Source organism: Papaver somniferum, chromosome 9 (assembly GCF_003573695.1).
Source record: "Papaver somniferum cultivar HN1 chromosome 9, ASM357369v1, whole genome shotgun sequence".
Classification (NCBI taxonomy): domain Eukaryota; kingdom Viridiplantae; phylum Streptophyta; class Magnoliopsida; order Ranunculales; family Papaveraceae; genus Papaver; species Papaver somniferum.
Window position 1 is genome coordinate 80,337,277 of NC_039366.1, and position 72,089 is coordinate 80,409,365.

The following is a 72,089-nucleotide window of genomic DNA, read 5'->3' on the forward strand; positions in this document are numbered from 1 at the left end:
AATGGAAGGTACAAGCTTTTCATCACTGCATGGTAAGGAAATAAAATATATATTATGAGTTTCCGGGCATCCTTGTAGTGGATTAAGATCACCAAGGGCTTCCTTGATTTCATTACCACACTCTACACCATTATCCATAGATGTAGTTAAAACGGTTTCCAAAGCATCACCACCATTCAATTCAAACACTTGTTGTGCCAAAGTATCCATAACATCAATGGAGAAACAAGAGTGGACATCGCTAGGATATCTCATCGTCTCGAAAATGTTGAAACGTATTGTTTCTCCATCAAACTCCATAGTTAACGTTCCCTTGTCCACATCAATAATGGTTTTCGCCGTTTTCATGAAGGGACGCCCAAGTAAAAATGGAAGAGACGAGTCCGGTGAACCTTCATTCATCTCTAACACACAAAAGTCAGCTGGAAATACAAGTTGATTAACCTGCACAAGAACATCCTTAACAATACCCATTGGGTAGACATTAGAGCGATCGGCTAATTGCAACACAATTCCAGCCTTATTAAGAGGACCTAACTCAAGTGAATTGTACATAGATGCAGGCATAACATTAACGGATGTACCTAAATCCAACATAGCTTTGTTAAATGTGGTGTTATCAATTGTGACTGGAATGTCAAAGCTACCGGGATCCTTACATTTCAGTGGGAGTTTGTGTTGTAAGATTGCCGAAGCATTCTCCCCCACACTTAGCACTTCATTACTTTTGAGCCTTTGCTTATTGGTACACAAGTCCTTCAACACTTTTGCATACTTGGGAACTTGCTTGATAACATCAATGAGTGGTATGTTCACATGGATCTTTTTAAGAACTTCTCAAATTTCCTTTTCTAGTTCCGCCTTCTTGGAGCTTGCAAATCTGCGAGGGAAAGGTAAAGGAGGAACATAAGTAGAAAACGGAGTTTCAGAGTTAGGAATAGGTACCTCAGAAGTTTGGGGAGAATCATCACTCTTCTCCTCCAAAACAGGTTCCTTTGGTGTTTCCACCTTGCCCGAATCAGTAACCTCGGGTTGCACAAGTTGTGTACCACTTCTCAACGTGATAGAATTGACACCCTCTTTTGGGTTAATAGGTTGAGAATGGAGTTTCCCACTATTTTGTGCCTTCAATTTGTTTATATCAACCGCCATGGAGCCAATTTGTGTCTGAAACTCCTTGATAGCACTCTTAGTTTCTTGCTGACTTTCTTTAAACATGTTAGAAATGCCTTGCATAAACGTTTGAAGCTTTGCATCGATATCGGAACCTTGATTTTGAGTTGCTTGTTGTGTTTGTGGTTGCTGAAATTGTTGTTGTTGCGGTTGGAATCCACTCGAACGGTTGAAAGTAGGTTGTTGGACCGCTCCTTGCTTGTTTGCATAGCTAAATTTGGGGTGATCTCTCCATCCCGGATTATAACTGTTGGAGTATGGATCATACCGTCTTTGTTGATTTAGAAAGACCGCACTAGCTTGCTCTAACTCTTCACCATATGAAGGTAAAATAACCGCAACCATCTTTTCCATCATTTGCTCCATATTATCCATCCTTTGATCACGATGTGATGATGAATCTGTAACTTCATGCACTCGCCTAACCATTGGTTCACCTCTTGTGTAGAATTGTTGCGAGTTTGCAGCCATGCTTTAAATCAACTCGGTAGCTGTTATAGTATTTCGATTGCGGTAAATAAGGATTCGTTGCTCGGACTTGAAAAGATTTATAAAACAAAAATATATACAAAATTTGTCACAGGATCAAGAGATACTAGGACTCAGGATTCCACCAATTCTTATACTCATGCGAATCAACTATTAATTCTAGATAATTATAGCTTATAATGATAACAAATATCGACTCTTTTCTTTGCGAAAAATAGATTTTGTAAAGTATTAGATGTAAATCATAAGCATGATGCATCAAGAGTTCCTAGACTAAGCATACATCATCAGATAAAATCACAAATAATCAATAAAAATCATAAATCAACTCATAATAGTGCAAATAGTCATAAAAGAATTAAATAGAATTACTCATGCATAAAGAATGGTTTCCTCCATCATCCCAGTAATGGGATTTAGATATTCATAATAATAATGTTCTAAAAATATATATTTGATGCTCAAAATATGATTAAAAAAGTCAAAAGTAATAAAACAATGATTCTAAGACTCACAGAAGGCGTCCAGAAAGAAACGATAGAACTAAACTGCTGTAAAATAACGATAGAATCTGAGCGTTGTAAACAACGACACTTCCTTTCCGCTGCTGGAACTGTTGAAGAACGACTGTCTTTAAGTGTCTGTTCTTCGTGTTCTTGAATCTTTTTAATGGCAGCAGCAGCAGCAGGTGAACATTGTTGTTGGTTCCATTTTCTCGCTCCTCCTAGATCTGGATCGACCCCAAACTCTTGACAAAACCTCTATGACTCCTAAAGATGCTTATTTATACGTAATAGCTCACCAAATCTTCACGGAATATTCTCTTTAATCTTCACTGCATGGTTTCGATATTATTCCCTCATAACTGCCGATCCCTTCAAATCTCTTCGTACGCGTCTAATTTTGTTACCAAAAGTTCCCAAGATATACTGGAATCAAATAACAGAAGATATCGTCCCTTAATCCTCAAATATTCTCCATAAATTCCTCCACAGCAGACTCGTGAAAACAGCTCTCCTGTTTGGACTTTGATCTTCTCTCCCGGTCATTCCAGCCCAACTTGATCGCAAAAATCACTTGCATTCGGCCTGTTTAGCCTTAACAGGCTTAGCCCAATAATTTCCAGCGATTGAATCTCGCTCAAAGCTGCCTAGAAATCAAATCAAAATCATGCAAACGTGCATGGAAAATTCCCTCCAAAATTTTATTTTGAACTCGTGAAGAAAAGGGGTGCCCCTAATAAATTTCTCTTGGGTGCCTTTTGTAATTTTTCTGGGACATTTTTCGCACTTTTTCGAGGTTCCTCCGGGGTATTTCTGGGGTACTTCCGGTGCACTTCCGGTACACCGTCAACGGAGCTCCAAACGCCGCATTTTTAACCAATTTCGCCGCAAAAGATTATTTTTCCAAAAACACCTATAAATAAATAAAACACCATAATAAGTACAAAAATGGGCACTAACAGTATATACAAATGAGATATATTAGACACATAAATGCGTCTATCAAATACCCCCAAACTTATTATTTGCTAGTCCCGAGCAAATCAAAACTACAAAATAAAATCCTAACTCACTTTCGCAGGCATCATCGATTGCATTTAGCATATGCAATAATCCTTTAAACCCCTAGGTGGCCCTAGTGGCCGAGTCATAGTCTCGGGAGGGCTTACCAGAGATATACCCACAAAATCATTACTCCAGAGCCTAACTATCTACGCAAAATCTTGGAAAGCACTAAAGAACCTCCTTGGTTGGCATACTTATTAATTACAGGAGGAAGTACCCTGATGCGAAATTCCAATTGTTGTACACGAGTTTACACTCAAGCATACTAAAATTCATATATAAGTGACAAAGCTCTACTCAGATAGTCGCACTATGGACATCAATATCCGGAGTCAAAACTAATCACATGGATAGATCAAGAAGATGGATATAGAAAAACATAGATGGTTTTGATGTTTACTAAATGATCAATGTTTCACATATCTGTCTGAAGGCCACTTCCAGAATGAACCTATTCTAATGGACTGAGATACCGGTCTGACTAATATCAACACAACTGGCATATACAAGGGAACCAATGGTCAATAACTTAAATCTAGATCAACAAACTGGCAAATACAAGGGAACCAGCAGTTGACTACACAGAACAATAACTATTTTTTTTTTAACTTAACGACATGAATAGATCTTTTTGATCCAAGCGCATGCTTCTTGTCAGCAGATTACACGATAGCTCCCACGGGTCCTGCATTCCACGCTTGCTTAGGCGACGGAAACAGGGAGAACACACACATATTGCTATCCAAGTGTTAATACTTATTCCGATTGGTCTAACTGGTCCGGTATCTTTTTTTTTTTTTAGTAAATCAATCACTCTAATTCACCCTAGCAGTGGTAATAACTTGAATCGTGTGCCCCACCTAATCACTTAGAGAAACATAGTTTAGAAATAAAAAATAAAATAAAAAAAAGAAATGAAAAGGACTCAACGAGATATGGTGCAACTATCATGTCATTTCTAACACCTGAGCTCTGTGCTTTTATGAATAGACTCTATAGATGTTTCCATCTAATCAGATTGGTTCCTCAACTCCTACATCCAAGATGCTTCCATCCACTTAGATTAGTTAGTGTCATCCTGAATACGCATAACTCTCTAGGCTCTGGAGCGTATTTATTTATTGCAACTAAAAGATTTTCCCATACCCCCAGACTTAAATCTAACATTGTCCTCAATGTTCTAAAGATGAAACTAAAAGCATGAACAAGGAGAAACTATTACCATTTGAAGCGAAAGAGTTAAGGATATTACCGTGTTGCATGAGCATGGGATACCTCCCAAGAAGTGCTAAGTTTAAAGTCTTCAGCCAGACTTAGGAAAGGATTAGTCAACTCGAACCATAAAGTAACAGTCGAAATAACTATGGGTATTCAAAACTAAATAGAGCTGACCAAAGGAAACTGCAATGAACCAAGAAAGTGAACAAGACTAGCATGCCCTTACTTAGTTTCCTGATTAAGAAATTTATATCTAATTGTGGTTCAGGTTCAGGTTCTATGAAAGGGTCTAAATAGAAAATTTTCATTGGCTGCGTTTCTTCATAGGTGGGATCCGAATCATTAGGTCCTAGAGTCTGGAAAAACTCAAATATGATCTTAGAAGCGCACAATAATAACCTAAATAACTGAGGATCCTCTAAGTCAATAAGATTTGACTTACATAATTGACCACAATGAGAGTAGTGGTCATTCTTAAGCAAATGTGTCGATTCTAATTTCCTAAAGCATTTAGGTTTAGTCTCACAACTTAATATTCGACACATTTGGAATACAAAAGTTCCCACAGTTGGAAGAAAACTATTTGGTGGGAAAACAAAGTCAATCTGGGGATCATATCCTGGGCAAACCACATCAACCAGAGGATGGGTTTCTAACGACTGAACTTCTTCCTGGACATCATTAGGTTCGGGAAAACAAGTATGAAGGTAATCTTGTAAAATTATCGAGGCAGAGATATCAAGTCCTAAGTGAAGGGACTTTCTGAGAGTCAAAGGTAAGGCACTAGGAAGGTGATAATCACCTCCAAACTTAGAGTTTTCAGTGTCTCTAGATAGACTAGTTACAATCTCCCTAATTTCTGGATCATTAGATTCTTGAAAATGGTCAATTGATTCTTCTAATTTATTATCAGGTAGTGCATCTTTACTCATATCTACGGGTATATCTTCTTCATCTAATACTATTGTTTCTAAGTCGCTAGACTGTAAAACAGCATTTTCGGAATAAACCCGTTCCTCTAAACCACTATCGGCTTCGTAATCAAAAGGAAAAACTACATCATATAAAACGGTGGTATCCCTAATCAAATCATCGTCCTTTTGAATAGGTGAATAATCATAAAAATTATTTGGATTTGAACTAGAAATAATATAACCATTATAAAGCTCAATTGGATTAATAGATTCCTGATCACTATGCCTACATATCTCAGATTCTTCATTACTACTATCCTCATCATCATAATAGTACAAAGATGATTGAACCTTATCTAAATAAGTAGTGTCTTTTATTCTAGCCTCGTCCTCTAAATTAGGCAAATATTCACTATTGATATCAAGGGTAGAATTAGAAACTCTATTTTGGAAATTTAGATTATTTCGAGCAGCATTAGCCAACTGTTCATTTTATGCCTCTAGACGTGCCTGAATTTCACTGAGCATAACACTTATACGTTTACCACTCTCGTTTATCATCTCAGAATATCGTGTACACTATTCTTTTGAACTATTCATTGCAACTAAACGTTTATACGTCCTTTCAATCCGTTGTTGGGTCTCTTCTAGAGATGAAACAGGTTCAGAAATATCATAATCAGGATTAGTTTCCAAAAACGAGTAACCAGTACTACAGTGTTCCTGATTTTCTTTCTCGTAAGACCAATTCGCGTGTGGATAATAATTGGGCTCACCATGGTATGAACCATAACCTTGAAAAGGTTGGCGTTCCCAACTACTATTCCCACCTTGGTCATAAAACTGATGATGTCCATATTCAAATTCAGGTCGATACTCATTGTATTGGCTTCTATCATACCAGTTCGACATTCTTAATTGCAAGGGAATTCTACACAATCACAAACAAGGCCGACTCGACTCCACCAAAACAAACCTAAAGATTTCTAGCAAACAAAAAGCATGATGGCTTCACTTAGATTGTTTCTAGACTTGCTTTTATCTCTCGAAGGGGAATTCGTTACAGTTTGAGCAAACCCCTCTGGAATCAATCCGAGATAATGTGAGGAAACTTGAGGCGAGGGAAGCTCAATGGAGCTTTGATACCCAAGGCCTCACCGTCATTACAAGGCGGTTCATTTCAACTCACAATAACCTTCTTGAACTTTGAGGTGTGCTTAAGAAAGTAACCAATATCCTTCGAATTTTTTTCCTAATAAGCGCGTTACCCTATCGGTCTCGTTCTAGTCAAGTTTTAAGCTTGGGTTCGCGTTAGGTTTCGTTTTCCTAAGGCGGGCAAGAAGGGAGAGGTGATGAAATCCGAACTCTTATCTTGTATTGGCCAGGCCTTTCCCTTTACTAGTAATTTAAAAACAATCCAAATTCGTCCTCAATCAATGAATCACCTTAAGGAATACAGTAACCCGCTTACAGGAGATTCACGAGTGTTTCGATGGACTTACCTCCCGTACCAGACGCGGGATGAACCGTTGAAGTCGACTCGGGCCACGACTCCTATGTCATGTACGAACCCGAGGGGCCGAGACGATATTGTAATCGTCGTCCTTCCCTGCACACAGTTTATATTTAAGGGTACCCTTCCGTAGGGTATAAAAAAATAATGTACCAAAATTTAAAGTCCAAAGTCCATAAAAAAAAAGTGCAAAAGAAAAATAAAGTCTAAAAAAAAATAAAAATACAAATATCTCTCTTTTTTTTATCAAAATAAAAAATAAAAAAATCTTCTTCTTTTGCCCCTTTCGCTTTGCCTTTTACTCCAGTCTTTAAGTATTCACCAAAAACTTTGGCAAAATTTTCTTTCGCTCCAACTTCCAAAATCTGAAAGAAAAAGACAAAAAACCCAGAAATGTAAAGAAGAACAAAAATAATTAAAAAAATAAAAATAAATCTATACACAAGTCCGCGTCGGCGGCGCCATTTTGTTATAGTATTTCGATTGCGGTAAATAAGGATTCGTTGCTCGGACTTGAAAAGATTTTTAAAACAAAAATATATACAAAATTTGTCACAGGATCAAGAGATACTAGGACTCAGGATTCCACCAATTCTTATACTCATGTGAATCAACTATTAATTCTAGACAATTATAGCTTATAATGATAACAAATATCGACTTTTTTCTTTGCGAAAAATAGATTTTGTAAAGTATTAGATGTAAATCATAAGCATGATGCATCAAGAGTTCCTAGACTAAGCATACGTCATCAGATAAAATCACAAATAATCAAGAAAAATCATAAATCAACTCATAATAGTGCAAATAGTCATAAAAGAATTAAATAGAATTACTCATGCATAAAGAATGATTTCCTCCATCATCCCAGTAATGGGATTTAGCTATTCATAATAATAATGTTCTTAAAATATATATACTTGATGCTCAAAATATGATTAAAAGAGTCAAAAGTTATAAAACAATGATTCTAAGACTCACAGAAGGCGTCCAGAAAGAAACAATAGAACTAAACTGCTGTAAAATAACGATAGAACCTGAGCGCTATAAACAACGACACTTCCTTTCCGCAGCTGGAACTGTTGAAGAACGACTGTCTTTAAGTGTCTGTTCTTCGTGTTCTTGAAGCTTTTTAATGGCAGCAGTAGCAGCAGGTGAACATTGCTGCTGGTTCCATTTTCTCGCTCCTCCTAGATCTGGATCGACCCCAAACTCTTGACAAAACCTCTATGACTCCTAAAGATGCTTATTTATACGTAATAGCTCACCAAATCTTCACGGAATATTCTCTTTAATCTTCACTGCATGGTTTCGATATTATTCCCTCATAACTGCTGATCCCTTCAAATCTCTTCGTACGCGTCTAATTTTGTTACCAAAAGTTCCCAAGATATACTGGAATCAAATAACAGAAGATATCTTCCCTTAATCCTCAAATATTCTCCATAAATTCCTCCACAGCAGACCCGTGAAAACAGCTCCTCTGTTTGGACTTTGATCTTCTCTCCCGGTCATTCCAGCCCAACTTGATCGCTAAAATCACTTGCATTCGGCCTGTTTAGCCTTAACAGGCTTAGACCAATAATTTCCAGCGATTGAATCTCGCTCAAATCTTCCCAGAAATCAAATCAAAATCATGCAGACGTGCATGGAAAATTCCCGCCAAGATTCTATTTTGAACTCATGAAGAAAAGGGGTGCCCCTAATCAATTTCTCTTGGGTGCCTTTTGTAATTTTTCTTGGACATTTTTTGCACTTTTTCGAGGTTCCTCCGGGGTATTTCTGGTGTACTTCCGGTGCACTTCCGGGGTACTTCCGGTACACCGTCAACGGAGCTCCAAACGCCGCATTTTTAACCAATTTCGCCGCAAAAGATTATTTTTCCAAAAACACCTATAAATAAATAAAACACCATAATAAGTACAAAAATGGACACTAACAGTATATACAAATGAGATATATTAGACACATAAATGCGTCTATCAGTAGCTTGGACCACCGTCTGGTTCACTACTGCTCCACCACCCGCTGCATCAAGAAGATATCTATCACTTGGTTGGAGACCTTCGTAGAAGTATTGTATTATCATCACGTCACTAAATTGGTGGTGTGGACAGCTTTCCACCAATCTCTTATACCGTTCCCAACATTCATACAATGACTCCCGTCCTTTTGTTGTATTCCACAAATCTCCTTACGAATTTGAGTAGCTTTGGATGCAGGAAAATATCTCTCTAGGAAAAGTTTCTTCAACCCGTTCCATGTAGTGACACTCCCGGACGGTAGATAATACAACCATTCCTTAGCATTGTCCGCCAAAGAGAATGGAAAAGCTTTCAACATTGCACCATCGGCATTAGTCTCCGGTGGTAGCATGGCCGTGATTATGGTATGGAAATCCATGAGATGCTTGTTTGGATCCTCATTCGCCATGCCATGAAACTTCGGTAACTCTATAATCAACCCCGGCTTGATCTCGAAGGTTGATTTTGTTTGGATACACCATTATTGTGCATCAAGCCTATGAGAAGCCAAGTCCTTGAGTGTACAATTTGCATCACCAATTTCTTCTTCTTCTTCTTCTTCTTCTTCAACTAGTGGTTCTTCTACGAATGGAACCTCTTGCTCTTCTTCTAGTTGTAACTCTTCTTCCACTTCTAACTCTTGTTCTTCCGTCGTGTCTTGACTTGGTTGGAGTATTGTGCCTCTTCGAGTAGCTATCCCGCACCTTGGATAGTTCAAATCTTTATAAGCCAGGGATTAGGTACCTGAAAACAATTCTCGCAAACAAATGAGAAACAAGACAAGAAAACAAAAAGCAAATATGAAAGCAGAAATGATGATAAGAAACTAAAAACTTAATAACAAGCCGTATGCCTCCCCGGCAGCGGCGCCAAAATTTGATAGCAGTCGTATGCGTCAAAAATAATTTCACTTTCTCACTCTACTAATATAAATGAAGTACGTGGTAAGAAAGAGTTCGTTCCCACAGAGAGTCTTTTGTTGTTATAAAATTCAGTTTCTTAGTAACCAAGGGGGGAGATTTTTGTTTTAGCAAAACAATAAAAATAATTGAAAGCAATAAAATATGAAAATAATCAATAAGAGGAAGATATTGGTCACGGGATAGTATCATTCACAAACATGTATTTTCACCAATGACTAGAATTGGTATTTTAATCTCTCATTTACTAAAAGTCCTAGGATACCTTGATCGCAAGAGTATCCCGTTTATTTCCCTATTTTATCACAAACAACATTAAAAGATGCTATTGTGAAATCTACCTAGAAAGCAACCTAAAGTGTAAAAGAACAATTAAGTTTAACTCTCTAAGAGCATTAAGTTCTATGAAATAAGACTAATCAATGCAAACAAACGTGTAAAAGCACTAATTCGTTTTAACAAAGGTTATGATTCATATGTGACTAGTAGGATATATCACTACAAGCACTACTCACATTTATGCTACTTGTAATCAGGAATTTTCACTTTTTAGTATAATAAAACCTAATCTAGCAATAGATATGAAGACCAATCTAATTGATTCCGGACTCAGTCAAACTAGCACTCAAATCATGCAACAATATTAACAATGAGTCATAAACAATAAAGTTGAGACAAAACTAATCCATTGATTTAAATATCATGCTTGAGAAATCAACTTTATCCCATAACCAATAATTGTATTTAGCTACTCATAACTTTTGAGTTCATCATAATCATAATCAAAAATGAATTGAAGAAGATGAAAAATAAACTAAAGCAAACCCTAATAGAATCGCCGCTCTCCCAAAGTTCCAAGTAGAAAATACGTGATATCCCCAAAGTTATAAAAACTTTCTCTTTTTGTAGCTTTTCTTCATTCCAAAACTAGGTTTTCAAATCCCAAAGTCCAATACAAAGATGTCCACCCGGTCCATATGTGAGAACACCCATGTAGAAAATATGTCCCAAAGGAGGTCGCCGGAAACTGGTAAGACGGCCGAGGAGCAGCCGGAAAACATCTCAGGTGACCGGCAAAGTCCACCCGGTCACCGGTCAACGAGTCAACTCGGTCGAGTCAACTGAGTCAAACCGAGTCAACCAGTCAAATTCACTGAATCAGAACGAGTCAGCGTCTTACTCAGCTGGAAGGGCTGAGTGGCCAAGGCCAAAGCCATTGCAATCTTGCACATGCCATAAATTGTGTTGCACAATGATTGTGCATCACAGCTCCTTGGCCAGCCATCTTGGCTGTGCATAATTTTGCATCCATCTTGGCTCTTCCATTCTCACCAGTTCAACATCAGCTGCTTCAATCATTATTGCAAGACCTAGGCATACATCTAATTTCAGTCACCACCAACTCCAGTTTTGAACAACATCAACTTCAACTCTTGCATTGCTAACTCAGTCTGTAATGCACATTCTTGTCTCAGTTCACAGCTTCATTTCAAACAAACTCCTTGAATCAGCATCATTCTACCAGAACTGCAGCTCAACACCTTAGACAGCTGCCACCATCTGCAAACTGCTCAACAAAAGCAATAGCAGCTACAACCTCAACCTGAAACACTTCACACACAACTTCAGTCCTTAACCAAGTGCAATACTGTCTTGTTCACCACCAACTCAGGCCAACCTCATAACTAGCTGCACATTCACCATAAGCTTCAATTGAATCAGTCATAAAACCATTAAAACCTGATTCATGAGCTCAACCCATGCATCTGCAATTCTTCGCTTCAACTGCTTAAGCCGCTTCTCTTCTCTATTAAGACAGGTACCAACAACAGCTAGCCCATGCTCACATTCCCTGTTCTAATAACACTGTAATTATCTAGTTTCCCACCAACAGTACTCGTAGAGCTTCTTTATCCCACAGAAGTTTTTAAACGAGCGGACGTAAGAGATTTCACCTAATTAGCATACTTTCTTCTCCGAATAGACGGCTCCACCAGAAACAACAAATAATGAAGTTTTCCTGGCTCTTAGGGTAGTTTGCTAGAAATGCAAACTTAGGTATTTATAGACCAAGGATTTTTGGACACCAAGGAATTTCCAAAACCAAAAGTATTCTCAAGATATGTAATGAATGGCAAAATACGGTTTTCATAATTCCAATAAATGCTTATCCAATAATTCTGAAATCTCTCAATAGAAAATCCCCAATTAGTAAATGCGCATTACTAATTTTTATTCTCCAGAGATATGCATTAATTACTGGTAATTAAAGCATATAAAACGAAAAATCTTAATTAAAAGTTTCTTAATTTATTTCGGCACAAGATCACCTTGAGTACTAAGGAATATCTTTGAACAATAAATGATAAAAGTTACTGTTCGTGTTCAAAGTATGTTGACACCTTTTCACTGCAAATCCTTGTTCATATTTACATTGATTTGCATTTTTGAAATCGGTTATACCACAATTCCAAACAAGTTTAGAATTAGTTCACTTGTTTTTCCAAGACTATTATGTGATTGATCAAATACCAAATCACATACACGGGTTCAATCGGTTATACCTAAATATGGAAATACTTGTGATCGGCCACACCAGTTACAAGGATCGTACTATCTACACATGGTATTACTTGTGATCGGTCACACTAGTTACCAGGACCGGTTACACCAGTTAATAAAAACCTGTCATACCAAATCATAAATCAGGCATTGTGATTAATTATACCAGATACTTAACATAAGTTAATATCCGTTTTACTATCTCACACATATTGGTCATTCAAATATTTGCAATGAATAGCCGGACCAATAAGCCTCATGATTTCCCTTTCGATTCACAAAACAAGTTCATGAATGTACTTCTTTTAAACCAATGTAAAACATTGTTTCCTTGGATGAACTCTTCACCATAACCCATTCACATAATCATAAAAATATATACAAGATTATGTCGATGTCATATCCACGAAGTTCAAAAGATAAGCGTTATACTTCATAGTCTAATTCCCTAATACCATGATCATAGTATTATGATCATGTCACATCACTAGAGTATTATACAATATGTACAGTATATACAACTTCGCAGTTATGTTTTCAATATAGCACTACTTGAAAGATATGTTAGGAATGAAACAGTTCAAGTCAATATTACTAATCTCAAGTGGAAGGATGATGTAGTCGTTGTAGTTCGCTACTTCTTCACATTCTTCCGGTCTTCGGAGTAATACTTGTATGTCTCAACATTCATAGACTTTCTAGTCTAACCTAAATGAAGTTGACTCTAGTATTTAATCAAGCGACTCTAGATGAGTTTTGGTACTAAAATATGACAACCAAACTTGACATACCAACGCTTGGTGAGTTCAACCGAGCTATGCTCTAACAATTTCTTTATTACTTTGGCGGTAGGAGGTTGCTTTATAATGTTGGGGATGGGTGGGTGGGGTGTTATGAAAAACATTTTTCGAATTCGAATTATTCAGTGCATGTGTATGGTTTTGCACTCATTGCTCATTAATTGTTAAAAGGAGTTGACATTGTATTACTGATAATAATGATGATAACATTGATAATGATAGAAAGAGTAAGAATTAGATAAAGAAGGATTTTTTTTTTTTTTTTAAAAAAGAAGAAGAAGAAGAGTAGGATCAAAGATAAGCAACTGGAACAACCACAAGAAGCTTTAGAAATGGAAATAACATGTGAAAACCTTGAAATTGAATTAATATGTGAGTCCGACGACACTGGTAATCCAAAAACTAGTGAACTTGTAATTCCAAGACTAGTTGATGATGATTTAGAAGAAATTTCAATCCAACAAGTACCTCAACGTGCCTATACAAGTAATATTCCGAGTTCTTCTCGAGCACTTCAGAACTATGGTAAAAGGGTCTCATGAATTTAATACTTCTCACAAGTTTTTATGTTTTTTCTTATAAGATTTCAATATTTTAGTTTTAGTTTTTTTTTTTTGAGTTGTTTGTTAGAGTAAAAATGGGAAATAGAAAGCAAGTAGACCATGAAATGGGATAGTAAGTGAGTCAGAAGACATTGATATTCCATAATTAGTTGATGATTAGCTGGAAGAAGGTATTCCATTCACAAAAGTTCCTCAATGAGCATCTGACTGTGTTACCCATGATGCCGAGAGTTCTTCTTTGGGATTCCGAAGCTTAAGGAAAAGGTCTAAATTATTAAAAGATCTTACAAAAAAAAAAGGAGTTCTATTAATCTAGGATGTTACTTGTTATCTCTTTTCATTATTTCATTTCAGTATTTTAAAATTATAATAAAATCGGCTAGGATGTAATCCTTAGAGTTGTTTTTTTACCTGTATTTGTTTAAATTTCCCTAAGTACGAGTAATATTGTAAGGAAATATCTGACTCATTAAATGAAAATCCTTACTCGTGCATTCACGTTCTTCTTATATTGGAATTTTATTTTTCTATAATTTAATTTATATTTTAAAATAATTACAAAAAACAAAATGGATTTAGAATGTTGGGATAAAAAATGTCTAATGAAATCTGATTAGATCCTTTTTCATGTTTTGGCGAACGTGAAATTAAACAAGGGTATATTAGCCATTTTGAAAATAAATGGTAAAGGCGTTGTGTTTTATTTCATAAAATACCTCAATTAATCTAGGCATACCCCAATTTGGCCGGGTTATATTTCTTGGTTTTAATCAGTCTCATTCTGTCTAGAATCACATACATATCGCCTATTTTGGAGATCTGTTCCTTAGGGAAACTCCTATGATATGGAGGTAAAATCATCCATAACTTAAGGAGTATCCACATATATGTGGACCCTCAGCAAAAAGTGGAGGTGAAACCTACTATGGATGAAAAATAAAGAAAAAGAATCCATCCGATCATGTGCTGGCCGAACTGAAAAAAATCAAAGTTAGCAACACTTATAAAAGTTGTTGAGTAAAATAAACCGTTACTATTTTTTGAGTGAAAGAAATAAACCGTTACCAGATTCTGCAACACTTATATTCGTCACTGATTTCCTTTTTTGTAAAGAATAAAAAACTCCATCCGGTCACTTATAAATGACCGGATGACAAAAAAGTAAAAATAAGTATATATATATATACATCCGGTCACTAAATGTCCGGATGGGGTATCCGGTCATCCTATGACCGGATGGACTCTCCACACCTAGCTCCCCAAATTTGAGGGGTCCCCTCTGGACTTCACAAACATATGGATGTTAAAATCATCCATAGTAGCACTTTTTGGTCCATAAAATGTGGATCATCACAAATATATGGATGATTTTTTGGCTCCATAAGAGCATCTCCAATAGAGGGCGAAAATTTTATTTTATTATGGCACATAGGATTTTAGACACATTTAAATTAAATTCATCTCCAACAATGAGTGATATAAAACATGAAGGGTGCCAAAATAAATACGAAAGTCTCAGAGAAAGGTTTATTTAAACCTTATGAATGACCTCCATGTCATATTTTTTAATACTCCCAGTTTTTTAATTATTACTTTCGGGAATGCTATACGGCCCCGTAACCACGCCCCACTCTGCGCCCAATCCTACGTGGTTAGGCTAACTGTAAATCCTAATAAGAGATACGTGCCATTTAATCACGAAATCACGTGATTTTTTTTTTTTTTTTTTTTTTTGCAGTCTTCGTTCTTTCCCTTTGGAGCTCATAATCATATTTATATCTTGCGTTTATCAAACAACATCATCAAAGTGGAGCTCATAATCATCAAATAGTAGGGCAAAGAACAAGAATCAGGGCATAGATCCGAAGGGTCTTATTTTGATTAGCAAAGTTTAATATCAATTTTCCGTCCTCGTTTTAGATCTTTCATCTCTTTATAAAAGGAGAAATGCAAAAGAACTTATCTTCGATAAAACTAATGAAGCTTGGATTCAAAAATTCAACATCCCAAGATTATCCCAACTGCAAGAAATTTCCAGTGCAGAATCATGGTGAAAGTTCAATTAAAATCATCGGTGTAATGTTTAGAAACCCATGAATTTCAATTGGTTTTCGTGTTTTACAATGGAATTTTTAAAAACCTACCAGGGGTTAGTCCACGAGTGAGTTGGAGGGAGTTTAATGTATTTTGAATTTTGGGGATTTTGAGGGAGTGTAAGAGAGTATAGGGAGTTTGAGAGAGTTTGGTGTGTTGAGTGTAGGGAGTTTGAGAGACTCTCCCAAAATCTCTACTTTTTTGAGAGATTTGGAGTGAGGTAAAAATACACTATAAACTCCCTAGAACTCCCCAGAACTCCAAAAAAAAACAAACTCCCTATCAATCTAATTTTTACCACTAACAGGGAGTTTAAGAGTTTCTTTCAAACTCCCCCACGACTAACGGGGTTTTTTAGGAAGTTTGGGAGACTCTTCTAAACTCTCCCACGACTAACGGGAATTTTGATAGACTCCCTCGAACTCCCTCACGACTAACAGGAAAAAACACAACTACACCCAACTCCCCCAACTCCCTCGAGGACTAACACCCTATACCTTTTATTTCATCTTTTCCAACAAATTTATATTTCGAATCTCTATTTAAATCCTAAAAATTTGTGAACATTAATTATTAATCCATTGTAGTTAACTCAAAAAACACAGACAAACAGATTCCAAAATCAAAATTGGGTTTTCTAAAATTAGTGAACAAAGTGTTACGGAGTCTTGAATTAATGATCTGTATTTAGGATTTTCATTCCTTCACCCTGTTCTTCTCTTTAAATTCAATTAGGATTGTAACAGAGATAGGATATTTCTTCAATGGGAGATATGAAGAAGGATCTGTTTCCACAGAGGAAAAGAGAGATGAGAAGTGTTAGTGGAGAAGTAAGAAAAAAGATACACGCAAGAGAGTGAAAAGTATAATCACGTGAATTTTGACGCGTCATCTAGCCACGTTGGAACGGGCGCAGAGTAGGGCGGGCGTCATCCATGACTTTTACATATTTTTTTCTAAACCAATAGAAAAAAAAAAGAATCTGCTTTATCATTATCCAAAAACAGATCCTAAAAACAGAAGGTTATTATTGGGGCGTCATATTCCATTAGAGAGGCGTCACTTAATAGGACAAAAACGGGTCACCCATAAGTAATATCAAAAACCCCTTATCTCAAATAATTTTGTAATAACTAAATAACCCTTATTTAGTTAATTTTAATTTAATTTAATTAGATAAAAATTAAATTAATGAATTTTGTTGTATACTTGGTGAATTCTGGGACAAAGTTTTTGTGGGAAGAAAAACTGGCCGTAAAATAAACTTCTACGATTGGAAATAATCCAAATCTAGACGTAAAATCACTTCTACGGTTGGAAATATTCCAAACCTGGACGTAAAATCACTTCTACGATTGGAAATAAAAGGAATCTGGACGTAAAATGAGCTTCTACGGTTGGAACTAATTCAAACCTGGGCAAATAAAATTCTACGGTTGGAATTAATCAAAACCTGGACGTAAAATCACTTCTACGGTTGGAAATAATCCAAACCTGGACGTAACATCACTTTTACGGTTGGAATTAAAAGATAACTGGACGTAGAATCGGATTCTACGGTTGGAATTAAAAGAAAGCTGGACGTAAAATTACATGCAAATAAAATTTTACGGTTACAATTAATCCAAACCTGGACGTAAAATCACTTCTAGTTAAAAAGTAATCTAGACATTTTGTATATGTGTTAGAATATCCCATAACCACTTTTTTGGACATTAAAAATCCAAGTGAAACCCCTCTATTGGAGTATAACGCCCCAATAATAGCCTTCTTTTTTTATGGCTAGCAGGTGGCATTTATCACAAGGGGGTTTGTTGGAAAACATCAGAAGATGTTCGGGACTTCTGTGAGGGAAGAAACCACAGCATCGTTGATAGTGAGCTAGCTGTTGTGACCATTAGTTAAACGCTCGTGTATAAACTTAAACTGAATCTGATGATGTACATCAACAAATCATTTCCGTGCAGTATATTCCTACTCCCCTTTCTGAGCTTCGTGATTCATTTGAATCATTTCTCTTCTGATAAGAAACAAAAATTAGCGGTGCGGTGACGCTCCGTTCCATTAATTAAAGAGTAGTAGTAGATTTTCATAACCAAAACAAACTTGTTTGGTGTGATTTGATTTTGAATCCAGACGATGGGATCGTTGAAAACTGATGAAGATGATTTAGTAATAAGTGGTAGTGTTGATGAGTCAAAACAGGAAGCGATTATTTATGTTAATGGTGTTCGTAGAATACTTCCCAATGGATTAGCTCACTTTACACTTCTTGAATATCTCAGAGGTACCTAACTGCCCACTTTGGAATTTTGCTTGATGATGTATTTTGTTGAGTTATGTCGGCTTATTAGATAAGTTATAGTACTGGGTCATTCTTGATTTGAGCTGAACAAAGTCAATTTCTTTGTTCTTAATTTTATAGTAGTGTGAGTGATGAGTGTTGTTTACTCTATCATGGCACCTTCTTTAATTGCTTGTCTGAACATATTGCGGGATAATCACAATGAACATTTGACCTAAGCCAAGAATGCATTCATGTTTGTTGAGGGTGGGTCCATCCAAGGTGCATCATTTATTAAATTGACATTGACTCATACTCAGGTGACCATAGGTCCCATGATTGGATAAGGACTTCAATCTTGAGTTGGTTGCTATTCGTATTGTTGATGAATTGGAATTGTTGAGTTAGCATGGTATTGTTTGAAACATAGTTGTAGATCATGCCATCATGGTACAGTTTCGTTATCAAGAAAGGCATGCTTAGTTTGCTTCTAAGTAAAAGGTGTTTGCCAAGTATTTGCTGACATATCTCTAACAACATAATCATCCTAAAGGCTAAAGCTTTCTCAATGAACTAATAATGGTAGAAGTATCATATTATATGTTGAGATGAATACGTCGGGATGCTGGGATAAATCCTATTTTACGGTTTTGCACCCTAATTTGAAACAAAGCTGTTTTCTGTATAAATGATCTGATGTCCTCGTATTAACGTGTCTGGGGCCAAGAACTGATATTTCTTTATTTGGACTCCAGATATAGGTCTGACAGGAACCAAGCTTGGCTGTGGTGAAGGTGGTTGTGGGGCTTGTACAGTGATGGTTTCTTATTTTGATCAATTATCAAATAAGACCATGTGAGTGAGATTGTTCTTTAATTTTATATACTGTGTGAGTGAACTTATATCGTAACAGCTTTCTATTACTCTCGTATCCTTCTGTAACTTGTCCCAATGCCCAACTAGGAATCATATTAAGTACAACTAATATGCACATACTTGCACATTCACAACATAAGTGTTACTTGCTGCTAAATTTACTGAAGCTACAACAATGGGCATCTTTACCATTCATTCATGGAAGGAACAGAGCTGCTAGCAATTTAGTAGAAATGAGAGAATCCCGACCAATCATATGATATTATCTAAGTGATGCTTGACACCTTTCCATTTCTTCGAAAATAAATTTCCGTATCCTAATCGCTCTCCTTATGCAAACTGCAGACACAGTGCAGTAAATGCATGCTTGACTCCTCTTTATTCTGTAGAAGGAATGCATGTCATTACTGTAGAGGGCATTGGGAACCGTCGACAAGGCTTGCACCCTGTCCAGGTTTAGTAATATTTTACATCACTGGTTGTAATTCTTATTTGATATAAAAGTTACAGCTGATGAATCATATTGAACACTGAACTGAACCGCAGGAGACAATGGCGCTCTCTCATGGATCACAATGTGGATTTTGTACTCTAGGTTTTATCATGTCCATGTATGCATTGTTGAGGTCGAATCGGGGATTTCCCAGTGAAGAGCAAATAGAGGAGAGCCTTGGTGGAAATTTATGTCGTTGCACAGGGTACAGGCCAATTATTGATGCATTTAGGGTTTTTGCTAAAACTGATAACGTCTTGTACATTGATAATGGAAAGCCTTGTTCTTCAGAAAGCTCTTCAGGGAGTGAATTTATTTGCCCCTCTACTGGGAAGCCATGTTCTTGTGGAACGAAGGTAATAAATGATGATAACTGTATGCCAGACTCTGAAAATTGTAACAGCATTTACAAGCCTGTTTCATACAATGAGATAGATGGTAGCTCGTACAGGGAGAAAGAACATATTTTCCCTCCGGAGCTTCTACTGAGGAAATTAAAGCCGTTGAGTTTGACTGGATTTGGTGGGATTAAGTGGTATCGCGCCCTCAGACTCCAACATGTGTTGGATTTGAAGTCAAAATATCCTGATGCAAAAAAAATTAATCGATTGATCAATCAATAAGCAGACCTCACTTAATTCTTACTCACTGAACTGTTTTTGGAGGTCTTTTTATCGGAGGAAACAGATCATCAAAATAAAAATAAAACTAGATGAAGATGATTAAAGGACAGAGATGTTTTTAGAATCAATCAACCCATGAGATGAATCGAAGAACTATTATGAAGGATTTTTTATTTTAGGAAAATGGAATTTAGTTGTGAAGAAGAAGAAGGATCAGAAAACAAGTGTATGGAAAATGGAATACCGAACCAAAATCCAAAGGTGTTAGATGATTGACATTTGGCGTAATAAAGAGAAACTGGAGAAAGGTTCGGGATTTGAATGCTTTGGAATCATGGATATTTTGTTGAGTGTTTTTCTGGATAAGGAAGGGGACGAGTGTGGGTCCTCGTGTGTGGAAAAATGACTTCTTTTTGTCCCTTTTTGTCCCTTTTTGTTCCTGATTTTTTGTCATCAGATATTCAAATCAAGTCACTCTAATGGAATGTGATCCCCGTATAGCCTTCTTTTTAAAAAAAAGTATTACATCACTGTCAATAATGGATTTATTCAAAGAACCGACCCTTTTACTAATAATAAACTGAATCTGATGTACATCAACAAATCATTTCCGTGCAGTATATTCCTACTCCCCCTTCTGAGCTTCTTGATTCATTTCTCTTCTGATAAGAAACAAAAATTAGCGGTGCGGTGACGCTCCGTTCCATTAAAGAGTAGTAGTAGATTTTCATAACCAAAACAAACTTGTTTGGTGTGATTTGATTTTGAATCCAGACGATGGGATCGTTGAAAACTGATGAAGATGATTTAGTAATAAGTGGTAGTGTTGATGAGTCAAAACAGGAAGCAATTATTTATGTTAATGGTGTTCGTAGAATACTTCCCAATGGATTAGCTCACTTTACACTTCTTGAATATCTCGGAGGTAACTAACTGCCCACTTTTGAAATTTTGCTTGATGATGTATTTTGTTGAGTTATGTCGGGCTAATTGGCCGACTGTTCTATGTGACGGCTATATGTAGTGTTTGTTCTATGTGATGGCTATATGTAGTGTTTGTCAGTCGCAACAAATGTACAAAAAAACTGAAATTGGTTTTTCTGAATCCAAAATTTCATAAAATTCAGACAAAAACTTCGATAACCAATCAAATTGATCACAAATTTCCTTGAAATGTTATCAAACAACCATATTATCAGTTCTAAGTAAATCAAATACTTCACTAAATCGATCAGAATCGATGAATTTCAGCATCAGTTCTTCAAAAATAAAAATAAAAATCAATTCTTAAAATTAAATTCATGGAATCAATAAAATATAAAATCAACTTCAGTTTAATGCAAAAACAACATAATGATCCCGTTTAAGTGATTGAACCTTTTAGTTGTTCGAGGTCAACAAATTTGACACTTTCAAAATCGAAATTTACTGAAAAAACAGAGAAAACAGAGTATTGGGTTATCTGTGTAGAAGACGACCCAAGTTCTAACCCCAGTTGTTTGCACACAACTCACTGAGCTGATCGTCCGACTCGGTGGCCAGATTCATATCCCCTTATTCATATCTACTGAAGCCACATGTATTGATTCACGGTGATTCCTCAATTGATCACTCCAGAATTTTTTTCTCAAATTCAAAACAAACCCACAAATTAATCTTCACCATGAAAGAAACCCAATTTCTCACTCGCTACTCATAAATTTCTCTCTTACAGACCATTAACATAGCAAAATATGATGAAGACACCCAATAAGTAGATTTCAAAACAACTCATCTGAACCCAGTTTATACTTAACAACACAAGCTCAACGGATTGATATTAACCACACTGTTAGAATTTGCTTATCAAAATCACTTCTTTTTCTTATCATAACTTGCTTGGTTCAAATCCATTGTCAACATCACCATGAAAGGTACCGAACTCATTATAGGTTTATGCAATAACAATAAGAGAGTACCGAATTCATGATAGGTTTATGCAATAAGAAAACATTTACAAAGGTTCTGGTCTAGCAGAGAGTGGTTTTGGAAAGTTGAGCAGAGAAAGTTACAATGTGGATAAGATGCTTTGGGTTAGGTTTTGTAAGTCGAACGAGATTTTGTGCCCGTGCTACCCACCTCAAACACATCCACCACTGATGTGGCTTTGCCTCGCTCCATCACGATGCATTTTTAATTTGGTGTGGTTTGAGTTTGCCTCGACTTTCATCCCGATGCATTTTTTAATTGGTGTGGCTCTGCTTCACATTGTGGTCTCTTAAGATTTTTTATCAGGCTTTTACGTAGTTAAGTTATGCTCTCTTCTTATGATGCAAAGAATAATAAGCGCCCGACTACAATGCGGTCGCTTTTTTTTTCTAACACGTATACAAACTTAAATTCTGCCCCCTCCAAATCCTGTCAAAACATTCACTTTTTGAGAAAAAATAGGAAGTTAACTAAAAAAAGAAGTTAGTTAAATACTTTTGTAATAAAACTGTTTTTCACTTTATTTTTTACTTTATATACGTGTCAAAAAAGGAAAAGGGGCCACATACTTTGAGTATGCGGCCCGACCACATCATATCCGCACCGTATAATAAGCTTGGATTTTGATCGGAAAAAAGAATAAAATTCTAAATGTTAGTTAAAATGAAAGTCCACTTTGATGTTTTTTAAAGAATCTCAACACCAGCCGAGTACAAGACAGTATTCCATATCTACATGACTTGGTAACTTTGAAATTTATTTTATTCTTTTTCTCCTGTATATAAGATCTTTGTATACACATTCCTTGTAGAGGATAAAACAAAGGATGGAGGAAACAAATACTCCCCATACGTTATAAGTTTCTAACAAAAATCATATACTGTATCTGGTATCACTAATCTTTCTTATTACAGTGTTCGTAGAGTCAGTTTTGCAAATCGTTCCTCTATTTCTTGGCTTTCCATTAACATGTTTGTATCCATCTATTTCATCATCATCTAGCACATGATAAGTTTTTGTCGGGACTGCATTATTGAAATATGGATTCTCATCAGAATAGAAATCGAGCTTGAACCCCTTAGGCTCAAGGGGACCTTCATTACAACTCATTTTCTACATTTCAGAAAGGGATAATTAAACCAACAGTTCTGGCATTTCATTGAAACAACAAAATTAGTGGTTAATAATAGCCCGTACCTCCTTTGCTAGTACTTCATTTCTCTTCATAGAAATGAGCCAAACTTGAGAACACCCTTCTCCACTTCAAACATGCGCACACGTGAAGTTAACGTTAATTCAAGGACTGCTACGATTTTTTTTTTAACTCAAACAAAGATTTATCGAGTATTGTACCTTGTGCGTTTTTATATGCTTCTTTGTAAGCCTCGACTTGCTTTGTAACTCCATTCACAATATCAAACCTCTGCGATCAATTCGACGAACACCACTTTCAGAGTTCTTTAACAAATCGCGAAACTTAAAATACTATGCAGGCGGAGTCTAATAAGAATCTAACTGAGTGTTCTGCTTTAGAAGTGCATTCAGCTAAATTGTTGAAACAAATTTATTATATTTTCTGTGGCTTAGGTGCTCGTAGGTTTTGCTCTCTCTTTGAAAAACTTGGCTTTTAAATTATCATGTTCAGTCTACAATCAAGGAACCAAAATGTCAAAAACAAATTGTTGACAGAATTAAAGACTTGCACATACACAATTTATACACATAGTACTACAGAAGAGTATAAGAAAAGAACATAAAACAGCTTATTCCCCTGCAAAAGGGAGTTAGCAAGGGAAAAACTTAATCGGAGGATAAATATCAATCCAGCATGCATATTTTGAGTCGAAACTACTTTCAAATTACTGTCAGTTAACTAACCGAAGTCAATTAAATATCGCATGCTGCTTATTTGAAATTGTGAATAATGATGAGGCAACAATCCTAAAATTTGCCACAGACCTGAATCTCCCCCAAAATCTCGACACGCTTCCTAACATTTGGCTTATGCCTTTCAGGTGCTAAAAGTTCTCTCCGCCAAGTCTGACACTGCTTGTGCACACAAAATAAAACAATATCCTAACTAAAATTAACCAAAAATTTGAAGGGAAAAAAAAAAGAAAAAAAAAGTAGTGGCCACCCAGTACCTGGAGTTGTTTACCTTGTTATGCCCATACGAAAAATCACATCTGAACCCTCTACTAATTAGAGGAAATCTGGAAACCCTACCAATAATAATTGATTATTTGTTCAATTTGATTGCATGAAAATCATTCTAATCTCAGACTTGAAAATAGTGGTGGATATATGAGAATTGATTAACTAAGCAGGGAATATGTTACCTGCGAAATCAGGGAAGAACCATGGTTTGTTTAAGAAGAAAAACACAGCACCTGGTTTTGTTCGACTATGATTAACCTAAAATCTGCCGCGACCCCAAATTTCTATCTCAGATCGAACCCAGTAAAACCCAGGTCCAACAATAACTGCAGATTCTCGATTTCAGATTCATTGTTGTTAACTGCTATCTTCTTCACAACCGTTTTTCATTGAAGAAGAAAACAAAAACTGAGAAGCTGCAAAAATAAAACTACGCGAATAAGAATATGAAAATGTTATCTCAGGTAGGGTTAAATTTGGACGGAAGTATTGTCTACCTAACTGACTGACGTTAATAACGTCCAGTTAAGTATTTGGTGTAAATCAAGTGTAAGTAATTATTTAAGTGTAAATCCACGGATAAGTGTTGTACACCCACGTTTTTGTTGACGGTGTTACTAACAGGCAGTTAAATACAGGGTGTAAACAGAGTGTTATTCAAATTTTAATGCTCCGACCAATAGAATCCCGTCACTTGTCCTCTCCAGAATTGCTATAGTTGAAAGCTTTTATCTCATTTAATTTGAGAGGGGTGTTACACTCACCGTGCAGTGTGGAAGTTTATATTACTTAGTGTTTTAAAGGTAATCCTGTTAAAGGGGCGACATGATCCATTAGAGGGGCGTCAACCTAATAAGACAAAAAGGGTCATTACATGGTAATTCATGCCACCCCTTATCAAAAAAATATGGAAATGACCAATTAACCCTTATTATTAATAATCAAGATTAGTGATGATAATCAAGATTAGTGTTGATAATCAAGATTAATGTTGATAATTAATTTTCACTTATAATAACTATAAAATCAGATTTTTAGAGTTGAAAAAAAAAGTTGTGAGGAGAAGAAAAAAGACATTTTTGTGAAACCCTAGATTTTGATTCACTCAACCAAAATGAGTGATTCCAGTGACAAATTTGAGATGGGTGAATCTCTAAATTAGTTCCCATTAGCTTTTTGTCGCTCAAAATTATCTAAAGTACGTAAAAAAAATCGAAACTTTTAAAATTTCAGAAGAACTTACGGTTGGAATTTAGCTCGTTACCAACCGTAACTCTCAGTTACGGTTCCAAAAGTATCGAATACCAACCGTAACTGGTTCAATTTGGGGAAAACCCAACCGTAATACCAGTTACGGTTGGTAGAATGACAACATATAGCAACCGTAACAAATTATGGTTGGTAACTAATGAATCGAGATCAACCGTAATTAACCTACGGCTGGTAAGGTTATTTGAGTTACAAGTCGTAACTCAAATACGGTTGGTAACAGTGATGCAATTACAAACCGTACGCAAAAAGAAAATGAAACATTCAGGACAACTTACGGTTCGTAACTTAAGTAACGAGACCAACCGTAAGTAATTTACGGTTGGAAAAAAAATTCGTAACTGAATATTTTATCTCAAAATCAAGAACTTACGGTTGGTATTTGAGTTAAATGAACCGTAACATCAACCAAATCATAGTTACGGTTCCAATTGGAGTTATTACCAACCGTAACTCACATGCAACACAGAAATTTCAATTTCAATTTTGATCCAAAACCCTAATTTTTGATACAAAACTAACTTAAATCAAACACAATAAACAAAACCCTAACTGGGTCTTTTGGAAATATAGTTTTCAATCAACGTTTATCAATTTTTCAAATCGCTGATTAATCGAGGACGATGAAAATTTCAATTTTAATGGAGGAGGAGAAGAGAAGAGAAGATGAAAAAAATCAAAAAAACTGTTTTGATTTTTCTGATTCCATTAGGTTAAAAATAGGAGTAGGATAATCTGGTCAATTTACACCCTCTATAGGACATCCCCTAACTAATAAGAGGACATTGCTATCACCCTTGCCGCCACTCCAATGGAACATGCCATGCCGCCCCTTTAACAGGATTGTTTAAAGGAGGGGAGATTGTATTTTTTAAAAAAAATTTTTGGTAAACTTTGTATTGTAGTGTTACTCAAATGCCCTTTTGTTTTGCGGTTTTTAGGACACCTGTTGCATGCGTTTGGTGAAGACAGATGTCGGGAGAATAAATTTACTTGTGCTGTTGTTATTGGAGTTGTAGCAGGCTTACGTATAATTGCTTCTAAATTCTAATGTGACAAAATTGGGTTTAGCCATATTAGTAACAGAGATGATGAATGGTTGAACGATCGTACATATGCCTAGGTCCGTCATGATGTTGAACTGTCATGTATGTATGGTCTTTGGATAGGTCTATCTGACCCATGTTCGAAACGTTGCTTATTTTGAAGTTGGTTTGAAGTTATTCGATGAAATGCCTGACAAAACTGTTGGTTGTGTACAGTGCATTTCTTCGTCGGCCCCCCACCGCTGCGCGGTCATCTAGTTAGATAATTTATAGTACTGGGTCATTCTTGATTTGAGCTGAAAAAAAGTCAATTTCTTTGTTCTTAATTTTATAATAGTGTAAGTGACGAGTGTTGTTTACTTTATCATGGCATCTTCTTTTAATTGCTTGTCTGAACATATATTGTGGGATAATCACAATTAACATTTGACCTTAAGGCAAGAATACAATCATGCTTGTCGAGGGTCAACCCAAGGTACATCATTTGCTAAATTGAAATTTGACTCATACTCTGTGACTATAGGTATTGGATAAGGACTTCAATCTTAAGCTGGTTGCTACGTATTGTTGGTGAATTGTAATTGTTGAGTTAGCATGGTGAGAAACATAGTTGTAGATCATGGTACAGTTTCATTATGAAGAAAGGCATGCTTAGTTTGCTTCTAAGTAAAAGGTGTTTGCCAAGTATTTGCTGACATATCTCTAACAACATTATCATCCTAAAGGCTAGAACTTTCTCAATGAACCGTTAGTGTAATGGTAGAAGTATCATATTATATGTGAAGATGAATACACTGGATGCTGGGATAAATCCTATTTTACGGTTTCAAAATCTGAAACAAACCTGTTTTCTGTTTGCTGTATAAATGATTTGATGTCCTTGTATTAACATGTCTGGGGCCACAAACTGATACTTCTTTTTTCTGGACTCCAGATATAGGTCTGACAGGAACCAAGCTTGTCTGCGGAGAAGGTGGTTGTGGGGCTTGTACAGTGATGGTTTCTTATTTTGATCAATTATCAAAGAAGACTATGTGAGTGAGATTGTTCTTTATTTTCATATACGAGAGTGTCAACCATAAAAGAAGACTGTGCGAGTGAACTGATATCGTAACAGCTTTTTATTACCCTCGTTTCCTTCTGTAACTTATCCCCATGCCCAACAAGGAATCATATTAAGTACAACTAATATGCACATACTTGCACATTCACAATATAAGTGTTACTTGCTGCTAAATTTACCGAAGCTACAACAATGGGCTTCTTTACTATAAAATCATGGAAGGAACAGAGATGCTAGCAATTTAGTAGAAATGAGAGAATCCTGACCAATCATATGATATTATCAAAGTGATGCTTGACACCTTTCCATTTCATCGAAAATATATTTTCATATCCTAACTGCTCTCCTTATGCAAACTGCAGACACAGTGCGGTAAATGCATGCTTGACTCCTCTTTATTCTGTAGAAGGAATGCATGTCATTACTGTAGAGGGCATTGGGAACCGTCGACAAGGCTTGCACCCTATCCAGGTTTAATAATATTTTACATCACTGGTTGTAATTCTTATTGATATAAAAGTTAAAGCTGATGAATCATATTGAACACTGAACTGAACCGCAGGAGACAATGGCGCGCTCTCATGGATCACAATGTGGATTTTGTACTCCAGGTTTTATCATGTCCATGTATGCATTATTGAGGTCGAATCGAGGATGTCCTAGTGAAGAACAAATAGAGGAGAGCCTTGGTGGAAATTTATGTCGTTGCACAGGGTACAGGCCAATTATTGATGCATTTAGGGTTTTTGCTAAAACTGATAACGTCTTGTACATCGATAATGGAAAGCCTTGTTCTTCAGAAAGCCCTTCAGGGAGTGAATTTATATGCCCCTCTACTGGGAACATGTTCTTGTGGAACGAAGGTAATAAGTGATGATAACTGTACGCCAGACTCTGAAAATTGTAACAGCATTTATAAGCCTGTTTCATACAATGAGATAGATGGTAGCTCGTACAGGGAGAAAGAACATATTTTCCCTCCGGAGCTTCTACTGAGGAAATTAAAGCCGTTGAGTTTGACTGGATTTGGTGGGATTAAGTGGTATCGCGCCCTCAGACTCCAACATGTGTTGGATTTGAAGTCAAAATATCCTGATGCAAAGTTAGTAATTGGTAACACGGAAGTAGGAATTGAGATGAAGCTAAAGGGTCTCAAGTATCAGGCCTTAGTTTCTGTTGCTCATGTACCTGAGCTTAACAATTTAAATGTCAAGGATGACGGGTTGGAGATTGGTGCTGCTATAAGGTTAAGTGAACTCCACAAGTTTCTTAAAAAGGTGTCTGCAGAACGTGCTGCTCATGAAACTTCGGCTTCTAGAGCTTTTATTGAACAAATAAAATGGTTTGCTGGAAAACAAACTAGAAATGTTGCATCTGTTGGTGGAAATATCTGTACTGCTAGTCCAATATCAGATTTAAACCCACTATGGATGGCTGCTGGAGCAAGGTTTCAAGTGATTGACTGCAGCGGAAACATCAGAACAGTCAATGCAAAAGATTTCTTTTTAGGGTACCACAAAGTAGATCTCGCAAGCAATGAGATTTTACTCTCGATTTTTTTACCATGGACTAGGCAGTATGAGTATGTTAAAGAATTCAAGCAAGCTCATCGGAGGGAAGATGATATTGCCCTAGTAAATGCTGGAATGCGTGTTTTCCTCGAAAAGACTAGTGAAGGTAGTTGGGCAGTTGCCGATGCCTCCATTGTTTATGGTGGGGTGGCTCCTGTTTCTCTAAGTGCATCGAAAACTGAAATGCTACTTGCTGGAAAATTTTGGGGTCAGGGTCTTATCCAAGATGCTCTGAGAGAAGACATTGTGATTAAAGATGGTGCACCTGGTGGAATGGTGGAATTCCGGAGATTATTAACATTAAGTTTCTTTTTCAAGTTTTGCCTGTGGGTTTCACATCAAATGGAGGGGGAACAATCCTTCAAGGAAACTGTACCATTGTCCTATCTGTCGGCTGTACAGTCTTTCTCCAGGCCATTTCCTACAGCAAGTCAGAATTATGATATAACAAAACTAGGCACCGCTGTGGGTTTACCTGAGATTCATCTCTCATCAAGACTTCAGGTTTTTCTTGAGACCATGAACTCGTATAATTTTCAATTTGGCACGAAATCCATGCTGTATTTTTTAACAATTACATTTTCATCTGAAGTGTCATTCAGATTCTTACATTTACTATTTACAAGTGTCTGAACTCTGGAGTATGCATGTTTTTTTCTTTCAATTCGTTAATAATGCTGTGCAAACTTATGAATGGATCATTTGTGAGCATCAATTTTAGTTTTGTCAGCTGGATGACATAGCTAAAATAGAATGTCCCAGGATATAAATTATTTGTCAAAATAGAATGTCCAAGGATCGCGACCCAACGGTAAATGTTTAGGCAAGACGGCAAGTTTAAGTTTGGTCTTTGTGGTCCGTTTATTGTTGGCCTTAATACTTCATTGCCATTGTTGGCAGCAATGAAGTTTTTTATCAAGTTCCCAAGAGGTGTTTCAAGGTGTTAATTTGTTGAAGTACATAACTATTTTCAGGTAACTGGAGACGCTGAGTATGTGGACGACACAGCCACGCCTCCTGAATGTTTGCATGCTGCTTTAATCTTGAGTCGAAAGCCTCATGCTCGTATAGTCTCGATAGATGATTCAGAAGCCAAATCCTCTCCTGGGTTTGCAGGTTTATTTCTTGCTAAATATCTACCAGGAGATAATACAATCGGTCCAGTTGTTCATGATGAAGAACTCTTTGCTTCAGAGTTCGTTACTTGTGTCGGTCAGGTATGAAGCGTTTAATGTCTTGACACTTATGATTTTTACATTCTCTTCTAGTTCAAGTTTTTGCCTTCTGTACTTTACAATCTTCACTGCCTCTAACAGTCCTTTCTGTTTTGCTTTTATGCAGCTTATAGGGGTAGTTGTGGCTGATACGCATGACAATGCAAAATTAGCGGCACGGAAGGTCCATGTCGAGTATGAAGAGCTGCCTTCAGTTCTATCGATAAAGGATGCCCTAAAATCGAACAGTTATCATCCTAATACTGAAAGGTTCATGATAAAAGGGGATGTAGAGCTCTGTTTTAAATCAGGTGAATGTGACAAAATTATAGAAGGTGAGGTTCATATTGGAGGTCAAGAGCATTTCTATTTCGAGACGCAGGGCACTTTGGTATGGACATTGGATGGAGGCAATGAAGTCCATATGATATCATCTACTCAAGTAAGTTGTTTCATCAAAAGAAGTTCTAGTCAAGTAGGTCATATATCTTCGAGCTAGCCCATTTTTAGTTATTGTTTTTGTGTGATTTCAAGTTTCAGTTTTTCTTATACTTACAGTCCTTTGCAGGCCATTCAGAAACACCAGATTTATGTTTCTCATGTTCTTGGACTTCCAATGTCAAAAGTTGTCTGCAAGACCAAGCGAATCGGTGGAGGATTTGGTGGCAAGGAGACGAGGTCAGCCATCATTGCCGCTGCAGCTTCTGTACCGTCTTATCTTTTAAATCGACCAGTAAAACTTATATTAGACCGCGACGTAGACATGATGATAACTGGTCAACGTCATAGCTTCCTAGGGAAGTACAAGGTACTAATTTTGGGACTGAAGTGAAATGCTGTTTCTTAAGAAGTACTCTCCGGCATGATATAATATTCTTCCTACATTGACTTGTGAAGTATTATCTTTTAGTGCTCGTTTTACATTTCATAGTCTTTTACATCCTGTTAGCTTCACAATTACTATTTTCTTTTGAAGGTTGGATTCACAAATGAAGGACGGATGCTGGGGTTAGACCTTGAGATCTATAACAATGCTGGAAATTCACTCGATTTGTCACTGTCAATCCTAGAACGTGCCATGTTTCATTCAGATAACGTCTATGACATACCAAACATGAGAGTTAGAGGAAGAGTCTGCTATACAAATATGCCAAGTAACACAGCTTTCCGGGGATTTGGTGGACCACAGGGAATGCTTGTTGCGGAAAACTGGATTCAACGAGTTGCCATGGAACTCAAGAAAAGCCCTGAAGGGATTCGAGTTAAGTGTTCTCTAGTTGCACTGCTTTTAAGTTTGCAGGAAATCTGCATTTTGATAGATCATTGCTTATTTATGTTTACAAATCTAACTTATATAAAAATCAATTTATACTCAGGAAATTAATTTTCAGAAGGAAGGTTATGTTTTGCATTATGGTCAGGAACTTCAGAACTTTACAGTGCCCCGGATTTGGGATGAACTTAAATCATCGTTCGACTTCATAGAGGCTCGAAAGGAATCTGATCAATTTAACCTTCAAAATCGCTGGAAGAAGCGTGGAATTGCCATGATTCCCACAAAGTTCGGTATCTCTTTCACATTGAAGTTCATGAACCAGGTAAACTTTTTAATGAACCTTTACTTGTACCCGTTTCATTGAATCTCGATTTTGTGACTTATTTAGTCTTCATCTCTTAGTAGTAACTGGGGATCTCCACTTCAGCATTTTGAAATGGGGATCGATATTTCGTAGTCCTCAAACAGAGAAAAGAACATGCTCATGGTCTTTCTAATGAATACAGGCAGGTGCTCTTGTGCAAGTCTATACTGATGGGACCGTTTTAGTGACGCATGAATACAGGCAGGTGCTCTTCGTCTTTCCATCTTCCGCTCAATTCTATATTTATTTCAGAAACAAGCACTGACAAGGTAATTTTCACAACAAAGTAACTTGTATGACATCAATGTGAAAATTAGCATTTTCTGTTTTAATTTCCTTATGCTGTGATATTCCATCATTTTGTTAAGGTCCCAAATTCATCACCAACGGCAGCTTCTGCAAGTTCAGATATGTATGGGGCAGCAGTTTTGGATGCCTGTGAGCAAATAAAAGCTTGGATGGAGCCTATTGCCTCTAGAAATAAGCATAATTCCTTTGCTGAGGTAATCCTATCTTTACATCGTCTACGGGTATTTGTTTGTTTAAATTCTTACAACAACAATGTCATCTCTTGAGATATAAAAGAATAGCACACTTTTTTTTAAAGTTTTTTTGGTGAGATTGATCTATTAAAATGAAACACAAGCGTTAAATGATGTTACCAACACTGGGAAAATCCTGTCCGGACAAAAGACCCAAAAAAGTATGAAACTCGTACACATGTTCCAAGTACTTCCTCGAGTCCATTCCCATGTCCAAGAAACTCACTGGGGGAGATTCTAGTTTTTGTGCTATTGTGATTTCGTCTCTGTTACCATCCGTGAGGATGTATCCAAAATGTAATTAAATAAACCTGTTTTTGTTTGGAGTAGAATTCAGGATTTTGTCAGGCAATAGTTTTTTTTTTTTCTTTTTCTGGTATGATATCCTGTTTGTACTACTACTTTCCCTAAGTTACGCCTCAACCAACTTGGGAATCCAACTATGATCTTAGTTATTTCACTAACACGTTTGCTCCCTGGTTTTATATGAAAGCCAAACTTCTTGCATCGTCATTTATTGGACTTTGCATCTGACTGAAACCTGGCAGCATAGCGTTGATTTATGGAGTTCCATAAATACTATGTTTCTTGTTTATCGCAATTTGGTTCCTTCTCTCTTGGTTGATAAGAGATTGAAAGTTGATACACTGAGTTAATGTGCTGCATGGTTAATGTTTGTTTCATCTCTTATCAGTTGGCATTGGCGTGTTATTTCGAACGCATAGATCTTTCTGCTCATGGATTTTACAGAACACCTGATATCGGTTTTGATTGGAACACTGGTAAAGGAGCCCCTTATAGTTATTTCACTTATGGAGCTTCATTTGCCGAGGTTGAGATAGATACATTAACTGGAGATTTCCACACAAGGACGGCAGATATTATTATGGATCTTGGACATTCTATCAACCCTGCCATCGACATTGGACAGGTATATTGCTGATTATCAGTTTCAGTTTTCAACTCAAGCTCTCTGTTTACTTGTGTTAGCTCACTAGTGCAAGATCATTTCTTCTTCTTTTTCTTGGTGAGGGGGTCGAGTGAATTGGGTACTGGGTTGAATTTGGGGAAACTTGGGGATATGCCCCAAAATCGACTGCAACCTTGGGGATATTCCCCAAAATTCCATTTTTCGGGAATATGCCCCGACCGTCAACATTTCCATCCAAGGACGTTAGTTGGTCAATTTTGGCACAATGTGGAATTACACGTGCGAGATGAAAGACAGATGTACCCTTCACCACTTGTGAGAATCGCACGCTCACAATACAACCAGATCTCATCCGTTGCGACACGTCATATATCATCTGACGGCTGAGATTTCACACGTGTCCATTCCAATTACTATTTTACCCTTTCTTTTTATATAATTACATATATTTCACAAACAAACAAGCAGAAAGAAACAGATTCACAATTTTTTCCCCAAATAAGTATACACAGAATTCAATTTCTTTCCCAAATAAGCAAAAAAAAGAACAAAAATACCCTATGTACTGTTTAACAGTTCCTCATTAAACTAATAATAATAACCCTAATTTATCCATTTTTCCCAAATTAACCTAAATCAGAAGAAACCCCCATTCTATAGAACCCTAAATTCACTTTTTTTTTTATCAAAGTATCAAAATTAACCACACAATACAACAAAAACGAAGATCAGTACACGTTTAATCTCATTTACTTACAATTTTTCCACAAAATTACCCTAACTCAGAGAAACAAAAAAAAACCCAATTTTAAAGAACCCTAAATTAACTTTTTATCAAATTAACACAATTGACCACCAAATATAACGAAAACAAGGATAAATACATGTTGGGTTTCTATTACTTACTCTTTTTGAAGACCCATGTCGCTTCAATTTGTAGTTTTCCTTCTTCTTCTTCTCCCTTTAACTTCAACTGTTCTTCAACTATAGGGACCAAAAAGAAAAGCAATAACAGTGACAGATTCTCGGTTTACCATCAACTATTCCAACTAATCGAACCAATCCTATATTCTCACATCACAAGCCTCTCTATCTCTCGACCGTTCTTCAACTGTGGTCTGTTTTTTTTTTTGTTTCTAAGGGAAGATGAAGATAAGAGAAGAATAGAAACCCGTGAGACATAAAAAACCCTAGATTTGGTTAGGTTGATCAAAAGCCGTTAAAAATTCTCGAGATTAAAACTCGATCCGATGAAAACACGTGGGCACCGGAGGATGTATACACCTGTATAAGGTTAAATCTGTCATTTCAAATATACGATGAGATCTGATATACTGAGATATTGACCGGTCAATGTACGAGAAATAGATTTTTTAACCTACTTGGATGGAAACTGTTAGTGCGGGGCATATTCCCGAGAAATGAAATCCCGGGACATATCCCCAAGATTGCAGTCCATTTTGGGACATATTCCCCATTTTCACTTGAATTTGTGGGTCCCTTAAATCATACTTGGCATAGTGTCTCTATTAGAGATTTATACGATTAAGCGGAAGTGGGTATCGGTAAATACCTTGTTTTTAAACTCCAATTAGCAAGAACAAGGAACACAAGCAGCAGCAACAGCAACAATGTTTTCAACTTGACGATCAACAAATACTACAATCACCAAAAATGAGCACAAACTTGATTCACAGGCTAAGAACTTGAAACCTTTATCTTTTTATGGTAACTCTATTTAGGGTTAGAGTTACCACTTTTCTAATGGTAAAACTTCTGTGTGATATTGGTGGGAATCACGTAACCTCTACACACATTTTAGAGATGCTTATATAGGGTCCAAAACCTAAAGGTATATGGAATCCTATCGGACTTGCCACATACATATGGGCGACCATATTCGGGTCCAACCCGAATATCTAACATCTCCCACTCGCACATAGTGTGTGTGCATTGTACCAGAAGAAAAAAAGTTCATATTAGTAAATAGCCCGTGTGACCGTCGAGGTACCTGCATTTTGGGAGCTCCATACTAGCAGCTCAATATGAGTCAGCATAGAGACATCAACCCTTTTTTAAAAAAAATGTTTGTATCTCGTAGTATCCTAGGTCCATCAAAATCTCATTGGTCTACACTACTCTGATCCCTCGTAGAGCTAGTCTAACCCTCATGCTAGCTTCTTGTAAATACATTCACACTTATGTTGCAACTCCAGCAAGGCAACTCGAGTTGTCGACTGTGAATATAAAACATTCATGAGTTTGATGACCTTTCTCTCGCCCTATTGTCATGAAGTTTCAGAATCAACTGCTTTCCCAGATATGTACATTTTAAGCCGGATCATCCATGGCCATAACACATACTAAGGTAGCAATCATCGAATCTTTACTTAATAACAAAGTCAAAAGTTACTTAATAAGGTTACTTGTGTATATCTAATTATCATAGGACTCACATGGTGAGAAAAGCAGGGAACCATTTTCACACCTCCGTAGTGGTCGCAAGCACGCATAATATGAAAATGCGCTAGAGTGGAGTTTTACTTGTCTATACAAGTATATGTCACAAACTCTTACACTTTACAAATCTTGACTTAGTCGCAACTCTTGCGCCTAATCCGAAATTTCTAACTGCTCGCTTTCAACAAGCGCCATGAAAGAGATTTCTCATTTGGCTATCCTCTAAGATATGATGAACAACATGTACATTCATCATCGATCTTCACGATAGAGATCTCATCTTGGTATTGCCAAGGCGATGCATCATCTCATCTTTGCTCGCTCTCCTTAGCGCCAAAAGGTGACTGCTTATGTGAGTAAGCCAGTCCATACCTGGTGACATATCAATCAAATTTTGACATAATGCATTCTCTATGCATCAATGTCAGCGTGTATATCCATGCCCATAAGTAAATAATTAATCACAACAATGATCCATTATCAAATTGTATTGATTATTAATAAATATCCATAAAACATATGCATCTATGATCATCATGTCTTAGAAAAATAAAAAAAAATTAAAGAGACATCCATTACCACCTACGTAAACCTAACGCCCTAACATGAGACAAGAAAACATCTCTTGGTATAGGTTTAGTAAGGGGATCAACTATCATCAATTCTGTAGGCATGTACTCCAAAACTATTTGTTTCTTCGCAAGAGCAGCTCTAATAAAGCAACACCTCTTATCAATGTGCTTAGTCTTTCCATGGTACTTTGGGTCTTTTGCATAAGCAATCATTGATGTGCTATCAGTGTGAATTTTCACCGCATCAGTAGCGTGAGTGACAAATTCAAAACTCTCAAAGAACCTCCTTAACCAATTAGATTCTTGTACTGCAGCTTGACAAGATACAAACTCAGATTCCATTGAAGACATAACGACAATTTATTGTTTCTTACTACTCCGTGTGATGGCCCTGCCATTTAGCAAGAAAGCATACCCTGATGTGCATTTTTGCTCTCCCATTTCGCCACTCCAGTTAGCATCACAATAACCACTGAGACGTAGATCTGGACCCTTGTAGCATAGCATGAGGTCACTCGTCCTTTTGAGATACCTTAGTATCCTCTTGACTGCTTGCCAGTGCTCAAAACCAGGATTCGACTGGTACCGACTAACTAATCCAATAGCATAGCATATGTCAGGCCGAGTACACATCATAACATACATCAGGCTCCCAATTGCGTTGGAATAGGGTACCCGCGACATCATGTCTTTCTCTTCAGGGGTATTAGGGCACACCTCAAGGCTTAAGTTCTGACCTTTAGCAACTGGTTTGTCTATGGGCTTGCAATCTTTCATGTGAAGTCGCTCAAGAACCCTTTTAATGTAAGTCTCTTGTGACATACCCAAAAGTCTCTTTGAACGATCTCTAAGGATCTTAATCCCGAGCACATAGCTTGCTTCTCCCATGTCCTTCATCTCAAAAGTTGAGGACAACCACTCTTTTGTGGCGACAACAATTTCCATGTTACTTCCAGCTATAAGGATATCATCAACATATAAGGAAAGGATAAGGAAACCTTTATCAGACTGTTTAACGTACACACAATGGTCTTCCTCTATCATCGTAAACCCATTGGAAACAATGGCTCGATCAAATTTTAAATACCATTGTCTAGATGATTGTTTTAGGCCATAAATAGATTTTTGGAGCTTGCAAACTTTGCACTCTTGACCTTTAATCATGAAGCCCTCTAGTTGCTCCATGTAAATTTCCCATCTAGTTCTCCATAGAGAAATGCAGTTTTAACATCCATTTGATGAAGTTCCAAATCCATATGTGCGACAATAGCTAGCATAAGGCCTATCGAGGCAATTCTCACCACAGGGAGAAAGTTTCCTCGTAGTCAACACCCTCCTGTTGGGTGTAGACTTTCGCCACAAGGCGAGCCCTATATATTTCATCTAAACCATCCGCATTGCGCTTGACTTTGAAAATCCGTTTGTTTCCAATAGCCTTACGCCCTTCTGGGAGGTCAACGTATTGCCACACACCATTTATCCTCATTGATTCTATCTCTTCTTTCTGTGCAATGATCCATTTTTCCCTTTTAGGAGATGTCATAGCCTCTTTGAAATTCTTAGGCTCTGCGTCATCATGTGAACATACCATGAAACTTTCCCCCTCAATCTGAAAACGATGACGAGGGACTTTTCCACGTTCACTTCTACGAGATTGGGGATCCTGATTCGATGGAGCCAATCCATTATCAGGTGGAACACTCCCACTTTCCCTAGGAGAACGAGGAATTTCTTCGCTATTCTCAACTAGACGAATTGGTGTGTCTTCCATTGACTCTTCCACCTCAAAGAGGCTAAGATCTCCCCTACCTCGTTTCTTCTAGGAAAATCATGTTCTAGGAAATCTGCATCACGTGACTCAATCTCAGTTACACTTCCATCAGGTTGCTCACCAATGAACACATGGCCTTTTGAGTGATCAAAATATTTGATAAAGATACACTTTTTCGCTCGAGGGCCCAGCTTCCCATACCGATGAGAACTGTTGTGTATGTAAGCAGCTGAACCCTATGGTCGCAAATTACCCAATTCAGGTTTTCTGCCGGTCCACAATTCATATGGGGTGGAAGACACAAGATTTAGGACATATGCAGCAGTCAGTAACGCATCTCCCCAAAAGGAAATAGGAAGATGAGTTTGCGCCATCATTGACCTAACCATGTCTAACAAAGTACGATTCCTTCTCTCTGCTACACCATTTTGTTGCGGAGTACCAGGAATAGTCAATTGTCTCAGGATCCCTTTTTCTTCACAATACCCTTTGAATAGGTCAGATAGATACTCGCGTCCACGGTCAGTTCTTAGAGCCTTAATGCTCCTACTTAGTTGATTTTCCACTTCGCGTACACAGCGTCTAAAGCAGTCCAATGCTTCTGACTTGTAGGATATCAAGTAAATATGACCATATCGCGTAAAGTCATCTATGAAAGTAATGAAATAAGATGTTCCATGTATTGCCTTAACGTTCATTGGGCCACATATATCAGAATGAACTAATTGCAAAGGCTCAGAGGCCCTTTTGGCTGTCCCAAACAGTTTTCTAATGGCTTTACCTGCAAGACAATATTCACAGGTAGGCAAGGAGACTTTAGCGACGGGGCCTAAAAAACCTTCTCTAGCTAACCTAGTCATCCTTTCTTGCCCTATATGACCTAATCTAGCATGCCAAATCACAAAATCATTATTAACATCTGAGGAAGACGCAACTAATGAAATAGATTTATTAGCATCATAAGAAATAGAATTGTCAATATCCAAAACCATAAAACCATCCGACATAAAACCAAAACCATAAAACTTAGTTGCCAAGAAAATCTTAACAGAATTACCCTCCAAAAGAAAACTAAAGCCTAGACGCAACATACTATTAACTGAAACTAAATTTCGTCGAATATCTGGAGCATAAAGTACATCATGGAGGATTAAGGTGCGCCCTTGTCGCAATTTTAGCATACAAGTACCGATGCCAAGTACTTGTATGCTAGTTGTGTTCCCCACATAAACTCTCATGCTTCCAGCAGGAACTCGACGATAATCTAGGAACCCATCTCGGTCCCTCGCTACATGGCAGGTTGCTCCCGAATCTACAACCCACAAATGAGGAGAATGAGCAACTAATGCTTGAATAGAAACAAAACATTCATAGCGAGGAATAGGTTCAGAAATTACCTTCTTTGGCTCAGTGCATTCACGAGCAAAGTGTCCTTTCTTATCACAGTTAAAACATTTTATCTCTGCTTTGTCTTTCTTACCAGCAAGCTTGCCTCTTTTGCGCTTAGGAGCGTTGGTAGTGGATGGCCCAGATCCATCACGAGAATTATTAGCAGAAGAACCCTTACCCCTCTTGCGCTTAGACCCATTGGTCTTATGCGAAACAGATTCAACAGCGAAAACATAACTGTCAGTCTTAGCAGCTTCCCCACACGACGAGAAATATCCTCAAAAGTGCGGACATTGTCATTATGTTTCATGTTTTGCTTCATCTGATCCTAAGAGTTAGGTAACAAACGAATAACAACTTGTACATGTTGTTCATCTGTCAAGTGATGACCTGCAGCCTCAAGTTCGCGTATCATTGACGACATTGTCCTCAAATGTTGCTTCATTGTAACATTCGGCTTCTTTTGACAAGTGTCAAACTTCATAGTTAAAGCGTGCAACTTAGCCAAAGAGGTAACTCCAAATTTCTGCCTGACTGCCTCTAGCATGCCATGTGAAAACTGGTGGTTCTCAAACTCGCCAATGAGATCATTGTGCATTGAGCTCAGGATCATATGACGAGCACTGCGATCCTTCTTAATCCATTCCTGGTAAGCCTCGAGGTTGCGACGGTGTTGAGCCGTCGTACCCTCCTCAGGCCGAGGCATCACATGGTGAGTTATTTCCTGCATCCTATCATCATGCAAGAGAAAAACGATCTTTCGGCGCCAGATGTTATAGTTGTCTCCATCAAGTTTTCCTCCCTTGTTCAAATCAACAATGATGTTCTTGGAAGCCATTTAGTCTAACATAGCAGGCGAAAAAAAAAACAAAAGGATATTAAACTTATGGCACTATACACATATTCAAAAATAACTTTGCAACATTAATCTAAATAAATAGCAAAACAACATTATAAGTCGCAAGATCGAAAAATCGTTAAACTCCTAATCATCTCTCGCGCCACAAGTAATAGTTTTTACATATATTTAATATATGCGCAAGTTAATGGTTTTTGGGAATTAAACAAACTCAACCAAACAACCTCCCACTCAATTGTTTTAATATGTTATTCAATCATGATAATAATTCAATCAAACATGTTATCAAACCAAGATGATTATCTAATCAATCAACATGTTATCTAGACACACAATTCAGTAAGACATGAATTCAATCCGCACCATACATGTTGTATATTAAAGAAATTAGACAATCACAACATATAACCATTCACATGTTATCATGGATAAAGCAATTAACCATATAATTTCAAAGAAACTCTATCATGTGAATCTAATTAGGTTCTGAAAATAGTTTTACTGAATCCGGAACGTCAAAAAACCCTACGGTACCGAAATTGGAGTTCATCCGACAACCACAAATAGAGAAACAAAATAAAAACAAACAACCAAGCCCAAACCGCGGGTTGAGCTGCGAGCCGTCCCACCGGTCCGAACCGCGAACTGACCCACCAGACCGAACCGCGAGCTGGCCCATCGGACCGAACCGCGAGCTGAATCGCCGATCCTGGACCGAGTTGACTCGCCGATTTTGAACAGTTTTGACTCACCGATTTAACTCGGGTTGACTCGCCGATTTGACTCGTTACTGTTCATCGTCTTCTCTAAAATTCCAGCAGCGTACAAACGCGCATGGTCAACTTCAGGAGATGATATCTCACTCGTACAAGCTCCGATTCAAGCAAATAGTATGTCAAATGAAAGCTCTCAACACAATCTATCTATCTATATTAATTTTAATTAACATGGATAGACATATATACATCAAAACAATCATCAAACCCTTCTCACAAACATGATATAAAACTAGGGTTTTACCTATATCTTTCAAACCACACGATTCAAACGATACAAAACTTTCCAGGAGATCATTTTAATCAATAATGAACATACCCAATTAAATATTTCAAAATAAAACACCCTTATCAAGATCCGAAATATTTATACATCTATTAATGGTTTTTAACCCAAAAAACAAGAACCCTAATCATGATACTATCATGTTATCAACAACTTTCAAGCACGCAAAGCATGTTATTTCAAGCACGAAAACGCATCAAACCATAGCTCACGATACCAATATTAGAGATTTATATGATTAAGCGGAAGCGGGTATCGGTAAATACCTTGTTGTTGAACTCCGATTAGCAAGAACAAGGAACACAAGCATCAGCAGCAACAACGTTTTCAACTCGACGATCAACAAGTACTACAATCACCAAAGATGAGCAAAAACTTGATTCACAGGCTAAGAACTTGAAACCTTTATCTTCTTATGGTAACTCTCTTTAGGGTTGGAGTTACCACTTTTCTAATGGTAAAAATTCTGTGTGATATTGGTGGGAATAACGTAACCTCTACACACATTTTAGAGATGCTTATATATGGTCCAAACCCTAAAGGTATATGGAACGCTATCGGACTTGCCACATACATATGGGCGACCATATTCGGGTCCAACCCGAATATCTAACAGTCTCTCTGGTGACAAATTGCTACAATCTGTCATCTTGTAGATTGAAGGTTCTTTTGTACAAGGATTGGGTTGGGTTGCCTTGGAAGAGCTGAAATGGGGAGATGCAGATCACAAATGGATCCCACCTAGCCATCTCTACACCTGCGGCCCAGGAACTTACAAACTTCCTTCTGTGGATGATATCCCTCTCATTTTCAATGTTTCACTTGTGAAGGTAAACAGATTATACACCTTTAGCAAAGATAACTTTCATATTTTGGTTTGGAGTTACTATTTATATTCCTATCGTTATTGGATTCAATGTTGAACAGGATGCTCCAAATCCGAAGGCAATACACTCATCTAAAGCTGTAGGGGAGCCTCCATTTTTCCTTGCCACCTCAATTTTTTTCGCTATTAAAGATGCAATTACAGCAGCCAGAGCAGAGGTGGGACTTAATGAATGGTTTCCTCTAGATAATCCAGCAACTCCAGAACGAATTCGGATGGCTTGTGCGGATGATTTGACTAAACCCTTTGCTGGACCAGATTATCGCCCGAAACTGAGCATGTAATTTGCCTCGACATGTATGTTCTGTATAAATTTGTACAATGAGTGAACGAGTTAAAAGAAGAGAAAATGTAGTTCAAACCTTTCTTCACTATGATCAATTCTGATGAAAAGTAATTTTGTTTGTTATTCACTTAATGTATTTGGTTCTATTTTGTGTTTCTTTTGTGATTTTGCACCAACTAATCGGAACTGCTCCACAGGTAGGCTCACAATCGGCAAGGTTATTCACCTGCGACATAAACTTGTTGCGGGCTTCGCCCTTGCACCCCTTATCAGACCACCCGAAAGGGGGATAACCCTAATATCCCCTAATTAATCCAATGAGCCAAAGTGCCAAACATCGAAATTTCATACGAAGTCTTGTTAACTCGTGAGAAAAATCCAAACCCGAAATGGAAGCAGTGCTATCGCGCACGACTTTGCGGGATGCCTTTGTGCTCAAGCGACTTCTAAAATCACTACGTCTCACATCTAAAACCCAAATCTGGAATCCTTGAACCCTTTAGGAAAAGTGGCGGGTCCTGGACTGAATGCGAATTCAACCATTTATTTGATCATCCAACGTCTTAAAATTCGCTTGAGCGGGAAGTCATCACATAAAATTGTGCGGGATAGCATTTTCCAAAGCTAATACTTATGGGATGGGTAATTAGATTTGCTCATTTTTCTTCTTTTTCTTTTTCTTGATATGATCCATTTTTATCTATTGGGGTATGAAGTCTGTCACTCTACTATAGAATGGGAAAACATGGAAAATGGATGGGGAAACCAATAAATGCATGAGTTTATTGGGGTATGAAGTCAGTCAGTCACCCTGCTATCTATTGGGGTATGAAGTCAGTCATCGAATAAAGTGTCATGCAAATGATCCTGACGAAAGTGTTAATCATATTCACTTCTTATAAATCATCGACTCAGAAGATTGTCTGATAATATTAAAGACATTATCACCGGGAAAAAAAAGAAGAAAAAAAACGAAGAAAGTTTCCTTTATATTTCCTGGCCAAACTGGGGATATACCCAGATTAATTAAGGTATCCAAATTTGTTCCCAACCATAATAGTTGGTTAAGGGGTGTCAAATGTGTAGTCAATTACCCTTCCCCTAATAATAATAATAATAACTAAAACTACCCCTTTTGGTTTTAGATCCAAAACTTATTCTTTTCATAATTCTTCTTCATCAACCTAATGATTAATTGCTTTTTTCTTCTTTATATTTTATCGTTTTCAAATGAGAAAAAAAATCGTCGATTAGAATTTTTCATTGTTGATTAATTCTTTAAAACTCTATATGATACTTCAATTTTATGTTTGCATGTCAAATTAGGTCAAAAAAATCTAATTCGTGAATCTGCATTTATGAAGCCGTCAAGGTTTCTGGTGCACGACCTTGCCGACTTTTCATATTTAGGAGTGGTCGTTTTCTTCCTAGGTTGAATACCATGTCGACTTTTCATATCTGGAAATGACACTTACCGGATCGTCAAGGTGTTCATCCTAAAACCTTGTCGACTATATCATAAGTTGTTAGGATTTGTGTGCCGACTAATGTTGTGGAAATCTTATTTTTCCTGTGAACCGTTATGTTAATAATCGACATCCTTTTAGAATATTACCTCGTCGACTTATGTTTAGTCGGCACATTCCTAAATTAAAACCTTGTCGACTATATCATAAGTTGTTAGGGTGTGTGTGCCGACTAATGTTGTGTAAATCTTATTTTTCCTGTGAACCGTTATGTTAATAGTCGACATCCTTTTAGAATAGTACCTCGCCGACTTATGTTTAGTCGGCACATTCCTAAATTACGTCCTTGACGACTAATAACTTCCCAAACATGGATTTTCCTGTGTTGGTATCGGTGAGTAGTCTTATTGTTTTTTTCCTTCTAAGGTGCCGACTATCTGTTAGTCGTCAGTATAGAGAACTATCGTCCTTGTCGGCTAAGTTTTGGTCATTATCTTCTAATATTGCCGACCCTGCCGACTTTTCATACTTTCAGAACTGGAAGTGTTGTTACTTCGGTAATTTCGAGTATGAAATCACTCAACAGCTTTGCAATCCCCTTTTTAGAAGTGTTTGATTAGTGTGCTTTCATTTCCGTCACAAAAAATATTCTCAAAACAAAAAAAATTCATCAAAAATCTTCCCACAAAATTCAATCAAAAACAAAATTTCATAACTTAAATTCATAATTTCAGAAGCTTTAATCTACTCAATTAATTAATCTAAACTCAATTAGTTAACCTAATCAGATTTTTTAGTGTTAATTAAAAGTAACCTTGTCTGAGACTTGACTTAGTAGACTAGAAATCAAGATATAGTTTTGATCATCTTACATTGACAACAAGCTTAAGATAGCAAAACTTGTGAGTTCAACCGAGCAATTCTCTAACACATTATGGGTAGGGGAAACACCTCTTTCACCCCAAAGTCTATCTGATACTCTTTCAAAAGTAGAAGATCAAATGTTATGATAATAGTCTATTTGGGTTGATCTTTGGCTGCCCAAATATGTTTTTATTGATTTTTTATTTTTAATAATATATTACAGGACCATCAGTTTTAAATAATAAAGTTAAACAGAATTAAACATTTCATGCGGCCTATTAACTTTTTCACTTTAAACGTCTCATTTCATTTCGAAAGGCCGATTATTAGCCGCAAAGTGTTTTTTTATAATTTCCATATAGTTCAGAAAACACTATTTCACCATCTATTTGATTTGGTAGTGAATGAATGTTAAAAACACTCCTTTCATATCCCTTGCTCTAAGAACATCTCCAATAATTGGGGTCAAGGACATCCTATGTGGAGGTCTTATTAACACCTTCTTTTAATGGGTCATTGATAAAGGACAATTATTATTTTTAAAGATAATTTTTTTACTAAAGTTCATCTCTAATCTCCAAGGTCTTATCTATCAAACTTTGTTTAAATTTAAAAACAAATGATGATGTGGACTAAAGGCCCAAGGTCATAGTGTAATCTAGATTTTCTCCTTTGACCCCACTTGGCCATGTCATCCTTTACTATGACCTTCACCTTTGTACTGGATATGAAAGTTTGGTGGCAAATGTCTTAAATATTAGGTGTCATGTAATTTTAAGACTTTGACCCCTTGCATTGGAGATGCTCCAACGGTCATGTGGTCAGCTTCACATGTGGCGTTCTGAGAAGACATCATCTAACAACTAATTTTCCTTACTAAAAGGAAAAAGAAAACTTCATCTCCAATCCACCTGCATTTTTACCAGCCATCTCTTATTTTAAAATGTATAGAAGTTTTTATTTTGTATTTATTGATTGAAAAAATATCAATCTTACCTTTTTTTTTTTTTGCTGAAAACTCTACTATTCTTCTGTCTGAATTATGAAACTGGGGTTAATTATTTCTGACCTTGTAAGTAAAGTTCAATAATGGCTTAGGCTCTAACGGAATCAATCTCTCAATTAATCTTTTAGATCGACCTTAGATTTTGGTTTCAGAAATTTGGGGTTCATTCCATGATGTTATGAGCCATTTCTGAAATTGCCAGTATGATATATGATATATGGAGCTCATAATCGTTTTATTTTCCTAATGATGTGATTTTTTTTAAGCATACTTGATGATATGATGAAGTAGGTTGGTTTTTCAGTTTGGGGTTTATGTATTTTTCATCTCGAATCATGTTGAATTTGAGCAATACTCCAATGTTCATAGCTTTGTGTTTGAGTGAATTACTTAAATTTCAAGTGCTACGATATCTTTGGTAATCTTACTGTTTATGGCTTTGTGATTATTATGATGTTCACTGCAATGTTCTTGACGGTAGGTGTAATCTCACTGGATTGCTAAACTGCTCAAATCATGTTTTAGACTATAACATGCATGATTGTGAAATATCAAAACAGTTGTATTTTTTTATTCCTGGCTTGATTGGGGTATACCCAAATTAATTGGGGTATACCTAATGAGACAAAACCCAAGACATTTTGAAGTAAAAGAAGCCATCCCTTAACCTTGTATTTTCTAAATGGCTAACATACGCTTGTTTAATTAACACAAAAAAATCTGATTAGGTTAATTAATTGAGTTTAGATTAAAATTTTAAAATTATGAGATTAAACCTTTTATCTGTCTTATGAGTTCGATTTCGATCAAAAAATTTGGTTTTGAAAATTTGAAAGGTCGGCAAGGTCGACGTTTGAATAAGGTGCCGACTAAGTTTCGCCGACATGGTCTACGTTTGAATATGGTGCCGACTAAGTATAGCCGGCAAGGTCCGCGGATGAAGAAGGCGCCGACCATTTGTAGGTCGGAAGGGTCTTTGAATGAAGAATATGTCGACTAAACTATAGTCAGCAAGGTGTTAATTTCATAACCTGCCGACTATAAGGTATAGGGATGGATACCTTACCGACCCTGTAACTGCTAATTTCAGAGATGAAAAGTTGGCACGGTATTCAACCTTATACCCTGCCGACTATATTTTAGTCGGCAAGGTCGAAAAAAATACCCTGTCGGCTTTTGATTCTTCATTTTATTTTTTTTTGATTTCATCATGTATAGTTGGAGTTTAGAATAAAGATTTTGAATTTTTTTTTGAATATGTTTTAGCCGGCATGGTTGTTTTAGTATCGGAAATTTGATCTTTTAACACCTCTTAGACACCCCTTAACACACTAATTTGGATGAGAATAAAATGGGTATAAACCAATTAATCTGGGTATACCCCAATCTCGCCAGGTTTTTATTGGTATTTACATCTTTTTTTTTCTTTGTTGTTATTGCCGAGATCGAATTCGATTATCTGTTACTAAAATTTTTAGATCTGTTTGATATAATTAGGAATTTTTTATTTTATTTTATTTTATATGATTAGTATTGATCAAACATGATTGAATCAAAATAATGTATATTTGCATGATACTAATTTTGTAACTTTCTCCCCGGTGGCTCGTGAAAAGAAGAAAAAAAACTCAGTAGAAAAAAATAGGAGAAAGAAATCGTTGTAATTTAACTTATTAAGAAAAAATGATTAGAATGGGTAGATTCCTTCCATGTAAACTTCTAGAAAAAGAGGTCGAGCAAAAGGATGTCTATCCAAAACTATGCATGTCATCTACGTTGATACATGAAAAATAATATCCCTTAACGGGTTCAGGGTGTTCCCAAAAGGGAGATAAACCTAGTAAGAGACATGGGGACTAGCCCAAGTCCAATAGGAAGATATCCATGGAGTAAGAAGGACAATGGAGGAATTAACATATAAGGAAAGGTCATATTAGAGAAGGAATGACATTAGTAGTAATTAGGAAGGTTTAGGACATGTGTCTTGATGTCATAAAAGGAAGAGCTTTTGGAAAGCTTATTTAAGGAAGGACAAGGTACAATAGAAAGACAACTCTCTCTCTTACCATTCCTAGTAAACTGAGAATGTGTAGCCTATTTAAGGGGTGATTTTGATTCTGGTTCTACCCATTCCTAATAAAGGTCATTGGTGCGACTAGGACGGGTAGAACCAGAATCAAAATCACCCCTCAACAATCTACACATTCGTCGTAGAGGTTGGGATTAAAAAAATATTTTTGGGGATTTTGGATGTGTATCCTAAGAGAATGATATCATCAAATTCATCCAGGAAATCATCGAATAATAGTGTTAATCATATTTACTTCTTCTAAATCATCGATCTCAGAAGATTAAAGACATTATCACTACTAAAAGTAATTTTTTTTTAATCAATCTCAGACTGTCTAGAATCACTCGCATACATATCGCCTATTTTGGAGATATGTGCCTCAAATACACGAGCGTTTAACTAATTGTCTCAACAACTAGCTCACTATCAATGATGTTGTGGTTTCTTCCCTCACAGAAGTCTGGAACATCTTCTGATGTTTTCCAACAAACCCCCTTGTGATAAATGCCACCTGCTAGCCATAAAAAAAAAGTACTACATCAATAATGGATTTATTCAAAGAACCGACCCTTTTACTCAGGGCAACTTGAGCGTCTCCAACAGTGGGTGCTAATAATCCTACGTGAAGTTTTTATTTAGGTCCTTATTTGTGGGGTCATAAATATGTAGCAAAAATAATTGTGTTTTGCTCATGAATTATCTCCAACAGTTTGGGGTCTTAATTGGGGCGTCACATTCCATTAGAGGGGCGTCACCTAATAGGACAAAAATGGGTCACCCGTAAGTAATTTCAAAAACCCCTTATCTCAAATAATTGTGTAATGACCAAACAACCCTTAATTATTTAGTTAATTTTAATTAAATTTAATTATTATCTAATTAAATTAAGAAGATGAATTGTGATATATATATTTAAGTCTGGGACAAATTTATGTGGGGAAAAAAACTAGAGAGAAGAGGAAAAAGAAAAAAATAAAGATTTTTTTCAAAACCTAGATTGTTTGATTCACTAAACAAAAATGGATGAAACAAGTTACAAATTCGAGGTGGGTGAATCTTTGTATGATAGAGAAAACAAATTTTACATTCCTCATGTTGGAGACCAAGAGATTGATGATTTGTTAGATGGTAGAGAGGGTTTAACACAAAGTGATGATGAATCTCCACCAATTGAAGAAATAAATCAACAAAGTGAAGAACCAATGGTTGAAAATTAACAGTTACACCTCTGAACTATCTCCTATGGGTTCAATTTCGCTCAAAACTAGCTTAAGTACGTAAAAAATTTCAGATTTTTAGACTTTCATGGCAGATTATGTCTGGGTTGGGCTTGGTTTCCAACCGTAAGTTAGTTTTACGCCTGGGTTTGGAAGAGGGTTTGGTATTTGTTTCCAACCGTAAGTTGGGTTTACGCCTAGGTTTGGGATAAATCCGAGCGTAACTGGTTTCCAATAGGACAAAACTTGAGAATTACGCCTAGGTTAGATTCATCCAAAACACAGACGTAAATAGTTTTTTCATGAGTATTTATTACTTGTTTTACGTCTTGGTTAGGATTTTGGATTTCTAAACGTAAGTGAGAACGTCTAGGTTATATTTTCATCGTTTCCAACCGTAATTGAAAACGTCTAGGTTAGAGGTTGAATTTTTCAACCGTAACCTTTCCTATGCCTAAAACGTCTGGGTCCGTGTACCTTATAACCTGGATGTAATTCTAGTTTTTTTTTTTTACTAATATTGTGATATTTTGGTTGATAGATTGTGCTTCCACCTAGCCCAATGCCTTCTCAACCTAATGCAAACGTAATTCTAACCGAAGATTCATCCCATCACTATTTCAATGACTTGGTAAGTGTTTTTTTTCTTTTTTGAAACTAATGAAAAGATATGTTGCTCATTCACTGTGTTTTTGATTTTTTACTAACTTTGAGTTTTTGGAACATGTAGAGATGGAAAGATAAAGAAGATGCAAAGAAATGGGCTAGAGAACGTGGCAAGTCAATTATGTGTGTTATAGTTTGTAATGGATCAACAAATGGCCGCCACTTCTTTTCCTTGTTTGTAATGGATCAACATGTAGCAACAACTTGTTTCCCTTTTCCTTGAACAACAACTTCTTCTTCTTCTTGTTGATTTGGCGTATCTCTAATCACGAGTGTACCTCCCGATATCACCGGTAGTTGAAATTGTTATCCTTCAATTTCTAGATCTTGGAAAACATTATCTTCAATTTCAGGACATGTTGAGATACTTCCTTGAATCATATCCTTCTTCTTCTTCTTAGCATCCTTGTGGATACCTCTATGATCTACCTCACAATGAATATCATGGTGAGGTGGAGGAGTATCTTTTGGTGTTAAGTTATTTCCTCTATTCTTTTTAGGCTTTGCTCTATCACGATTCCTTCAAGTTACAAGAAATAGATCTTATATAATCAGTATAGATGAATTAGTCACACAGGCCAATCTATTAAAAAAAAAAATTGTTCAGGCTTAATTACGCCTAGACTCGACATATAGAAAACCTGGACGTCCAGCTTTATGCCTGTGAAACGTAGTGCAAGAACCTAGGCGTAAACTTAAAGTTGGAATTCTTCAAAACATCCAGGAAGAATTATGCCTAGGATCGACATAGAGAAAACCTGGACGTCCAACATTACGCCTGGGAAGTGTAGTGCAAGAACCTAGGCGTAAACCAAAATTGGAATTCTTCAAAACATCCAGGAAGATTACGCCTAGGTTTTACATATAACAAACCTAGACGTCCTAAATTACGCCTGGAAAAAGTGTGAAAGAAACTGGGCGTAAACCTAAAGTTCAAATTTCTTCAAAACATCCAGGAGTAATTACGCCCAAGTTTCAATCGAAACGTAAAACTAGAATTACGCCTAGGTTCGCCATGGGAAAATTCAGTAACTAAACCTAGGCGTGAAATTGGAATTACGCCTGGAAATCAACTAAACCTAGACGTGAATGACATGCAAATCAAAGTTTACGCTTGAATTGAACTAAACCTAGGCGTAAGTTCTTCAAAAACTAAATTACGACTGGAAAATCTAGTACCATACCCAGGCGTAACAGTAGCAGAAAGTAAATAAAACCCTAATTTTACTTCGATTTCATTCGATTTAAGCACAAAAACGAGTACAAAAAGATGGATTTGTTCCATTATTACCTTACATACACCATGGGTTGTTATTGAAGAGTTTGAAAACTTGATTCTTCAATTGATTGAATCGGTGGAATGAGTTGAGGATGAAGTTGAGGTTGATTGAGATGTTGATTACCATCACTGGGATCAGTTTGCTTGTTCCTCATCTTTCATATAGATTTCAATCCAACGATGTTAAGGTTTTCGAATCGCCGATTAATCGAAAACGATGAAATGAATTGATGTGAAAATAGAAATTTACTGTGAAGAAGAAGAAGAGAAAGAGGAGAAGAAGAAGAGAGCAGGAGTCAAAAGGTTGAAAGTGTGAAGATTAGATTAGATTTTTATTTTGTTTTTGTTTTAATTTTAATTGAAGCGTAATTTGGGCAAATTGCTATTGAATCAAAAGTATCCCTTAACCAGATTTTTGGTCATCAGATATCCAAATGAAACCTCTCTAATGGAGTGTGACGCCCCAGTAATAGCCTTCTTTTAAAAAAAAAAAGTATTACATCACTGTCAATAATGGATTTATTCAAAGAACCGACCCTTTTACTAATAATAAACTGAATCTGATGTACATCAACAAATCATTTCCGTGCAGTATATTCCTACTCCCCCTTCTGAGCTTCTTGATTCATTTCTCTTCTGATAAGAAACAAAAATTAGCGGTGCGGTGACGCTCCGTTCCATTAAAGAGTAGTAGTAGATTTTCATAACCAAAACAAACTTGTTTGGTGTGATTTGATTTTGAATCCAGACGATGGGATCGTTGAAAACTGATGAAGATGATTTAGTAATAAGTGGTAGTGTTGATGAGTCAAAACAGGAAGCGATTATTTATGTTAATGGTGTTCGTAGAATACTTCCCAATGGATTAGCTCACTTTACACTTCTTGAATATCTCAGAGGTACCTAACTGCCCACTTTGGAATTTTGCTTGATGATGTATTTTGTTGAGTTATGTCGGCTTATTAGATAAGTTATAGTACTGGGTCATTCTTGATTTGAGCTGAACAAAGTCAATTTCTTTGTTCTTAATTTTATAGTAGTGTGAGTGATGAGTGTTGTTTACTCTATCATGGCACCTTCTTTAATTGCTTGTCTGAACATATTGCGGGATAATCACAATGAACATTTGACCTAAGCCAAGAATGCATTCATGTTTGTTGAGGGTGGGTCCATCCAAGGTGCATCATTTATTAAATTGACATTGACTCATACTCAGGTGACCATAGGTCCCATGATTGGATAAGGACTTCAATCTTGAGTTGGTTGCTATTCGTATTGTTGATGAATTGGAATTGTTGAGTTAGCATGGTATTGTTTGAAACATAGTTGTAGATCATGCCATCATGGTACAGTTTCGTTATCAAGAAAGGCATGCTTAGTTTGCTTCTAAGTAAAAGGTGTTTGCCAAGTATTTGCTGACATATCTCTAACAACATAATCATCCTAAAGGCTAAAGCTTTCTCAATGAACTAATAATGGTAGAAGTATCATATTATATGTTGAGATGAATACGTCGGGATGCTGGGATAAATCCTATTTTACGGTTTTGCACCCTAATTTGAAACAAAGCTGTTTTCTGTATAAATGATCTGATGTCCTCGTATTAACGTGTCTGGGGCCAAGAACTGATATTTCTTTATTTGGACTCCAGATATAGGTCTGACAGGAACCAAGCTTGGCTGTGGTGAAGGTGGTTGTGGGGCTTGTACAGTGATGGTTTCTTATTTTGATCAATTATCAAATAAGACCATGTGAGTGAGATTGTTCTTTAATTTTATATACTGTGTGAGTGAACTTATATCGTAACAGCTTTCTATTACTCTCGTATCCTTCTGTAACTTGTCCCAATGCCCAACTAGGAATCATATTAAGTACAACTAATATGCACATACTTGCACATTCACAACATAAGTGTTACTTGCTGCTAAATTTACTGAAGCTACAACAATGGGCATCTTTACCATTCATTCATGGAAGGAACAGAGCTGCTAGCAATTTAGTAGAAATGAGAGAATCCCGACCAATCATATGATATTATCTAAGTGATGCTTGACACCTTTCCATTTCTTCGAAAATAAATTTCCGTATCCTAATCGCTCTCCTTATGCAAACTGCAGACACAGTGCAGTAAATGCATGCTTGACTCCTCTTTATTCTGTAGAAGGAATGCATGTCATTACTGTAGAGGGCATTGGGAACCGTCGACAAGGCTTGCACCCTGTCCAGGTTTAGTAATATTTTACATCACTGGTTGTAATTCTTATTTGATATAAAAGTTACAGCTGATGAATCATATTGAACACTGAACTGAACCGCAGGAGACAATGGCGCTCTCTCATGGATCACAATGTGGATTTTGTACTCTAGGTTTTATCATGTCCATGTATGCATTGTTGAGGTCGAATCGGGGATTTCCCAGTGAAGAGCAAATAGAGGAGAGCCTTGGTGGAAATTTATGTCGTTGCACAGGGTACAGGCCAATTATTGATGCATTTAGGGTTTTTGCTAAAACTGATAACGTCTTGTACATTGATAATGGAAAGCCTTGTTCTTCAGAAAGCTCTTCAGGGAGTGAATTTATTTGCCCCTCTACTGGGAAGCCATGTTCTTGTGGAACGAAGGTAATAAATGATGATAACTGTATGCCAGACTCTGAAAATTGTAACAGCATTTACAAGCCTGTTTCATACAATGAGATAGATGGTAGCTCGTACAAGGAGAAAGAACATATTTTCCCTCCGGAGCTTCTACTGAGGAAATTAAAGCCGTTGAGTTTGACTGGATTTGGTGGGATTAAGTGGTATCGCGCCCTCAGACTCCAACATGTGTTGGATTTGAAGTCAAAATATCCTGATGCAAAGTTTGTAATTGGTAACACGGAAGTAGGAATTGAGATGAAGCTAAAGGGTCCCAAGTATCAGGCCTTAGTTTCTGTTGCTCATATACCTGAGCTTAACAATTTAAATGTCAAGGATGACGGATTGGAGATTGGTGCTGCTACAAGGTTAAGTGAACTCCACAAGTTTCTTAAAAAGGTGTCTGCAGAACGTGCTTCTCATGAAACTTCGGCTTGTAGAGCTTTTATTGAACAAATAAAATGGTTTGCTGGAAAACAAATTAGAAATGTTGCATCCGTTGGTGGAAATATCTGTACTGCTAGTCCAATATCAGACTTAAACCCACTATGGATGGCTGCTGGAGCAAGGTTTCAAGTGATTGACTGCAGTGGAAACATCAGAACAGTCAATGCAAAAGATTTCTTTTTAGGGTACCGCAAAGTAGATCTGGCTAGCAATGAGATTTTACTCTCGATTTTTTTACCATGGACTAGGCAATATGAGTATGTTAAAGAATTCAAGCAAGCTCATCGGAGGGAAGATGATATAGCCCTAGTAAATGCTGGAATGCGTGTTTTCCTCGAAAAGACTAGTGAAGGTAGTTAAGCAGTTGCCGATGCCTCCATTGTTTATGGTGGGGTGGCTCCTGTTTCTCTAAGTGCATCGAAAACTGAAATGCTATTTACTGGAAAAATTTGGGGTCAGGGTCTTATCCAAGATGCTCTGAGAGAACTGAGAGAAGACATTGCGATTAAAGATGGTGCACCTGGTGGAATGGTGGAATTCCGAAGATCATTAACATTAAGTTTCTTTTTCAAGTTTTTCCTGTGGGTTTCACATCAAATGGAGGGGGAACAGTCCTTCAAGGAAACTGTACCATTGTCCCATCTGTCGGCCGTACAGTCTTTCTGCAGGCCATTTCCTACAGCAAGTCAGAATTATGATATTACAAAACTAGGCACCGCTGTGGGTTTACCTGAGATTCATCTCTCATCAAGACTTCAGGTTTTTCTTGAGACCATGAACTCGTATATTTTTCAATTTGGCAAGAAATCCATGCTGTATTTTTTTAACAATTACATTTTCTTACATTTACTATTTACAAGTGTCTGAACTCTGGAGTATGCATGTTTTTTTCTTTCAATTCGTTAATAATGCTGTGCAGTCATATAAATGTATCATCTGTGAGCACTGATTTTAGTCATGTCAGCTGGATGAAATCTGAAAACATGGTACATGGGCACGTTTTTCATTTTTCCTTAAATTATTTGTCAAAATAGAATGTCCTAGGATCGTGACCCAAAGGTAAATGTTTAGGCAAGAAGGCGAGTTACAAGTTTAAGTTTAGTCTTTGTGGTCCATTTATGGTTGGCCTTAATACTTCATTGCCATTGTTGACGGGACTGAAGTTTTTTATCAAGTTCCCAAGAGGTGTTTCAAGGTGTTAATTTGTCAAAGTTCATAACATTTTTAGGTAACTGGAGACGCTGAGTATGTGGACGACATAGCCACGCCTCCTGACTGTTTGCATGCTGCTTTAATCTTGAGTCGAAAGCCTCATGCTCGTATAGTTTCGATAGATGATTCAGAAGCCAAATCCTCACCTGGGTTTGCAGGTTTATTTCTTGCGAAAGATCTACCCGGAGATAATACAATTGGTCCAGTTGTTCATGATGAAGAACTCTTTGCTTCAGAGTTCGTTACTTGTGTCGGTCAGGTATGAAGCGTTCAATGTCTTGACACTTATTTTTACATTCTCTTCTAGTTCAAGTTTTTGCCTTCTGTACTATACAGTCTTCACTGCCTCTAACAGTCCTTTCTGTTTTGCTTTTATGCAGCTTATAGGGGTAGTTGTGGTTGATACGCATGACAATGCAAAATTAGCGGCACGGAAGGTCCATGTCGAGTATGAAGAGCTGCCTTCAGTTCTATCGACAAAGGATGCCCTAAAATCGAACATTTATCATCCTAATACTGAAAGATTCTTAATAAAAGGGGATGTAGAGCTCTGTCTTAAATCAGGTGAATTTGACAAAATTATAGAAGGTGAGGTTCATATTGGAGGTCAAGAGCATTTCTATTTCGAGACGCAGGGCACTTTGGTATGGACATTGGATGGTGGCAATGAAGTCCATATGATATCATCTACTCAAGTAAGTTGTTTCATCAAAAGCATTTCTAGTCAAGTAGGTCATATATCTTCGGGCTAGCCCATTTATAGTTATTATTTTTGTGTGATTTCAAGTTTCAGTTTTTCTTATACTTACAGTCCTTTGCAGGCCATTCAGAAACACTAGATTTATGTTTCTCATGTTCTTGGACTTCCAATGTCAAAAGTTGTCTGCAAGACCAAGCGAATCGGTGGAGGGTTTGGTGGGAAGGAGACGAGGTCAGCCATCATTGGCGCTGCAGCTTCTGTACCGTCCTATCTTTTAAATCGACCAGTAAAACTTATATTAGACCGTGATGTAGACATGATGATAACTGGTCAACGTCATAGCTTCCTTGGGAAGTACAAGGTACTAATTTTGGGACTGAAGTGAAATGCTGTTTCTTAAGAAGTACTCTTCAGCATGATATAATGTTCTTTCCTACATTGACTTGTGAAATATTATCTTTAGTGTTCATTTAACAGTTCATAGAGTTTTTTACATCCTGTTAGCCTCACAATTACTATTTTCTTTTGAAGGTTGGATTCACAAATGAAGGACGGATGCTGGGGTTAGACCTTGAGATCTATAACAATGCTGGAAATTCACTCGATTTGTCACTGCCAATCCTAGAACGCGCCATGTTTCATTCAGATAACGTCTATGACATACCAAACATGAGAGTTAGAGGAAGGGTCTGCTATACAAATATGCCAAGTAACACAGCTTTCCGGGGATTTGGTGGACCACGGGGAATGCTTGTTGCGGAAAACTGGATTCAACGAGTTGCCGTGGAACTCAAGAAAAGCCCTGAAGAGATTCGAGTTAAGTGTTCTCTAGTTGCACTGCTTTTAAGTTTGCAGGAAATCTGTATTTTGATAGATCATTGCTTCTTTATGTTTACAAATCTAACTTTTGTAAAAATCTATTTATACTCAGGAAATTAATTTTCAGAAGGAAGGTTATGTTTTGCATTATGGTCAGGAACTTCAGAACTTTACAGTGCCCCGGATTTGTGATGAACTTAAATCAACGTGCGACTTCACAGAGGCTCGAAAGGAAGCTGATCAATTTAACCTTCAAAATCGCTGGAAGAAGCGTGGAATTGCCATGATTCCCACAAAGTTCGGTATCTCTTTCACATCGAAGTTCATGAACCAGGTAAATTTTTTAATGAACCTTTACTTGTACCCGTTTCATTGAATCTCGATTTTGTGACTTATTTAGTATTCATCTCTTAGTAGTAACTGGGAATCTCCACTTCAGCATCTTGAAATGGGGATTGATATTTCGTAGTCCTCAAACAGAGAAAAGAACATGCTCATGGTCTTTCTAATGAATAGAGGCAGGTGCTCTTGTGCAAGTCTATACTGATGGGACCGTTTTAGTGACGCATGGGGGTGTAGAGACGGGACAAGGTCTACACACAAAGGTTGCTCAAATTGCTGCTTCGTCTTTCCATCTTCCGCTCAATTCTATATTTATTTCAGAAACAAGCACTGACAAGGTAATTTTCACAAAAGAGTAACTTGTATGACATCAATCTGAAAATTAGCACTTTCTGTTTTGCACTTTCTGTTTTGATTTCCTTATGCTGTGATATTCCATCATTTTGTTAAGGTCCCAAATTCATCACCAACGGCAGCTTCTGCAAGTTCAGATATGTATGGGGTAGCAGTTTTGGATGCCTGTGAGCAAATAAAAGCTTGGATGGAGCCTATTGCCTCTAGAAATAAGCATAATTCCTTTGCTGAGGTAATCCTATCTTTACTTCGTCTACGGGTATTTGTTTGTTTAAATTCTTACAGCAACAATGCCATGTCTTGAGATATAAAAGAATAGCACAATTTTTTTTAAAGTTTTTTTGGTGAGATTGATCTATTAAAATGAAACACAAGCGTTAAATGATGTTACCAACACTGGGAAAACCCTGTCCAGACAAAAGACCCAAAAGAGTATGAAACTCGTACACATGTTCCAAGTACTTCCTCAAGTCCGTTCCCATGTCCAAGAAACTCAATGGGGGGTGGGGGGGATTCTAGTTTTTGTGCTGTTGTGATTTCGTCTCTGTTACCATCGGTGAAGATGTATCCAAAATGTAATTGAATAAACCTGTTTTTGTTTGGAGTAGAATTCAGGATCTTGTTGGGCAATAGTTTTTTTTTCTGGTACGATATCCTGTTTGTACTACTACTTCCCCCAAGTTACGCCTCAACCAACTTGGGAATCCAACTATGATCTTAGTTGTTTCACTAACATGTTTGCTCCCTGGTTTTATCTGAAAGCCAAATTTTCTTGCATCATCTTTTATTTTACTTTTCGATTTTCATCTGATTGAAACCCGGCAACATAGCATCGGTTCATGGAGTTCCATAAATATGTTTCTTGTTCATCACAATTTGGTTCCTTCTTTCTTGGTTAAGAGATTGAAAGTTGATACATTGAGTTAATGTGCTGCATGGTTCATGTTTGTTTCATCTCTTATCAGTTGGCATTGGCGTGTTACTTCGAACGCATAGATCTTTCTGCTCATGGATTTTACAGAACACCTGATATCGGTTTTGATTGGAACATTGGTAAAGGAGCACCTTTTAGTTATTTCACTTATGGAGCTGCATTTGCTGAGGTTGAGATAGATACATTAACCGGAGATTTCCACACAAGGACGGCCAATATTATTATGGATCTTGGACATTCTATCAACCCTGCGATCGACATTGGACAGGTATATTGCTGATTATCAGTTTCAGTTTCAACTCAAGTTCTTTGTTTACTTGTGTTAGCTCATTAGTGCAAGATCATTTCTTCTTCTTTTTCTTGGTTAGGGTGTTTGAGTGACTTGGGTTACTGGGTTGAATTTGTGGGTCCCTTAAATCGTACTCAACATATTGTCTCTTCTGGTGACAAATTGCTACGATCTGTCATCTTGTAGATCGAAGGTGCTTTTGTACAAGGCTTGGGTTGGGTTGCCTTGGAAGAGCTGAAATGGGGAGATGCAGATCACAAATGGATCCCACCTGGCCATCTCTACACCTGTGGCCCAGGAACTTACAAACTTCCTTCTGTGAATGATATCCCTCTCAATTTCAATGTTTCACTTCTGAAGGTAAACAGATTGTACACCTCTAGCAAAGATAACTTCCATATTTTGGTTTGGAGTTGCCAATTACATTTCTTTCTTTATTGGATTCAACATTAAACAGGATGCTCCTAATCCGAAGGCAATACACTCATCTAAAGCTGTTGGGGAGCCTCCATTTTTCCTTGCCACCTCGGTGTTTTTCGCTATTAAAGATGCAATTACAGCAGCCAGAGCAGAGGTGGGACTTAATGAATGGTTTCCTCTGGATAATCCAGCAACTCCAGAACGGATTCGGATGGCTTGTACGGATGATTTAACTAAACCCTTTGTTGGACCAGATTATCGCCCGAAACTGAGCGTGTAATTTGCCAGACAGGTATGTTCTGTATAAATTTGTACAATGGGTGAACGAGTTAAAAGAAGAAGAAGAGAAAATTTAGCTCGAACCTTTCTTTACCATAATCAATTCTGCCGAAAATGTAATGTATGTTAGTTATTCACTTTTTTTTTTGCACCAAATAATCAGAACTACTCCACCGGGAATAATCAGAACTGCTCCACGGGTAGGCTCACAATCGGCAAGGTTGTTCACCTGCGATGAACACATCCACAATCGGCAAGGTTTTTCATCGTAAACTTGCTGCAGGGCTCGGCCCCGAAAGGGGAACAACCCCAATAGCCTCCGATTATATTCCAATGAGCCAAACATCGACATTCCGTAAATGTCTTGTTAACTTGTGAGAAAAATCCAAACCAAAACTGAAACATAAGAAAAGAAGGTTATTATTGGGGCCTCACATTCCATTAGATGGGCGTCACCTAATAGGACAAAAACGGATCACTCATAAGTAATATCAAAAACCCCTTATCTCAAATAATTTTGTAATGACTAAACAACCCTTATTTAGTTAATTTTAACTTAATTTAATTAGATAAAAATTAAATTAATGAATTTTGTTGTATACTTGGTGAATTCTGGGGCAAAGTTTTCGTGGGAAGAAAAATTGGCCGTAAAATAAACTTCTACGGTTGGAAATAATCCAAATCTAGACGTAAAATCACTTCTACGGTTGGAAATATTCCAAACCTAGACGTAAAATCACTTATACGGTTGGAATTAAAAGGAACCTGGACGTAAAATGAGCTTCTACGGTTGAAACTAATTCAAACCTGGACGTAAAGCTACATACATATAAAATTCTACGGTTGGAATTAATCCAAACCTAGACGTAAAATCACTTCTACGGTTGGAAATAATCCAAACCTGGACGCAAAATCACTTCTACGGTTGGGATTAAAAGAAAACTGGACGTAAAATCGGATTCTACGGTTGGAATTAAAAGAAACCTGGACGTAAAATGAGCTTCTGCGGTTGGAACTAATCCAAACCTGGACGTAAAATTACATGCAAATAAAATTCTACGGTTGGAATTAATCCAAACCTGAACGTAAAATCACTTCTAGTTAAAGGGTAATCTAGACATTTTGTATATGTGTTAGGATATCCCACAACCACTTTTTTGGACATTAAGAATCCAAGTGAAGCCCCTCTATTGGAGTGTGACGCCCCAATAATAGCCTTCTAAGAAAAGGCAATTCTTAGACTGGGTCTCATGGCTCTTCCCAAGCCATTCCCAAATGCCTTTACACGTTAGTTTGTCAAAGAGCCTAGGCCCAGCGGCAATTCCCGGTTTTAGTTGAGGATGGGCAATCGTTATCCGTTCTCAACCAGAAAAATTGTTAGCCATCAACAGTTTCGGACACCCGTTAACCGTTTCCAAAAGAATAGACATCCGTTGCCCGCTTTTTGTCTTGACCAGTCAATATGAATTGAACCGGTTAATCATTGTTCGTTTCCTAATTTATCCTCAAAACGCATAGAGAAGTCGACCAGGGTTCAGTTGAAGCTTCTATCTTCAGGGTTTTTGGGAGAAAATCCAAGGTTCATCCTACAATCATCACCTTCCCATTCTTTCATCTCGAAATCTGATTGACTTTGTTTAAGAAGCTTTGTTAGTTGCAAGTGGTTTTGAGAAGTTTTATCAACTCAAAACTAATAAACTATAGGTGATCCAATATAAACCATGGGTGTGTTGGAGCCCAGCTTATCGCTACGCTTCCACTAGTTACATGTAGACCTTATTTTCAATATTATAAAGGAAATAGCCATATAAACTTAAACCCTGATTTTGATATTTTTGTTCAATTGATATGACTTCCGTTCAATTTTGTGATGAATAGATATTGGGACCTTAGTCCCACATTGGTTAGATGGGGATTAATTGGGTAGTTTATAAGTCAACGGGATCCCTCAACTTGTAGATCGGTCTTCGAGTTGAGTTCTACCCAAGGGCTTATGACGAGTTAGGGTCGGTACCCTAACATTTGGTATCATAGCCAACCACCACGACCCATGCCCGCTCCACGGAAGGGGTGACCTATAGGCTAGATTAAAGTGTTGGGGCACCTACGTATGGGCGTAGTTGTCACCGCATTGAATACTGGTAGTTGAGTGGAACCGCCATAAGGAAAGGGCTACCGCCTGGCCAATGTCGATAGAGTGGGCCAACGAGGACGTTGGGTCTGGAAGCGTGGTGGGATGTTGGGACCTTAGTCCCACATTGGTTAGATGAGGCTTAATTGGGTAGTTTATAAGTCAATGAGATCCCTCAACTTGTAGACCGGTTTTCCAGTGAAGTTCTACCCATGGGCTTATGACGAGTTAGAGTCGGTACCCTAAGAAATAACATAAATTGAATTCAAGTATTGTGTTTGTTTAATTTGTAGTGAATTATTAGTTTTACTGATTTATTGACGAACATGGTAGCTTATCTACTAAAAAAGAGTCCAAGTGAGATTGCATGTTGTGGATGGGGAAAAGTTTGCTGGTTTTTTAGAAAAGTGAAGAATCGAGCGTGTGGACAAGACTTCTCAACCGAGCAAACTGCCGAACCTCACACAGATGCACTGCAAAGGGAGTGCTTAGATTCGAGAGATCAATCTGTTGGACTCCGGCCTAAACCAAGTCAATGGTCGTTCCAGAGTCAATTCAGTCACAAATAGGATGGGTTGATCTGTAGGAGGGAAGCTGAGAATTCTGTTGGATCAATGATGATCAAGGATTGTGGATGTGTTGAAGGTTTCTGCAAATTAATGAACTGCTGAAGTTGAGTTCTGTGAATAAGTTCTAATCGAGTTGTTGACGACTGATGATAATTATCAGTTGTCCTCGATTTGAACTTATTTATATTGCAAGAATGATGAACACCCTGATCCCTGTAAGTGTGACGGTTTCTTGAGTGAAAGAGTGGGAAAGTGGAAGATCGTGGTGAAACCAGTTCCAGGTCGTGCGGATACTTGGTTAACCGTCCACCCACTACTTTTCTACCTCCTTCAACCGTTGCACGACTTACTCACATTCTCATCGTGGATGAATCCACGTGCCGTAGGCCGCCAGACCAAAACCCTAATTGATATCCCCCATGTGACGTGATTGATGTCTCACGAATCGTGGAGTCTGCATGACAGACGTGTATTTGATTAGTCACGTTGACTGATTAGACAATGAGTCTAGGTTTTGTTGAATTGAGCATGAATGACGAATTGCTCAGTAGAACATTTGGGTAACTGAACAAGTATTGCTTGACGAATTACTGAATCAGACTAATATTCGAGCAATTGAGCAAGTATTGCGAATTACTGAATATTGATAGTTGGGCGATTGAGCAAGTATTGCTCAATTCGACAAATTACTGAATATTGATAGTTGGATCAATACTCGAGCAATTGAGCAAGTATTTCTCAATTCGACGAATGACTGATGAATTACTGAATATCGATAGTTGGATCAATATTCGAGCAATTGAGCAAATATTACTCAATTCGACGAATTACTTATTTATTGGTGGCGTGACCCAATAAAATATTAATTAAAATATTGGTAGATTACCGAATATTATATAATTAATCCTTGTGTTGTTTACTGGATCAACATAAATTTATTTAGTGTTTGAACTTGCTCAGAATGATGATTTGTTAAGCGTTTGTTCGAAACCCTAATTTTTGATCAATTTCTCATTAATTGACGAATTGCTGAGAATATGTCATGAGCGAAGGAGGGACCGACCACATGGGATGATGGGCGTCCATGTGGTGCCCAGTGCTCGAGTGAGCATGCACCAGGATCTTCAGTTGGAGGGTTGGTGAAAGAATGATGATTAAATGTCGGTTTCATCATTTATTGAAATATTGCTGGATTCAGCATTAAGTGATAAATCCTAAGTATGAAAAATTAGGGACCGACTAAGAGAGCATGAGACCGGCTCTTGGTGATCACGGTACCAACTATTGGTCGTTTGAGCAATCCCCAGGTTAGTTGTAGAGAATTTGGGCCCAATATGAGCAATTGAGCAAATTAGGTCAAAATTATGAAAACGTGTGGGACCGGCTTTGTGCAAGCCCTAGGGATGACCCTGATCGGTCAAGAAGGCGTACGTGTTACCATGGTGTCCGTGTTTCAGTACTGAGAGTTTCAGTATTTTCTGATGTGCGTTCGAGCAACATTGTGAATTTTCAGAAGAGTTTCATCTTGACTGAAATTCTTGATTTTTGTTAGAATAAGCATGCATGCTCAATTGATCAATATTTTGTAAATATTAAAATAAGAGTATTTTAACATTTAAAATCTCCGTGAGAGGCTAGCCGGTCGTGTGACCATGTTGGCTTTTGGTTTTCATGATTTGAGCAAAATTTGAGAAATTATGACGAAATCATGATTTTTGCTCAAACAGAGGAGTTTCATGAATTGAGGAAAATAATAATTATAAAAGACTAGGAATTGCAAGGTGTGGTACCGGCCACGGCTAGGTCATGACCGACCGACTATGTTGCCCGGTCCCACAACACTTTTTCTAATTTTATATTTATTATTTTTCATGAAACCATGATATTATGGAGAATCCATGAGTTTTTGTTGAAACGGAGGAGTTTCATGAAATTTGAAATAATAATTATAAAAGATTAGGGATTGTAAGGTGTGGGACCGGCCACGGCTTGGGCATGGCCGGACAGCTAGGTTGCCCGGTCCCGCACACCTTTTCCTATTTTATATTATTATCTTTCATGAATCCGTGAAGTTATGGAGAATTCATGAGTTTTTCACAAACAAGGAAAGTTGCTAAAATCAAGGAGTTTTCATGAGTTCATGAAAAATAACAAAAATAAGGAAAAATAATGGGAGAGGCATGGGACCGGGCACGGCCGGCCAGCCGGTGGGCCTGTCCCATGGCGCCTCTTATTATTTTATTTTTATTTATTGTTTTCTCCTGTTTTGCGTAGGATTCCTCATCTGTCCATATTTTTGAATGCTCGTTTGTGCATCCGGGTGCTCGTTCGTGCATCATTGTCGAGTACACTTGAACCATTTTATGGGGCTTACTCATTGGTAGTCCAGATGCCCGATTGTTGAGTATTTATTACTAATTTATGAAATTCAGTGGAGAATGATTCATGAAACTGAGTAATAAAAGTGAGTAGTTGTTTATTATCAATCCATACGATCAGGTGTGGATTCGACCATGAATTCGGAATAATGAAACGAGCATTACCATTCCATGGGATCGTGGATTCGACCACATAATCAGAGTAATAAGATTATTACCATTCCATGAGATCAGGCCGTGGATTCGACCATGTAATCAGAGAAAAAGATAATTGTGTATTGCCATTCCATGGGATCGGGCCGTGGATTCGACCATGGAATAGGAGCAAAAATAGATCATTCTGGGAATTCAGTGGTGAATGTTACGACAGAATTAATCTATTGCAGAAAGGATATTAGCCAGTTAAAGCGTCACATCCATCCTGAATGGTGCATAGTCAGGGAGTCACGAGTGTTGCTTACGACCTGAAGGCGTTAATGCTCTCAATCTACGGAGAACCGCCTGAGTCTATACACGGTCTCTCCACATAGTCAGGGAACAGTGAGTGTCACCGACGTCCTGAAGGCGTTAATGCTCTCAATATACGGAGAACCGCCTAATCATTCTTCTATGTGAAGGGGGGTCTCTCTCCTGTAGTCAGGGAACAGTGAGTGTCACCGACGTCCTGAAGGCGTTAAGCTCTCAATCTACGGAGAACCGCCCAATTATGTTATTCTACATAGAGGGCACGATGAAATGCCAGGGATCGAACGCTCAGCTAGTGGAGACTTTTCGACATACATGTTCATCATGGCTTCGTAAAATATGAATCGTCGCATGCCTGAAAGCCGTGTCAAAAACATGCATCATTATTTTACGGTTTTGACCTTTGTTGAAAATCCACCATCAACATTAAGTCCCCTGCTTAGTGAGGGAGAGTCATGTTCCGCAGTATGCATTAAATGGTGATTTTCAATCGATGAGATCGGTGGTTGAACTCAGTCTACAAAGGTATTTTCATAATCCTGAATTTTCTCCAACGGTGTCATGTACGATTAAATGTTCAGGTGAGGACTCTAATAGCATGATAGGGTGTCATTTCCTGAACACGGAAAGATAAGGCACCGCTGATCTGGACAATCGGAAGTCCAGTTTTAGTCGGTTTAGGGTTCGCGGGGCCAAGCGTAAAAAAAAGAAACCCATGTTTTAAGAACAGACGTTTGTTCATTCGTTAGTTTAAGAAACAAACAAAATAGACTTGAGTCTAATGATAAAAAATTTGTTTATGCGCTTTCACGGAAGCCAAAATTTTATTTTTCAAATATGTAAGATTTCACAAAAGGGAATAAACTCTCGTTTCAAAAGTGGATGCTCATACGAGAGAAATTTTTTTTTTTCTGAATAGACATGCGTGTGCGTCTGTTAGTAATAAAATTTTGTCTATGAGCTTTCATGAAAACAAAATTTTAATACGTGAATCTGCATATTTTCACAAAATTGAAAGACTCTCGTTTCACAGACAGATTCTCGCGAGAGGGAGCAAAGATATATACATATATTTTCAAAGTTACATGAGTTTCACGTTAAAATGTATATTTTTGTAAAATCAATGTTTTGATTTTGAACAACTGTTGGAAGTAGACATTTATTCACGGTGAAATAATGTCTGTATGTGAGTTTTCACAATTGTAGAATGGACATTTGTCCAATTTTTGAAAAACCAGTGAATGTTCACATAATGAAAATTTATGTGAAATTAAATTTTAATTTTCAGTAATTGCTAGAAGCAAACAATTTTTGATAAAATATTGTTTGTATGGATTTTGTGATCTGATAGTGTATGCACAAAACTAATAGGTGTTCACTCGGTGGGAGTCGCTCACACGGTGAAAATTATGTGAATTTTTCACATGATGGAAGTTAATGAATTGTTCACAGTTTTATGAAAATCACGTTATGGTTTTGAATAACGAATTTTGTTCGTCTTTGAAGGTTCGAAGGAGCGGACAAATTCTCGAGATTATAATCACTACAGCTAGTGAAATTGTAAATATGTAAGAGTTGGGTGGTTACCATTTTTGTAGACGTTGATGTGAACATCTTTATTCCATGGTTCATTGTTTTGTTGAATCCTGCGCTTTGTATGAATGATGTGCTGAAATAGCCACTACGCAAGAATGACTGACTCCCGCGATGATACTTCCAAAGATGGTGTCTCCAGAGATGACATCTATACGGATGTGACTTTAAGAAATGGTACTTCTGGGACCTCTGAGTGATGGTGAGAGATCCTTCATATTGAGTTGTAATATTTATCACAGGATGATCGTGTAGTGATATACCGGATCAATGTAGACTTCACGGAAATGGAAGAAAGTCTTCAAGGCGGAGAATCCAGAATTAAGTACCACAGGATGTTAGCAAATGACGCGCAGTCCCCAACCGTTGCTTTGTGATTTGTCAGCGCTCCTTGTGTCATGACTTTTCTCTTCCCGTGCAATTAGGATCACGAGACCAAGGTTTGTTATTTCTTTTCAAAATTTTGCTCCATCAAGCCTTGAAGGTCTTCAACTCTCTGCTAGTGAACAAGCGATTTCTGAATCGAGCGTCGAAGAAGAAGTCGATGTAAGTACCTCTTCGTATAATTGTTCATAGAACTCCTTGAATGAAATATCAATAATTTTTGTTGATGTATCCAGGAGGATATTTCCATGAAGAAGGAGCAGTGATGATGCGCATTCGTCTTCAGAGGATGGTGACGAAGAAAACCCTGGATTTTGAAACCGAATGAAAGTAATGATGTTTCCAACGGTGGTGTGGTAATTCAGGTCCTTTGAGCACTGTAGGGACCACTCCAGTAAGTACCCATCATATATTTTCTTCATAGAAGTATGAAATTGCTGATTTGTGAATGAATGAACGAGTACCCATACAAATGAATGAAATTTTTTCCGAAATACGTCACCAGAAAATTCAGAATTTTCCCCTTTAATGAAAACGTTGTAGAATCTTCGTCCGATGTCGGATTTTCGCGATATACCCATGTTTCTTCATCCTCAGAAAATTTCCAAGCTTTAGTGAAGAAGATTTTCGGCTTTTGAGCACGTTTAGGAGCTGAAATCGACGAAACAGAAAACTTCCAGGAGGTTTTCAGAAAATTTCAGCTGGTGCATAGTCCCAAGTTTTGGCCACATCGTTTCGCTCGTTTCTCCAATTTTTGTGAGTTTTGGATATGTTGTAAAGAACATCCATACGAAGAGAATGGTATATGAAACATCCATAGATTCTTCACCAATTGGTCCCAGCTCGTCGGTTTGTACAGGACAGTGTAAAATCATCTCAGACGAGCTTGCTGTAAAACACTCATGTTGTGTCTTTAGACCATTCGCTTGTGTCTTGAACGGTTGGTGAAGGATTTTAATGTCATTAATACATTTGAGATCAGGAACCCTTGATTGATACATGAGCGTGGTGCTTGCAGTGTCATCTTGTTTCTGTCAGTCGCAGAAACATCAATTCTGAAATCCTGGTCACGAGACCATAACTGAGGTTACTCTCGAGAGGGGGTGATGCAATGACCATGGTTTCATGTCCCGGTGGTAGAATTCCTTTTATGATGAATGATCAGCACATGAGAGTCTGGTGCCACGGGTCTTGGACTGTGAAACTAATCGCCATGATCAGTGGACCGTCAGTCCCCAGTATTTTGTCAAATCTCTCATTTTCGTTTTCCCTTCTTCTGGCGAGACCTAGATAGAGGATCCAGGTAGAAAAATTGATGTAAAGACCTAGGTGGTCGAAGTTGGAGGTACCTTGACGAAGGATTTAGCGGAAGGACCTGGTGGACATCGATCGACTGTGGAGGTTATGAATCCCGTCAAAGAATTGTTGCTTGCATGTTGTATGCTCTGGAAGCTGTAGGAACCTCATACGACGTCGGAATTCGATGCTTGACCCCAACTTTTGAAGCTAAGAGACTGAGCTATCACATGAGCAAAGAATCACTCAATTTGGAGTTGCGGAGGTCAGACAACGAAGCGTGCACATTTGTAATTTGTAATCCCGTATAATTTTTTTAGATTTCGTAGACCTGACGGTAAAGGCCATATCTTTCATCTAGTATTCCGATTGATGCGCCCTTTTGGTATGTTGTAGAAGAGACATAGACGGTAAAGGCCATATTTCATTGAGGAAGTATTGTCCCATTCCTCACCCATTGGTACGTTTTTGTAAACTCATGGCCTGAAGTGTGTTGCATCTCATTTGTAGAAGTGATGAAAACATCTTGTAGAAGACTTTGGTTTGTGACCGTCTGTCGTGTAAGCTTTGGGAAGACATTCATGTTAGCATGTTTTCATGTTTACGCATCTTGATATGAATCATTAAGGCTTGAAGAAGTAATCCATAGAGTAACGCTTCAGAGAATGGATAGTTGATGAAGCCGGATGTTGCGCCTGAGACTGATGCTGAGATCACAATTAAATTTTCTCCAGAAATTCTTGTTGATGTTGAGACCATGAATGGATTTCCTCCACATATCCTTGTTGATGCCGATACTATTGTTGGAGTTGCTACAGAGACCGAAGATGATAGTCTTTGGTCTTCCATCCAGCGAGCCTTTACATGCACAAACTAATTGGTGAGTTGAGCATTCCTAGGATAAAGGTGTACTAGGATTTCAACCCAAAATCTCCTGAATATGACTTTACTGTGAAGTGGATTCGTCGGGGAGTATATGTTGTTGCGCGGTAGATGGAAGCAGCAGTCTTCATTCTGGATATGATTGGTGAAGAGAGGGAGTTCCCTAGTCGTGCAGGGGCTTGTGATGTAGAGAGGTTTCGTTTGATGACGTTTCATGTAATCACATCAGGTTGTAATGACTTGTTATGTATATAACATTTATTGAAATATATTGAATTGATATTTCCAATAAAATCAAGTCCCCAGTGCATCCCTCATCCACTTAGCAGAGTTGAAGGAGTTTGTAGCGTCCATTAATAAATGATGTTGCATCTGCTTCAGAAGTCTTACCATTGGATAGTGAAGACTTATCGATTGTAATTCAGCTGCACTTTGATCATGTCGGTGTTGAACCAGTGTGTCACCATCGATATATTGTGATGAAGCTAGAGGCGCTATTATCGAAGGTGTACTCTTTGATTGAGAGTACAATTCGAAGAATTTTTATATGCTTGAGTGCTGAAGCGTCGAATATCTTAGGCTTGATCGCACTGGCCCGTGTATCTTCTGTTGATTCGGCATTCCGCTGCGATAGCGGGATTCAACACTTGTGCTGACATCAGAGATTTCTGATACTCGTGGACATTCCTACAAGTCTTTGGAGAAATGCCCAAAGTGTTCTTTTCCATGCTTCTTCATCTCTCAGTAGTGAATGTCTCGGTGAGATGCTCGATTCGAAGCGATGTCAGATTCAACCACTTGGTGAAATACTAATATGGTGAATCTACCATTTATAATGTATTGTAGAGTTGCTAGAATAATTGAGTCCCCATGCTAGGATAGCATGTGAGGAAATAAATGACATAGACACGGAAGGAATGAGACTTGCCTGAGTGAGGAACCTCTTGATGATTGTCTATGCATCTTTTGCAGGTTCTTGCTTCAACCTCGTTAAAGTTCGAAATTTCTCCAAGTGTTATGATGATGGGATGACGAGTAGCTTCTTTTCGAGTGATGCCTGCGGCTCTGAGGGTTTTCAGTGGAATAATGTTGATAGAAGTGACATCATCGATCAACATTCTCTCAAATTCAATTCCTTGGAGATTGATTGCGGTAAGTAGTCCCCAGTTGTACATCTCTTTGTCTGTGGCTAAAGGCTCAGAAAGTATTTTCGGAATGGATTTGCTGACACGATGTGATTCAGAGCCGTGAGCATGTCTTTCTTTTGAGCTCTTGACAGATAAATAAATTCGCAGATGTGCTCGATCAATGACTGAACTGCTTCGTCGGAAGGTTGCTCAGAGAGATTAAAGTTCTATGATTCTCCATTTCTTCTTCGGTCGGCTCTCTTCCGGTGAATGGAAATTTGGTTGCATCATCTTGAATCTAGACTTCCAATAACTCGATCACTTCTTCGGTGAGAAGAGAAAAGTTTGAGTATGTCTAATCATTTCCCCATTTGTTGATGTAGGGTTAAAGTTTGTGCATTTCAGGATTGTTCATCCTCTCTTTGCACTTCCGGAGGAACCTGAGAGATTTGAGAAGCATGCTTGTGCTGTGGTGGCTCAGCTTTCCTTTTGCTCCATCCAGCAACAACGTTCATGGAAGGTTGGAAATTGTACTGATTTTTGACTAGGTGTCGATGCTTCAAGATTCCTCGACCTTGCAGACTTTGTGCTTTCCAGTAAAGCAGGTGCAGTAGTTGCTGATCGCTTGACTGCTTCATGGAGTTCTGAGAAAGTATGGAACCGGAGATTTTCCAGCAAATCTTTGTAGACTGGGATCATCCCGTTGATGCACAAATCCACCAGCTGTTACTCAGTAACGTTGGGATCATGGCAATCCAAAGCCTGAATTCTGAACCTCTTCACATAGTCATTGGGATTTTCAGCGTTCTTCTGTGCCATCCTTCCTAAGTCAGAAAGAGTAATCTGCTCAGAGACGAAGAAGTATTTCCTGTAGAAAGTGTTAACCAATGCTCCCCAATTGGCGATGCTTCCTGGTGCGATGTTATTGTACCAGGTATATGCCCAGCCTGTCAGAGATTTTGAGAATTCCTTTAGCCGAAAAACATGATTGTGTTCATATTCCCCTAACGCTTCTAAGAATCGAGAAACATTTTCTCGGGCGTTCCTAGTTCCATTGTACAGAGTGAATGTTGGAGAAGTATAGCCCTTTGGGAGAGGAATCCTTTGTGTAGCAGCCGGGTATGGAGGTTGATGATGGTGGATGGTGGGCGTAGTATTTTTCCCACAGTTCTCCATGAAACGCTCCATCTCTTCACGAGTGATGAAATTGGTAGGTTCTCCTGATGACGTTTTCTCTGCAGCCTTCTGGAATTCATCATCATCAACTGTATGCATTGGAATGACTTCTAGATCATCAGTTGAAGCAGGTTTTTTTACCCTTTCCCTTTTCCTGAGGTTTTTCTGACATCTTGTCAGTGAGAGTTTTGAGAAAACCGAACATCTCCTCTTGTGTTGCAGCCATGTCAGTTTGATACTTGGCAAGAGTCTCTTGCACTTAGATGTGATCAGCTACGGTAGGCGGA

General features: G+C 37.6%; 1 protein-coding gene, 1 long non-coding RNA gene and 2 pseudogenes across 5 annotated transcripts; 3 read left to right on the forward strand and 1 right to left on the reverse strand.

Annotated features, from left to right (window-relative positions):
• Positions 1–17,641: 17,641 nt before the first annotated feature.
• LOC113311115 (xanthine dehydrogenase 1-like) lies at positions 17,642–20,612 on the forward strand. Its single transcript, XM_026559962.1, has 4 exons — positions 17,642–18,125; positions 18,878–18,977; positions 19,344–19,452; positions 19,545–20,612. Exons 1-4 carry the CDS (start codon positions 17,978–17,980, stop codon positions 20,112–20,114), a joined length of 927 nt encoding a protein of 308 aa, XP_026415747.1. The 5' UTR covers positions 17,642–17,977; the 3' UTR covers positions 20,115–20,612.
• An 84-nt stretch (positions 20,613–20,696) lies between these two features.
• On the forward strand, positions 20,697–33,413 carry LOC113311114 (annotated as a pseudogene).
• On the reverse strand, positions 22,644–24,998 carry LOC113311116. 4 transcript variants are annotated; one of them, XR_003341558.1, is made up of 6 exons: positions 24,422–24,998; positions 24,227–24,304; positions 24,042–24,128; positions 23,436–23,505; positions 23,280–23,343; positions 22,644–23,107 (listed from the first exon to the last, which is right to left on the reverse strand). It is a non-coding gene; the product is annotated as an uncharacterized LOC113311116 (long non-coding RNA). The 4 variants fall into 4 exon arrangements; XR_003341556.1 differs by having other exon boundaries at positions 22,644–23,195; XR_003341557.1 differs by having other exon boundaries at positions 23,280–23,505.
• An 18,486-nt stretch (positions 33,414–51,899) lies between the features above and the next one.
• On the forward strand, positions 51,900–59,881 carry LOC113311113 (annotated as a pseudogene).
• The last annotated feature ends 12,208 nt before the right edge of the window (positions 59,882–72,089 follow it).

Bases quoted from the DNA above. Each gene is read 5' to 3' on its own strand.
- LOC113311115 (XM_026559962.1), top strand. From the start codon at position 17,978: ATGGGATCGTTGAAAACTGATGAAGATGATTTAGTAATAAGTGGTAGT. The intron at 18,978-19,343 runs GTGAGTGAGATT...TGCAAACTGCAG, and splicing joins CAATTATCAAATAAGACCAT to ACACAGTGCAGTAAATGCAT. The intron at 19,453-19,544 runs GTTTAGTAATAT...ACTGAACCGCAG, and splicing joins AAGGCTTGCACCCTGTCCAG to GAGACAATGGCGCTCTCTCA.